At 45.2% G+C, this 72,089-nt stretch overlaps 2 protein-coding genes across 3 annotated transcripts; one reads left to right on the top strand and one right to left on the bottom strand.

Annotated features, from left to right (window-relative positions):
* Window positions 1-32,302: 32,302 nt before the first annotated feature.
* Window positions 32,303-36,126, top strand: LOC123449925 (beta-fructofuranosidase, insoluble isoenzyme 1-like). The gene is made up of 7 exons (XM_045127295.1): window positions 32,303-32,574; window positions 33,287-33,295; window positions 33,432-34,300; window positions 34,427-34,585; window positions 35,096-35,340; window positions 35,512-35,602; window positions 35,704-36,126. Exons 1-7 carry the CDS (start codon window positions 32,385-32,387, stop codon window positions 35,887-35,889), a joined length of 1,749 nt encoding a protein of 582 aa, XP_044983230.1. The 5' UTR covers window positions 32,303-32,384; the 3' UTR covers window positions 35,890-36,126.
* Window positions 36,127-60,529: 24,403 nt separating this feature from the next.
* Window positions 60,530-64,499, bottom strand: LOC123449924. 2 transcript variants are annotated; one of them, XM_045127293.1, is made up of 4 exons: window positions 63,907-64,499; window positions 61,539-61,750; window positions 61,141-61,408; window positions 60,530-61,054 (listed from the first exon to the last, which is right to left on the bottom strand). In XM_045127293.1, the coding sequence occupies exons 1-4, from the start codon at window positions 64,219-64,221 to the stop codon at window positions 60,761-60,763; spliced, it is 1,089 nt and encodes a 362-aa protein (XP_044983228.1). In that variant the 5' UTR covers window positions 64,222-64,499; the 3' UTR covers window positions 60,530-60,760. The 2 variants fall into 2 exon arrangements, with proteins under 2 accessions (XP_044983228.1, XP_044983229.1); XM_045127294.1 differs by lacking the exon at window positions 63,907-64,499 and adding an exon at window positions 62,434-63,875.
* Between the last annotated feature and the right edge of the window lie 7,590 nt (window positions 64,500-72,089).

Here is a 72,089-nt window from a genome sequence, read left to right as displayed (position 1 = left end):
GATGGTTGGAGACCTGAAAATATAATTACTACCCGATGTATATGGAGTGGAAGTAATCGGGGAACGATGCAGAAAGCAAATCGTCGTGACATGCGCGGGACGTAGCAGCTGACCGATGCACATACGCGTGCTTCGATGGATGCAACCTCGTTCAGTCTCATACGTGGTGTAAGTGAGGGTGGGGATGGTTGGAGACCTGAAAATATAATTACTACCCGATGTATATGGAGTGGAAGTAATCGGGGAACGATGCAGAAAGCAAATCGTCGTGACATGCGCGGGACGTAGCAGCTGACCGATGCACATACGCGTGCTTCGATGGATGCAACCTCGTTCAGTCTCATACGTGGTGTAAGTGAGGGTGGGGATGGTTGGAGACCTGAAAATATAATTACTACCCGATGTATATGGAGTGGAAGTAATCGGGGAACGATGCAGAAAGCAAATCGTCGTGACATGCGCGGGACGTAGCAGCTGACCGATGCACATACGCGTGCTTCGATGGATGCAACCTCGTTCAGTCTCATACGTGGTGTAAGTGAGGGTGGGGATGGTTGGAGACCTGAAAATATAATTACTACCCGATGTATATGGAGTGGAAGTAATCGGGGAACGATGCAGAAAGCAAATCGTCGTGACATGCGCGGGACGTAGCAGCTGACCGATGCACATACGCGTGCTTCGATGGATGCAACCTCGTTCAGTCTCATACGTGGTGTAAGTGCGGGTGGGGATGGTTGGAGACCTGAAAATATAATTACTACCCGATGTATATGGAGTGGAAGTAATCGGGGAACGATGCAGAAAGCAAATCGTCGTGACATGCGCGGGACGTAGCAGCTGACCGATGCACATACGCGTGCTTCGATGGATGCAACCTCGTTCAGTCTCATACGTGGTGTAAGTGAGGGTGGGGATGGTTGGAGACCTGAAAATATAATTACTACCCGATGTATATGGAGTGGAAGTAATCGGGGAACGATGCAGAAAGCAAATCGTCGTGACATGCGCGGGACGTAGCAGCTGACCGATGCACATACGCGTGCTTCGATGGATGCAACCTCGTTCAGTCTCATACGTGGTGTAAGTGAGGGTGGGGATGGTTGGAGACCTGAAAATATAATTACTACCCGATGTATATGGAGTGGAAGTAATCGGGGAACGATGCAGAAAGCAAATCGTCGTGACATGCGCGGGACGTAGCAGCTGACCGATGCACATACGCGTGCTTCGATGGATGCAACCTCGTTCAGTCTCATACGTGGTGTAAGTGCGGGTGGGGATGGTTGGAGACCTGAAAATATAATTACTACCCGATGTATATGGAGTGGAAGTAATCGGGGAACGATGCAGAAAGCAAATCGTCGTGACATGCGCGGGACGTAGCAGCTGACCGATGCACATACGCGTGCTTCGATGGATGCAACCTCGTTCAGTCTCATACGTGGTGTAAGTGAGGGTGGGGATGGTTGGAGACCTGAAAATATAATTACTACCCGATGTATATGGAGTGGAAGTAATCGGGGAACGATGCAGAAAGCAAATCGTCGTGACATGCGCGGGACGTAGCAGCTGACCGATGCACATACGCGTGCTTCGATGGATGCAACCTCGTTCAGTCTCATACGTGGTGTAAGTGCGGGTGGGGATGGTTGGAGACCTGAAAATATAATTACTACCCGATGTATATGGAGTGGAAGTAATCGGGGAACGATGCAGAAAGCAAATCGTCGTGACATGCGCGGGACGTAGCAGCTGACCGATGCACATACGCGTGCTTCGATGGATGCAACCTCGTTCAGTCTCATACGTGGTGTAAGTGAGGGTGGGGATGGTTGGAGACCTGAAAATATAATTACTACCCGATGTATATGGAGTGGAAGTAATCGGGGAACGATGCAGAAAGCAAATCGTCGTGACATGCGCGGGACGTAGCAGCTGACCGATGCACATACGCGTGCTTCGATGGATGCAACCTCGTTCAGTCTCATACGTGGTGTAAGTGAGGGTGGGGATGGTTGGAGACCTGAAAATATAATTACTACCCGATGTATATGGAGTGGAAGTAATCGGGGAACGATGCAGAAAGCAAATCGTCGTGACATGCGCGGGACGTAGCAGCTGACCGATGCACATACGCGTGCTTCGATGGTTGCAACCTCGTTCAGTCTCATACGTGGTGTAAGTGAGGGTGGGGATGGTTGGAGACCTGAAAATATAATTACTACCCGATGTATATGGAGTGGAAGTAATCGGGGAACGATGCAGAAAGCAAATCGTCGTGACATGCGCGGGACGTAGCAGCTGACCGATGCACATACGCGTGCTTCGATGGATGCAACCTCGTTCAGTCTCATACGTGGTGTAAGTGAGGGTGGGGATGGTTGGAGACCTGAAAATATAATTACTACCCGATGTATATGGAGTGGAAGTAATCGGGGAACGATGCAGAAAGCAAATCGTCGTGACATGCGCGGGACGTAGCAGCTGACCGATGCACATACGCGTGCTTCGATGGATGCAACCTCGTTCAGTCTCATACGTGGTGTAAGTGAGGGTGGGGATGGTTGGAGACCTGAAAATATAATTACTACCCGATGTATATGGAGTGGAAGTAATCGGGGAACGATGCAGAAAGCAAATCGTCGTGACATGCGCGGGACGTAGCAGCTGACCGATGCACATACGCGTGCTTCGATGGTTGCTTCCGATGCATGCTGACTTATCGTTACTGTTCTGGCTCGGCTCGTGACTCGCGGAAGCAACAGAAGCAAAATGGTAAACATGCAATGATCATAAGATGTATACACACTTGCCGACATGGACAGCACACCCACCATTGATTTTCGTGCATTTGAAAACGAGCTCTAACGACTAAGGTAGGCGTGACAATAAAGCTCATGTACTAATGAATAACGCAAGTTGTCGATCGCGGCATCTGGATCTCTCGGGCCGGTCGAGAACTCAGCCGCCGGGTCAACGCACGACATGCATGGAGGGACGTGGAGCAACTAGATGCACAGCACGCTACTGCATCCAGCTGCAAACCCGGAACGGATAATACGGAACAAAGATTATAAGCGGGATTTGCACGGCGCGCAGATGCAGGCCGCCTTTATTTTTCATTTTCAGGGCTTGTTGTGTTGTGTGTTCAGCAAAATCCTTTCGTATTTAGTGTCGTGTTAATTATTTTGTGTGTGTGTGTGTGCGTGTGTTTGAATTTAGATTTGTGTTAAACCTTGTGAGAGTGATGGTTTGCGATCTGCTTTATCTATAAAATAAAGCAGTACGAAATCCTTTTTCAATAAGAGAGCTAGCTAGCCCCACCTAGCAGCTGCTGTGTTTTCCACGCTTTGCCGTTTATTCTGAATGGACCTACACCACACCATCGACGTTGACTCGTGCGTCGTACGTACGTACATGGTGGCAGCGAGAAAATTCGACCTACAGGCAACACCATCCGTTCTAGTCCAAAACTTGAGGTGGTGGATTCGTCGGTTTCATGTATAGTAGAAACTGTACTTGGAAAGCTCGGTCATGGCCACTCCATCGTGCACAACGTGGTCTTATTGCGAGCAACGGGCCGGGCAAACCAGTACCTGACCCTACTACTGCACGGATTGCTTTTTATTATTTTTCGCGAGATAACTGCAGGGATTGCTGCACCTAAAATATCATTGCCTTGATGTCCTAAAAAAACCTAAATACCCGTTTCTTTCCACATTGTAGCAACCAAGTCAACAGAATCAAGTGCTTCGATTTAAATTGACCCGTGAAAGGGCCAAAGGACATCTGAATGTTTGGATTGACATGTTTTTGTTTCTTCTCCTCGGCCTCTCTGCACTGAACTGGAGATTCTCCTGAGCATCACATTTTCTCGGTTAATTAAGACGGAAATCGTGTCGTCGCCTCGTCGGAGACTTTTCTCTTGGCATTGCACAGAAGAACTAGAGAGAGATAAATCTAATGTGCTCCAATGGATGGCAAAATTGACAAAAATAACCCCTGAAACGAAAGAACTCACGGATTGACCCCTCAGGGAAATAATTCACCGACCTGACCCTTTTGTGTGGCGCCCGACACCTAGGCGCCACACTGCACTGTGTGACGTCTAAAGGTTCGGCGCCACACCCCCGACCACGTGGCAGGGAGGGGCCCACCCCCCAGGCAGTGTGACGCCTAAGCCTCAGGCGTCACACACATGGACTTATACAGCCACGGCCCAACCCCCCTCCCCACCCCCTCTCCACCCCCTCCCCCAGTCTATTTCACATGTGTGGCGCCTAAGCCTTAGGCGCCACACATGTAAAAACCTGCTGGAATCTGAATTTAGGCAGCAATACAACATTTTTGACAGCATCAAGTGCAACAACATCATCATATATGTACACAACATTTCTGACAGCATCAAGTGCAACAAGTGAAATCATCATATATGTAAAATCCAAGGAATCATCAAGTGCAACAATTATTGACATCATCATCATAGCCAACAACTAAATGGTTCACAACAAGTGCAACAACAACTAAATGGTTCACAACTCGAAATAGTTGACAACAAAAGTAAATAGTTCACAACACAAGTGCAACACCAACTCCAAATCACTCTGGTTCACATCTTGGGGCCTCGTCCCCTCTTGGATACTAGCTTCTTCCTTCTCGCAACCACAAATTGCTCCGAGTCATCCGACTCATCGTCATCGTCATCCTCAACCTCATCGTCCATGTTTCTCATCCTTGACAAACGAGAGCCCCCGGCCACCGGATCTTTCCTTTCGCATAATCATCCGGTGAGTACCGCTTAAATTCCTTCCTGGGCTTCAACATGTAAGCGGAGCGTTGGAAAGCCTTCAGCGTCATGTCGTCCGCAACCTAATACATATGAAGGTTGAAAGTTCAAATTTGAAGGTTCAAAGTTGAAGGTTGAAAGTGCAAATTGTATGGCTATGTCATACCTCAGGAGTGTCAACATCATCCTCTACAGTATTTCTTTGGGTATTAGCCGCCGAGGTAATGTCACCATCATCCATACGAGCGCCCGAAGAAGCTGAATCGTCAAGAGTATTTCTTTCGGGTGAACCGGATCTCGAAGGTGAAACATATTCAGGGTCACGGCAACCTAAAATGTTGGATAGGCGCCGTAACTTCTGGCCCTGTTCCTGTTAGATTCAAATATGAATGACATATATTAGGTAACCTATAATGTTGCATTCGTGGGCAAAATAATAATAATGACACATCACCTTTATGAATAGACGAAGTGCAGATTCTCCCTTTTTTCCTCCAGTAGTGTTATCTAGAATATCTTCGGACTCATCAGCTTGTTTCTTGACCTCTTTGCGCTATGATCACAAGACAATGACAACAAATAAGTGCAAGTGAATAGGTCCACTAGAATTCATAATTTTCATAGGGGAGCACACTTACCACAAAGTTGAGGACAGGGGCGAAGGAAGTTTGGTACCCTTCGCGAATCAACTTGTTGTAACGGCCTTGGGCAAGTGCATCGTACTCAGTGGGTTCTTCCAATATGTCCTCCTCGTAAGCCGGCGGACAAATCTCGACACGAGTACTCGCCTGAAACCATCTTAAGTAGTTGCTGAACGCAAGAGGACAATGCTGGCGGTACTGGGTTCGCTGTATGCTCGAAGTTGCCTGCACACTTTGCTCGAACATAACGACATAGCTCTTATGATGCTTCTGCCAATCCTTGATTTTTCGCTGCCTCCTCCTATCCAACCTGCTTTGAACAAAACACATCAGTAGCTCGCTCAACACTAAGAACAAAACTAATCACTACTTATTTTTTGTTACCTGTGAAGCTGTGTGTCCGTGTCCACCCACTCCGGCGGGTGTGGCTGAAAGTACCCAAATTGACGCATCACACGATGCGGGAGATGAAACTCAACCGCCCAATTGCATATTAGGGGACAACGCATTAGCCAAAGATGTCTTTCCTGCACGCATAGTGGATTCAGCTCGAACGTGTGTGCATCACCAAAGTTTGGCCCGACACCATATGGCTCCCATTCAACCTACAACACAAGATGAATACCACAATTCATTTCACTGACAACATAGAAGCTGGAAGTCAACTCTGAAACCATCTTACCTGCTCGGGGGTAAGCGAATCCATCTCGTTGGTGTATTGCTTGTACAATAGGTTCACTTCGCTTGCCACCTCCGATACCAAGTCCCACTTGTAAGCCCATGTAGGTTGCCGTACAGGGTTGCCGTGGTCATCCCAGGTATTCCACTGTGAGCTTTTAGGGCGTCCAACAGGTAGGCGTTCCCAACTCCATACTGAAAGTAGGAGCATACAACCACCAACTCCACCGTCCTTTGTCGTCCTGCGACAAGCATCGTCCAACTACAAGTAACAACAAACATGCATCAGTTTAGCAGAAAAAGATAACAGAGATTACTTAATACTAACAATTTATTACCTGCCAATACAAGTAAGCCAGTGCGGCCGAGCCCCAGCTGAACTTGTTGTTGAAAACAGTCAACGCCTTCAGCCACATCCATGGAGCATTCTTGCCTGTGCCGTCAGCAAAGATAGTCCTAGAGATGACGTACCACATGTATACGCGAGCATACCTCTGGACCACCTCGTCATCTGCGTCCTCAGGACAATGAGCAAAGTTGGCGGCAATCCAAGTGAAAGTGGCACCGGCAGGGACTCTATCTTTCTTCCCTCCATCTTCTACCTCCGGCTCCTGCGACGACATACCAATAAGAGCCTCCATTTGTTGCCGCCATCCCTCAGAATCAGTGCTCATACATAGTGGCTTCCCCTCGATCGGAAGAGCGGTGATCATGGAAACATCTTGAAGAGTAACCGTCATCTCTGGTCCGGAGGTGAAAACTATGTGTCTCCGGCCTCCAATGATCAATGAGTGCTGTGACTGCCGCAGCGTTCAGATTGGGAGTTGACCGACTCACAAGCTGCACGAATGGAAGGAGTCCCGTCATCTCGATGTACGGGGTGTACCGCTCATCGTAGTGCATTACAGAGGATGCCCCATGAGACCGGATCTTCAAGGGCGTAAGCTCCTGCAAACATATAGGAGAAGAAGATATCAAGTGCTTATTACATTTTCAAAAAATTACTCATCTACTAATCATTTTCTACTTACCATCTTCTTCTCCGACATGAAATAGGCCCGGTGTTCAACGTCATAAACATTATTCAGAAGCCACACCATCCTACAAATCACAAAAAATTACTCATATACTAACTAATATTCAAATAAGACTCATATTCAAAAAATTACACCATCCTACAATCCTAAGAACTACTACTAATACTAACTATACTCATATGAACTACTACTAATACTAACTACTATGAACTACTACTAATACTCATATTCAAATACGACTCATATACTCATATGAACTACTACTAATACTAACTACTACAACTAACTACTACTACTACTAACTACTACTACTACTAACTACTACTACTACTAACTACTCATGTACTCAACCAAAACCAAAACCTAATACAATTCCTATACCTACTACTACTACTAAGTACTACTACTACTACTAACTACTACTACTAACTGTTGGGGAACGTCGCATGGGAAACAAAAATTTTCCTACGCGCACGAAGACCTATCATGGTGATGTCCATCTACGAGAGGGGATGAGTGATCTACGTACCCTTGTAGATCGTACAGCAGAAGCGATTAGAGATCGCGGTTGATGTAGTGGAACGTCCTCACGTCCCTCGATCCGCCCCGCGAACAATCCCGCGATCAGTCCCACGATCTAGTACCGAACGGACGGCACCTCCGCGTTCAGCACACGTACAGCTCGACGATGATCTCGGCCTTCTTGATCCAGCAAGAGTGACGGAGAGGTAGAAGAGTTCTCCGGCAGCGTGACGGCGCTCCGGAGGTTGGTGATGATCTTGTCTCAGCAGGGCTCCGCCCGAGCTCCGCAGAAACACGATCTAGAGGAAAAACTATGGAGGTATGTGGTCGGGCAGCCGTGAGAAAGTCGTCTCAAATCTGCCCTAAAAGCCCCATATATATAGGAGGAGGGAGGGGGACCTTGCCTTGGGGTCCAAGGGACCCCCAAGGGGTCGGCCGAGCCAGGGGGGAGGACTCTCCCCCCCCAAACCGAGTCCTACTTGGTTTGGTGGGAGGGAGTCCTTCCCCCTTCCCACTTCTTCCTTTTCTTTTCCTTTTCCTTTGATTTTTCCTTTCTTGGCGCATAGGGGATTGGTGGGCTGTCCCACCAGCCCACTAAGGGCTGGTGTGACCCCCCCAAATGCCTATGGGCTTCCCCGGAGTGGGTTGCCCCCCTCCGGTGAACTCCCGGAACCCATTCGTCATTCCCGGTACATTCCCGGTAACTCCGAAAACCTTCCGGTAATCAAATGAGGTCATCCTATATATCAATCTTCGTTTCCGGACCATTCCGGAAACCCTCGTGACGTCCGTGATCTCATCCGGGACTCCGAACAACATTCGGTAACCAACCATATAACTCAAATACGCATAAAACAACGTCGAACCTTAAGTGTGCAGACCCTGCGGGTTCGAGAACTATGTAGACATGACCCGAGAGACTCCTCGGTCAATATCCAACAGCGGGACCTGGATGCCCATATTGGATCCTACATATTCTACGAAGATCTTATCGTTTGAACCTCAGTGCCAAGGATTCGTATAATCCCGTATGTCATTCCCTTTGTCCTTCGGTATGTTACTTGCCCGAGATTCGATCGTCAGTATCCGTATACCTATTTCAATCTCGTTTACCGGCAAGTCTCTTTACTCGTTCCGTAATACAAGATCCCGCAACTTACACTAAGTTACATTGCTTGCAAGGCTTGTGTGTGATGTTGTATTACCGAGTGGGCCCCGAGATACCTCTCCGTCACACGGAGTGACAAATCCCAGTCTTGATCCATACTAACTCAACTAACACCTTCGGAGATACCTGTAGAGCATCTTTATAGTCACCCAGTTACGTTGCGACGTTTGATACACACAAAGTATTCTTCCGGTGTCAGTGAGTTATATGATCTCATGGTCATAGGAATAAATACTTGACACGCAGAAAACAGTAGCAACAAAATGACACGATCAACATGCTACGTCTATTAGTTTGGGTCTAGTCCATCACGTGATTCTCCCAATGACGTGATCCAGTTATCAAGCAACAACACCTTGTTCATAATCAGAAGACACTGACTATCATCGATCAACTGGCTAGCCAACTAGTTGCATGCTAGGGACGGTGTTTTGTCTATGTATCCACACATGTAAATGAGTCTTCATTCAATACAATTATAGCATGGATAATAAACTATTATCTTGATACAGGAATTATAATAATAACTATACATTTATTATTGCCTCTAGGGCATAATTCCAACAGTCTCCCACTTGCACTAGAGTCAATAATCTAGCCCTCACATCACCATGTGAATTACATTGTAATAAATCTAACACCCATACAGTTCTGGTGTCGATCATGTTTTGGCCGTGGAAGAGGTTTAGTCAGCGGGTCTGCTACATTCAGATCCGTGTGCACTTTGCATATATTTACGTCCTCCTCCTCGACGTAGTCGCGGATGAGGTTGAAGCGTCGTTTGATGTGTCTGGTCTTCTTGTGAAACCTTGGTTCCTTTGCTAAGGCAATGGCACCAGTGTTGTCACAGAACAAGGTTATTGGATCCAGTGCACTTGGCACCACTCCAAGATCCGTCATGAACTGCTTCATCCAGACACCCTCCTTAGCCGCCTCCGAGGCAGCCATGTACTCTGCTTCACATGTAGAATCTGCTACGACGCTTTGCTTGGAACTGCACCAGCTTACTGCACCCCCATTAAGAATAAATACGTATCCGGTTTGTGACTTAGAGTCGTCCGGATCTGTGTCAAAGCTTGCATCGACGTAACCTTTTATGGCGAGCTCTTCGTCACCTCCATACACGAGAAACATCTCCTTAGTCCTTTTCAGGTACTTCAGGATATTCCTGACCGCCGTCCAGTGATCCACTCCTGGATTACTCTGGAACCTACCTGCCATACTTATGGCCAGGCTAACATCCGGTCTAGTGCACAGCATTGCATACATGATAGAGCCTATGGCTGAAGCATAGGGGACGGAGCGCATATGCTCTCTATCTTCATCAGTTGCTGGGCACTGAGTCTTACTCAATCTCGTACCTTGTAACACTGGCAAGAACCCTTTCTTGGACTGTTCCATTTTGAACCTCTTCAAAACTTTATCAAGGTATGTGCTTTGTGAAAGTCCTATCAGGCGTTTTGATCTATCCCTATAGATCTTAATGCCTAGAATGTAAGCAGCTTCTCCTAGGTCCTTCATAGAGAAACTTTTATTCAAGTAACCTTTTATGCTCTCCAAAAGCTCTACGTTGTTTCCAATCAATAATATGTCATCCACATATAATATTAGAAACGCCACAGAACTCCCACTCACTTTCTTGTAAATACAAGATTCTCCAACCACTTGTATAAACCCAAATGCTTTGATCACTTCATCAAAGCGTTTGTTCCAACTCCGAGATGCTTGCACTAGTCCATAAATGGATCGCTGGAGCTTGCACACCTTGTCAGCATTTTTAGGATCGACAAAACCCTCGGGTTGCATCATATACAACTCTTCCTTAAGGAAACCGTTAAGGAACGCCGTTTTGACATCCATCTGCCAGATTTCATAATCGAAAAATGCAGCTATTGCTAACATGATTCTGACGGACTTAAGCATCGCTACGGGAGAGAAAGTCTCATCGTAGTCAATTCCTGGAACTTGTGAGAAACCCTTTGCCACAAGTCGAGCTTTATAAACGGTCACATTACCGTCAGCGTCCGTCTTCTTCTTAAAGATCCATTTGTTCTGAATAGCCTTGCGGCCCTCAGGCAGCATCTCCAAAGTCCACACTTTGTTCTCATACATGGATCCTATCTCGGATTTCATGGCTTCTAGCCATTTGTTGGAATCTGGGCCCACCATTGCTTCTTCATAATTTGCAGGTTCATTGTTGTCTAACAACATGATTGATAAGACGGGATTACCGTACCACTCTGGAGCAGCGCGTGATCTCGTCGACCTGCGTGGTTCAACAGAAACTTGAACTGGAGTTTCATGATCATCATCATTAACTTCCTCCTCAACCGGCGTCGCAATGACAGAGGTTTCCCCTTGCCCTGCGCCACCATCCAGAGGGATGAGAGGTTCGACAACCTCGTCAAGTTCTATCTTCCTCCCACTCAATTCTCTCGAGAGAAACTCCTTCTCGAGAAAAGTTCCGTTCTTAGCAACAAACACTTTGCCCTCGGATTTGAGATAGAAGGTGTACCCAACTGTCTCCTTTGGGTAACCTATGAAGACGCACTTTTCCGCTTTGGGTTCCAGCTTTTCAGGCTGAAGCTTTTTGACATAAGCATCACATCCCCAAATTTTAAGAAACGACAACTTTGGCCTTTTGCCATACCACAGTTCGTATGGTGTCGTCTCAACGGATTTCGATGGTGCCCTATTTAAAGTGAATGCAGCTGTTTCTAATGCATAACCCCAAAATGATAACGGCAAATCAGTAAGAGACATCATAGATCGCACCATTTCTAACAAAGTACGATTACGACGTTCGGACACACCATTACGCTGTGGTGTTCCAGGCGGTGTTAACTGCGAAACAATTCCACATTGTCTTAAGTGAGTACCAAACTCGAAACTCAGATATTCACCCCCACGATCAGACCGTAGGAACTTGATTTTCTTGTTACGATGATTTTCCACTTCACTCTGAAATTGCTTGAACTTTTCAAATGTTTCAGACTTGTGCTTCATCAAGTAGACATAACCATATCTACTTAAATCGTCAGTGAAGGTGAGAAAATAACGATATCCGCCGCGTGCCTCCACGCTCATCGGACCACACACATCGGTATGTATGATTTCCAACAAGTCACTTGCACGCTCCATTGTTCCGGAGAACGGAGTTTTAGTCATCTTGCCCATGAGGCATGGTTCGCACGTGTCAAGTGAATCAAAGTCAAGTGACTCCAAAAGTCCATCAGCATGGAGTTTCTTCATGCGCTTTACACCAATATGACCCAAGCGGCAGTGCCACAAAAATATGGCGCTATCATTGTTTACTCTAACTCTTTTGGTCTCAATGTTATGTATATGCGTATCGCTATCGAGATTCAATATGAACAATCCTCTCACATTCGGTGCATGACCATAAAAGATGTTACTCATAGAAATAGAACAACCATTATTCTCAGACTTAAAAGAGTAACCGTCTCGCAATAAACAAGATCCAGATATAATGTTCATGCTCAACGCAGGCACTAAATAACAATGACTCAAGTTCATCACTAATCCCGATGGTAGTTGAAGTGACATGGTGCCGATGGCGATTGCATCAACCTTGGAACCGTTTCCTACGCGCATCGTCACTTCGTCTTTCGCCAGCCTCCGTCTATTCCGCAGTTCCTGTTTCGAGTTGCAAATGTGAGCAACAGAACCGGTATCGAATACCCAGGCACTACTACGAGAGCCGGTTAAGTACACATCAATAACATGTATATCAAATATACCTGATTTTTCTTTGCCCGCCTTCTTATCTGCCAGATACTTGGGGCAATTGCGCTTCCAGTGACCCATACCCTTGCAATAGAAGCACTCTGTTTCAGGCTTAGGTCCAGCTTTGGGTTTCTTCGGCGGATTGGCAACAGGCTTGCCGCTCTTCTTTGAATTGCCCTTCTTGCCTTTGCCGTTTCTCTTGAAACTAGTGGTCTTGCTCACCATCAACACTTGATGCTCTTTAGGGAGTTCAGACTCTGCGACTTTCAGCATCGCAAACAACTCGCCGGGAGACTTGTTCATCCCTTGCATGTTGTAGTTCAACACAAAGCCTTTATAGCTTGGCGGCAGTGATTGAAGGATTCTGTCAGTGATAGCTTCTTGCGGGAGTTCAATCCCCAGTTCAGCTAGACGGTTTGAGTACCCAGACATTTTGAGCACATGTTCACTGACAGACGAGTTTTCCTCCATTTTGCAAGCATAGAATTTATCGGAGGTCTCATACCTCTCGATCCGGGCGTTCTTCTGAAAGATGAACTTTAACTCCTGGAACATCTCAAATGCTCCATGACGCTCAAAGCGACGTTGAAGTCCCGGTTCTGAGCCATACAAAACCGCACATTGAACTATTGAGTAGTCCTCCTTACGTGTTAACCAAGCGTTCTTAACATCCTGATCAGCCGTAGCGGGTGGTTCATCTCCTAGCGCAGCATTAAGGACATAATCCTTCTTTCCATCTTGTAAGATTAGCTTAAGATTACGAGCCCAGTCTACAAAGTTGCTTCCATCATCTTTCAACTTAGCTTTCTCTAGGAACGTATTAAAATTCAGGATGACACTTGCGTGAGCCATGATCTACAACACAAATATATTCAAAGTGGACTTTAGACTATGTTCAAGATAATTAGAGTTTAACTTAATCAAATTATATGCTAAACTCCCACTCAAAAAGTACATCTCTCTAGTCATTTGAGTGGTTCATGATCCACTTACACTATCCCAAGTCCGATCATCACGTGAGTCGAGAGTAGTTTCAGTGGTAAGCATCCCTATGCTAATCATATCAACTATATGATTCATGATCGACCTTTCGGTCTCATGTGTTCCGAGGCCATGTCTGCACATGCTAGGCTCGTCAAGCTTAACCCGAGTGTTCCGCGTGCGCAACTGTTTTGCACCCGTTGTATGTGAACGTTGAGTCTATCACACCCGATCATCACGTGGTGTCTCGAAACGACGAACTGTAGCAACGGTGCACAGTCGGGGAGAACACAATTTCGTCTTGAAATTTTAGTGAGAGATCACCTCATAATGCTACCGTCGTTCTAAGCAAAATAAGGTGCATAAAAGGATTAACATCACATGCAATTCATAAGTGACATGATATGGCCATCATCACGTGCTTCTTGATCTCCATCACCAAAGCACCGGCACGATCTTCTTGTCACCGGCGCCACACCATGATCTCCATCATCATGATCTCCATCAACGTGTCGCCATCGGGGCTGTCGTGCTACTTATGCTATCACTACTAAAGCTACATCCTAGCAAAATAGTAAACGCATCTGCAAGCACATATGTTAGTATAAAGACAACCCTATGGCTCCTGCCGGTTGCCGTACCATCGACATGCAAGTCGATATTTCTATTACAACATGATCATCTCATACATCCAATATATCACATCACATCGTTGGCCATATCACATCACAATCATACACTGCAAAAACAAGTTAGACGTCCTCTAATTTTGTTGTTGCATGTTTTACGTGGTGACCAAGGGTATCTAGTAGGATCGCATCTTACTTACGCAAACACCACAACGGAGATATATGAGTTGCTATTTAACCTCATCCAAAGACCTCCTCGGTCAAATCCGATTCAACTAAAGTTGGAGAAACCGTCACTTGCCAGTCATCTTTGAGCAAAGGGGGTTACTCGTAACGATGAAACCAGTCTCTCGTAAGCGTACGAGTAATGTCAGTCCAAGCCGCTTCAATCCAACAATACCGCGGAATCAAGAAAAGACTAAGGAGGGCAGCAAAACGCACATCACCGCCCACAAAACCTTTTGTGTTCTACTCGAGAAGACATCTACGCATGAACCTAGCTCATGATGCCATTGTTGGGGAACGTCGCATGGGAAACAAAAATTTTCCTACGCGCACGAAGACCTATCATGGTGATGTCCATCTACGAGAGGGGATGAGTGATCTACGTACCCTTGTAGATCGTACAACAGAAGCGATTAGAGATCGCGGTTGATGTAGTGGAACGTCCTCACGTCCCTCGATCCGCCCCGCGAACAATCCCGCGATCAGTCCCACGATCTAGTACCGAACAGACGGCACCTCCGCGTTCAGCACACGTACAGCTCGACGATGATCTCGGCCTTCTTGATCCAGCAAGAGAGACGGAGAGGTAGAAGAGTTCTCCGGCAGCGTGACGGCGCTCCGGAGGTTGGTGATGATCTTGTCTCAGCAGGGCTCCGCCCGAGCTCCGTAGAAACACGATCTAGAGGAAAAACTATGGAGGTATGTGGTCGGGCAGCCGTGAGAAAGTCGTCTCAAATCTGCCCTAAAAGCCCCATATATATAGGAGGAGGGAGGGGGACCTTGCCTTGGGGTCCAAGGGACCCCCAAGGGGTCGGCCGAGCCAGGGGGGAGGACTCTCCCCCCCCAAACCGAGTCCTACTTGGTTTGGTGGGAGGGAGTCCTTCCCCCTTCCCACTTCTTCCTTTTTTTTCCTTTTCCTTTGATTTTTCCTTTCTTGCCGCATAGGGGATTGGTGGGCTGTCCCACCAGCCCACTAAGGGCTGGTGTGACCCCCCCAAATGCCTATGGGCTTCCCCGGAGTGGGTTGCCCCCCTCCGGTGAACTCCCGGAACCCATTCGTCATTCCCGGTACATTCCCGGTAACTCCGAAAACCTTCCGGTAATCAAATGAGGTCATCCTATATATCAATCTTCGTTTCCGGACCATTCCGGAAACCCTCGTGACGTCCGTGATCTCATCCGGGACTCCGAACAACATTCGGTAACCAACCATATAACTCAAATACGCATAAAACAACGTCGAACCTTAAGTGTGCAGACCCTGCGGGTTCGAGAACTATGTAGACATGACCCGAGAGACTCCTCGGTCAATATCCAACAGCGGGACCTGGATGCCCATATTGGATCCTACATATTCTACGAAGATCTTATCGTTTGAACCTCAGTGCCAAGGATTCGTATAATCCCGTATGTCATTCCCTTTGTCCTTCGGTATGTTACTTGCCCGAGATTCGATCGTCAGTATCCGTATACCTATTTCAATCTCGTTTACCGGCAAGTCTCTTTACTCGTTCCGTAATACAAGATCCCGCAACTTACACTAAGTTACATTGCTTGCAAGGCTTGTGTGTGATGTTGTATTACCGAGTGGGCCCCGAGATACCTCTTCGTCACACGGAGTGACAAATCCCAGTCTTGATCCATACTAACTCAACTAACACCTTCCGAGATACCTGTAGAGCATCTTTATAGTCACCCAGTTACGTTGCGACGTTTGATACACACAAAGTATTCCTCCGGTGTCAGTGAGTTATATGATCTCATGGTCATAGGAATAAATACTTGACACGCAGAAAACAGTAGCAACAAAATGACACGATCAACATGCTACGTCTATTAGTTTGGGTCTAGTCCATCACGTGATTCTCCCAATGACGTGATCCAGTTATCAAGCAACAACACCTTGTTCATAATCAGAAGACACTGACTATCATCGATCAACTGGCTAGCCAACTAGAGGCATGCTAGGGACGGTGTTTTGTCTATGTATCCACACATGTAAATGAGTCTTCATTCAATACAATTATAGCATGGATAATAAACTATTATCTTGATACAGGAATTATAATAATAACTATACATTTATTATTGCCTCTAGGGCATAATTCCAACACTAACTACTAACTACTCATATACTCAACCAAATCCTAACTCATATCCTAACTAGTCAAATCCTAACTCATATCCTAACTAGTCAAAACCTAATACAATTCCTATACCTACTACTACTACTAAGTACTACTACTACTAACTACTACTACTACTAACTACTAACTACTCATATACTCAACCAAATCCTAACTCATATCCTAACTAGTCAAATCCTAACTCATATCCTAACTAGTCAAAACCTAATACAATTCCTATACCTACTACTACTACTAACTACTACTACTACTAACTACTAACTACTCATATACTCAACCAAATCCTAACTCATATCCTAACTAGTCAAATCCTAAGAACCTACTCAAATCAATCTACTAAAATCAATCTACTCAACCAAAACCTAATACAATTGGATAGAAGGATGGGAAAGGGAAGGGATGAGGGAGGACATTACCTTGGGGGATCAATCCAAGGAAGAAATCCCCAGATCTGAAGGAGATGGGGGAGGGGATTAGGGAGGGGATGAAAGCCAGCCGCCGCCGCAATGGCAGTTTCTGTTTGAATGAGGGAGGGGGTGGGGAGGGGGGCTGGGCCGTGGCTGTATAAGTCCATGTGTGGCGCCTAAGCGTTAGGCGCCACACATTACAATGTGTGACGCTTGAGGCTTAGGCGTCACACTGCCTGGGGGGTGGGCCCCTCCCTGCCACGTGGTCGGGGGTGTGGCGCCGAACCTCTAGGCGTCACACAGTGCAGTGTGGCACCTAGGTGTCGGGCGCCACACAAAAGGGCCAGGCCGGTGAATTATTTCCCCCGAGGGGTCAATCCGTGAGTTCTTTCGCCCCAGGGGTCATTTTTGTCAATTTTGCCCCAATGGATAGTGACGCTGCCGGGCGCTGCACTGCAAAGTAATGAAGAGAAATGATTATGGATCACCTTCTCCTTGTCTTTCTCTCATGTAACTATCCCTTCTGTTCCATGCAAACAGTGGATGAAAGCCTTGCGCATTCTAGGGTTTATTTTGGCTTGGAAGAACGCGGTTGCCGCGTCCCGAGCTCGCAGCCAGGTGATCCGGGAGGCCTGACGCTTCCGAGCACCGTCTACTGTCGCAAGGCCAAAATGTGCAGCTTCAGCAATTTCCGAAGGTGAAATTCTGCATCCAAAAGGACTCGACTTTTTTGGACAATGTCTAGGCATAGAACTACTACCGCCGCCAAGTGCAGTTGGAGTTTTGTACCGCCGAAGATGGATTTACTCCAAATCCTAAGGTCTCCAGCGAACCGACCCATCTTGGTGTTCATCCTTGAAAAAGCACACCTGGCCGGCGTTGGACGGTTCCAGGCGTTGCTAACTGTTTCCTGGAAGTGTGGGAAACGAGTTCAAAACAATTCAAATTTAAATTTTGCTGGACGACATGATGCAACCGCCGCAGCGAGGAGGAGGGGGCAGTGGTCTGAGCAAGAAGTGGAGGCAGCATGGAGAAGGTATTCGGGAATAAACCTTTCCATGCCATGGTAAAGAAGAACTTGTCTATACTCACAAGTATCGAAATTCGTTGCTCGTTACTCCAGGTGAAACGGAGGTTTTTGCACTTTATTTCTCTAAGACCCCTGAATCTAAAGCTGCTCTAAATTTCCCATGATTCTACGGTTGATGTTGCAGTTGCTCTTATCTTTCGTCTCGTAGATGACGTTAAAATCTTCATTGATGAGTTAAGCGTCACCAACAGGTGCACCTCTGGCAATCTCTGTGAGGAAGTCGTCTTTCCTCGCCTCATCGACAGGCCCATACACCGTGGTGAGCTAGTAGTTGTAGGTCGATCCAACAATGGAGACTTTTGCCGTGCTAGAAAATTGTCCTATAGCGTGCGACTGCACCGAGACTAAGCATGAGTCCTAGAAAGATGGCTGCCCTCTCGTGTTCCAATTGCTGGAAGCACAACACAATCGTCTAATTTCGTACCACCCACCTCCGTAGCAATACTAGCGGACCAGCTTTCAATCTTGGTCTCTTGTAGGCACAAGATGGCTAGGTTATGGCAGCTAGCTACGTCTCTGACAACCGATCGTTTGTCGGCGTGTTTAAACCTCTGACATTCGAGCTCATAACAGTGCAGTTTGTGCCATTTCTGGGAAACCATCATAGACTCTCGGTGCTAACTAGGATGTAGCACGACCAGGTGGTCTGTCGTCGACTTTATGTATTTGAAAGCAAACACTGATACACCCTTCCCTCTACGGGCAGTTGTCGGCAGCCACCAATAAGCCCAAAACCCCGCCGACAAGCAACACAGCCTCTACCCTGACTACTAATACAACATATTGAGGACAAAACTAATCCTAACTCAATCCATCACATTGTTGGTCGTCGACGACGAATGAGGATACTACAGCCAACAAAGATGGAGAAGTGGATGTCTCTCTCACCTGGCTATTGGTGCCAACGATTACCTTGAGCGCGCGGGCATCAAGGCTTCTGAGCTTGGCGGTGACGGCTATGTCTTCGTCGGAGAGAGGCTGATCAAAGCACCAGATGAGAGCTTCTACCGCCTTTGTTGTCATCTTCTCCTTCGGAACCAGAATCCCTAGCTCGTTGTAACATCTCGGAACCGATGCTCCAGAAGATTTCACTTTTTCCATTGTCGCCCTGTGATTTGTTTGGTTATCGCATTCATCATCGCATCATGTGCATCATCTGCATAGCATCGGCACTTCGTTGTCATTATTTTTTTTCAAAAATTTCATCCGCCCGTAGTTGCCGGTTCTTCCCGTTCTTGTTGTCGACCGTTTGAAGACCAACCACACACGCACGCGTCAGCAACATCGTTAAAATGTTGTTTTAAAAAGTGTGTATAAAACTTCCTCGCATTGGGTTGAAAGTTGGTGTACGATCTTATTATCGTGTAGGTAGACCGCCTATCAAATTTCATCGTAATTGAAGGTCGTTTGATACCCCAACGAATAAACCTATAACGGCACTATAGCCGGTCAAACGTGGAATGTTTGCCGGTTTACTGGATTTGTTTTACCTTTCTTGAACGTCTTCCACACTAGGATATCGAGGATACCTCGGGCTATCTTGAGGTTGAGGTTTTCTCTCCAGGGCAGCTTGTGGTAGTTTGTGATGGGCTAGTTAGAGCATCCGTGCAGGGTTAAAAAATTTGGAGGTCGTGTCCGCGGTTATGTGGCAACTTAGAAACTTTGTTTAACACCCGATCATAGCAAACTTGAAGTAAACTCAATTAAAATATTCCAACTATGTGGGTAACCGCGACTGTCTTTTCTCGTGAGTTTCTGATCTGAGAGAGAGGACACGGTGGAGTTATGTTTGATGTAAGTAGGTGTTAAGGATCATTTCTTGATCACTATTAGTTCACGTTCGTTTATGCGTAGATCACCCCCTCTTATTTTTGTATTCGTAAGTGAGCCACTCAAATAAATGCTTAGTGCTTGTTGCAGCCTCACCACTTAATCATACCTCGCCCATTAAGTTTTTTTAGTCTTGATACCTTTAGAAATGAGATTGTTGAGTCCCTGTGGCTCACATATTACTAGAAAACAGTTGTAGGTATAGTTAAAGTGATACTTTGACGTGAGCGCGACGATTGTTTTATTTGAAGTTTCTTCTTCATATTCATCATTGATTTAGGATGGGTTCTAGGCCGGCAGCCTGGGATAGCAATAATGGATGCCGTTCTTTTATCATTTGATTTCGTCCGTAGTCGGACCCTGCTCTTCTACATGATCATTGGATGGATTGTTGTATTGATATGTTCATGTTGTAGCTTGTGGCGAGCGTAAGCCAATTTCATATACTCATCTCTTTTGTACATGTACTTGTAACGATATTCATTCTTGCAAAACAACGAGATGCGCTTCTATCCCTGTTGAGGATCTCGAGCCAAAATAAGAATATGATCGCATCTTGGGCATTACACTCGTGCACTAGGGGCAGTGTCGTGCGTTGCGGGACCGACATCATAAAAGGGTTCCCGGCCTGCCTTGCGCTCTACCTGGCTGGTTTTGCGGGGGTGCACATCTTGAGAGGTGTCTTGTCCCGCGCCGGTGGCCACCGACGATTGTTGGTACTGTCTTCATGAAGAGGGTATGTGTTTCCATGAGGTCCTCCTCTTCGTGCAGCTGCAACTCCGTCACCCTTTGGGTCAACGCGCACAGTTGCAGAGCGTGGGTGTTGGAAGCCTGAGTGGTGTGCTTAGCCAACGAGACGGCTGACCCCATGTCCAGGGACTCGGCACTGTCCTCGTAGTCCACCTCGTTGCTGCTCAAGTTGAACGGCTTGTCAAGCTTCGCGGCGATCACTCTGTCGATCTTTGCGACCATGGCAATGGTGCGGGGTGGAGTAGACAGAGTCTTCTTTGCCCTGGAAGAAGTTAGCCACCGCGATGTTCTAGCGCCACCACAGGCGCCCGATCCTGGTTGAGTTGGCGAGGCGGGCCGAGCAGGGGAGCACCACTCGAGGAACCCTCCCCGACCTGGCGTGGTCTGTTTCAAGCGGCCTCTCTGCTCCCCGACCTAGCGCGCTCTGTTTTGAGCCGGCTCCACCGCAACCTTGCCTTTGCTGTTACTGGGAGGGAGCGACAGTTGCTTGTCGTTGCACATCACCGTGCTGCACGGTGTACCATGTCGGTGGCGCGACACAGGCGTGTGACTGCGCTGCCTGTCCTTTCGGGGGTCGTAGCCGGGGTGCGATCTCCGACACGGCCTTTTCCCAGCAAGGTATCCTTCCAGGACCGTTGTTGGTACCCCGGGTCCCCTTCATCGCTGTCATCGCGTCGCTTTTGCGTGGCAGGCAAGTCCCGGCAGCCCATAGACACCACGCGGGGCTGCTGGTCCATACCAACTGGAAGATCTTGGTGTTAGGGTTCCCGAGAACTAATGTCAGATTTGTTTATCCTTGGAGGTGAGCGAGTAAGGGGGGGAGTGAAACTACACCTCTATTTTTCGCCATCATGTGCCTACAAATTTGGTCTCCCACCATCTCCATGAATGCGCGGGTGCATACCCCACCCCCCCCCCTCCCCTCCTTGCGCTCGCCTCATGCTCGCTCGTTGGAAGCGGTTGATTCAAGTATTCCTACTGAATCGGGCTTTTGAGTTGCTTTAAGTTTGGTACGCATGTGGGGTAACACCTCATGTACGCAATCGAAGGGGCTTTTCTTGAATCCAGTGGCCCTGTTTGAGGGTGCTGCACACAACCAAAAAAGCCCTTATAGATTGATCAGAGCTAACTATACCTACATAACGGTTGTCGTGTCTTCCACATTTTGTCGTTTATTCTAATCCCACTCCATCGACTTTGACTCGTGCTTCACACGTATGACTTCGATGAACTATACTTCTGTACATTGTGGTATAATGAGTACAACAAGATAATTCAACCTACTTCGCCTATTGCAGCCACAAACATCCCTATCTATTTAGAACCATGTCGACTTCCTTTAAAAAAAACTCCCATCCTCCTTTATTCATTCATATCAATTGCCACATCCTTTGCAAACATGATAAAAATATCCTCCGAACCACACTCTAACCAAAGATTACGAGGGCAAAATCTAGGCAATATATGTGAAACATGATTTGTTACCCCAAAACAGCGTTTATAAATGTATGAGTAAAGTCTCAAAACATAAGATAGCAGTCACCAAGAAAAGCACTTGCAACAAACGAGAAGCTCTCCTATTTCTGTGATCACTTCAATAGTATCGGAATTGATCTCAATAAGTACCTCGGGGATAGGCCCCTTTCCGTAAAAAGAAGAAAAAAAAGTCATTGTCCACACCGCATGGGACGTGTGGTTAATAAAACACAAAGTTCATATAGGACTCATCGTCCACAAAGACCCGAGGTCCATTCGTCGATTTCATCGTACGCACTAATGAGGTACTTTTGCACGTTTCTCTCAAATGAAAAAAATAGTAAAAAATAAAAAAGAATCTTGCTTTTGAAGGCGCGCGTGCAGCAAGCTTGCTCATGTCAAAACGTGGCCTTATTACAACCAACGGGCCAGCAGATTATATTAGTGGCCCTACGAATCCATTTTAATTTTCACCTAAACTATTCCTGCCACTTTTCCCTCCACTGTCCAATACTCAAGTGCATGGATATAATTTTTTTGACCGGTGAAAAAGGCCAAACGAGGTCTGAACGTGCGCTTGGATTGATTTACACGTTTTTGTATCTTCTCCCGAGCTTTTTCAGAATGAAATCAACGGCGGACTTTCTTGCAGGGATTCTCCTGACCTTTACGTATTTCCCGCAGTTAAATTAAATAGGACTGAAACCATCTACTGGTCAGTGACTTTTCTCTTGGCCTTGTAGTGGAATTCCCCTCCACATGGGACATTTCTCCGTGCTGACACGACAATGACATGACGGGGCCAGGCTTGGCGCCTAATGACCAAGTTGAATGTTCTAGCTTTTCGACCAGTCGCAAGACATGTTGGTGCAATGCCCTTTTTTTCTTCTCTTTTTTTCTTTTTGTGAGACTGCAATGCTGAGTTAACTTAACTGCATGAATGAAGAAAACATCGATGTTGTTTCAATCTTTGTAAGACACCCTCGGACCTTGGTTCCTTTTTTTCCTATTTTAATCTAACATGAAAAGGCAGAACTACTGCCATTGCCCTTCGAAAAAAGACAGTGCATATGTCGAATTTTCTGTCTTTTTCGATGAGTATCGCTAATGCTTGAGTTTTCATATTCATGGCCACAAACTCAAATTACAGGTATAAAGGTTGAATTTAATGACTATTTTAACAGACATGTTTTTCTTTAACAGGATCATTAATACGCCAGACGCATGCAAGAAAGAAATATGAGGAAAGTAGCTGATCGAATGTCATTATGACTACATACATGCAGAGTCAGAGGACAATAAAGAATTAAGGTGTGGCGAACTCTCAAGTAAAAGAAACGATGCCAAACCATAATAGTTAATCCACAATAACAATGCACATCGATTTTCTTGAGATCCTCAACAGAATAACCAAGTACAATAAAAATGTGAATGTGTTTAAATAGAAGGACACAAAGCAGGTTGGCCCTGCGTCGTCGCTTGCTATCGCTGCCACCTAGGCTGCACACTCGTCAATAGACCAATAAAACTCGCCAACTTTATTTGTTCGAAATATGTTCATTTTATTTAGAAATATAAATATGTTCATACATCCAAAGTTTGGCTCATGGGGATTTCTCAACCAAATATCTCTACTAAATTACAAGCTTACCCGCAAAAAATAATTAAACTACAGGCCATCGTGGGCGTCAGTGGGTTTTATGACGATTGGGCGCTCGCTCATGATGTGTGGCCAACTTGTGTGTTAACGACCTATCCAGCCACCATGCCTCTTCTCTCTGTTATTTATTAGCAATTTCTATCAACGAGCAAGAGTAGCCATCCACTCAAAAAAAAAGAACAATCAGTCAAGAGTACATGTATATGCATATGTATATGTTAGAATGAATCCTCTTGTCTTTCATTAGATGAATATGGATATATATACAAGGAGAAGAGATGCAATGAAGAGGCATCTATTCGGGAGAGATGGCAGTTACAAGGGGAGATTACCCCATAATTAACACATGTTAATTAAACTCTAACACTCCCCCTAATCTATCATTGTCCATCCAGAATCATCATCTTGATTAGAGGCTCCTCCAAAAACCCTGTGGGAAAAATATGAGGAGTATAGTGTTTGATATGTTGCCAAAACTCCTTCAAAACCCAGTAGGAAAAATAAGGAGAAAATGTCGCAACATATATGGTTATTGTCTCCTTTAACTCAATACAAGAAAACTCATAGAATCAAGAGAACAATAAATATATCGTATATACTTTCCTAAAAACTTCGGTGGGGAAAACTGAAAGTATGATATATGATCTTGTGTTTGATATTACCTCGTTAAAAACCTTCATGAGAACCTATATAGTAAACTCATGGAGGGAAAAAGAGTATAACATGATGCATTGAACAGAAACAATTCAGGAAGATACTCCCCCTGATTCTTGCAAATTTCGAAGTCGGTCGTCACATACCAATTCCATGAACATGTTTCTGGAATGTAAAAGTTGGTAGAGATTCTGTGACCAAATCAGTCACATGATTTGATTTGCAAGAAATGCAATATAGCGATATTGTTTATTATGTAACCTGTTTGCATCCGGGCAACACAAGCAACATTATCTTTGAGATAATGGTTGGTGGATGTAGCCATGAGGTCTGTTTTTAAGACTCTTCATGAGAGGGCTACCGCACCTAGTATGAACACTAAGCTTGTCTACGATCTGACATAGTGGGGATCTGATCGATGTATCCAATAATATCGGTGATCGCATTTCTGTGAAACTGAAAAACCCAGGACAGGATGTTTGATGCCTTGGAGATATCGAAAGATATTCTTGAGTACCAACCAATTGTGTTTGGTGGATCCAATGGCATTATGGAACGTTGAGTCCCAATATCTCATTTCCATCATCTCTTGGTCTATGTCTAGAGAATGAACTACCATGAGAGCTATGGATGAATAATATTTGTCCATAATGAATTTCCCTAATATATTATGGATATAGACAACATAGTATACCATAGTGTATAAATGAAGGTTCTCAAGTTGTAGCAACGAGCGGTATTTTGGTTTTCCCAAATCCTTCATTTTAAACTCCGTCATTTAGATGATTACATGTGTCGTCATTGCACACATACAAACATGGATAATCATCATTGTAGGCATAATCCTTATGCATAAGGAACTCACTACATCGGTTGTACCATATGTACCGACAACAATAAGTCGTATGGTGACTTACTAATTTTTACACAATGTATGTTGCATTTATCTAGTGAACCACATGGATATGTGATCACTACATCTATCAACTGCAAAGATAGATGATTATGTACTGCCAATGATATAAATTATCGGAAAGAGATTCCACCTCTGGAGAATAGTTGGGTATCTGCGTGAACCCTTGTGCTACAATACTTGCTCTATGTTTCACCACCTCGTTGTTCTCAATTCTTTTTCCAGAAGAAAACTGGTGTAGGTATTTCTTATGAATACCTTCTCACTACTGAGCAAGATCATTTCTACCTAGATTATACCCTTTGCTTGAGTTCAGTCCGAGTGTTGTTCACACTTTGCCATGGCCATGGTCTTTGGATCTGAATCATTTGCAAGGTTTTGCAATCTAGTTGAGAAATGTATGTCGACAATTGTAGACTTTCGATTATATGTTTCTTTAGAATTTATATATCAATATATAGTTGATGGAAATATCGTTACCCATGGTGACTGCTCGCGATTTCCCAATGCGATTGAGTCGGGTATTCCGATGTCCAAGTCATTATGTGCACTATGACCTGGGTTGGTGGAGGTTTCCCATCCATTGGGTATACCACCCATAAGGTGTTTGTCAATGTGAAGTTGACTTGCATTTACTGATTCATAGGCCTTGATATCCTTGCTTGCAAGAAGCTTAATCCTAATGTACTTTTGCCATACATCTCCCCCTGTTGCATCGAATGGGGAGTGCAGTGGTTTTTGTTGGTACCTCCACTCTTTCAGGCGTACTTTTGAAAGGATCGTAGGATTGTGTGACACCTTTATATCGAGTAAATGAATCTGGCAGGTTATTTGCAATAAGCTACAAATCTTCTGAACGCATGGTTCAGATCTTTGAATACGTGAATTTGAGGCAGAAATGTGTTGAACATTCCACTAATTTCCTGGCATTCTTTATGGTACTTGAATTCTCCCCCTAATGCTTGGAAATATTCCTCATTGAATCAGCATACTGGCCTTGAATAACTCCCCATGTGAGGGGTTTGAGGTATTGACGGTAATACAGTTATTCCTCACATAGATCCCAACTATATGTTGAGTGGCCAATGATGTATGCCGGGTGGTGATATCGGTATGCAACCGAATTATCGCAGATGGGAAATACTTGGTAGATTTCCACGTATCAAAGATAGAGGGGAATAATATTATGCAGTTCTCTCATGAGCGTGTAAAACTGCATGACTCCAACGTAAAGTTGGTAAGTTGCAATTCCAAAGTAAAGATCATGCAATGAGCTTAATTCTTTGGATAAGATTCTACCAAACCATTTTGAGTCTAGACAAATAGGACAAATTGCTAACCTGCAATCCATGGATCATAGAGAAGGCACTCAAGGAGAATTCTGCAATGGTATCCATTTGATTTGCTTGAAATCGATGTCAGGATAATGAGCCAATGGTTTCATGTGGATAAACCACACTTGAGACAATCGTATTAGATATGTCTTTTAAAAACATGGAATACCTGAATGGTCTAGTCAATGGATGGGAAGAGCCACTCACCTCGACTTGATGCGTTCAAGGAGTCTGGGTGGTTCAGCGTAGATTTTAAGGTGCGTGAGCCTTAAAATTAGCTTCCCTATGTCACTTGTAGTACACATAAAATCCAATATTGTTAGAATTTAGCATCATAATAATCATAAACTATTGAAATTGCCGATAGTTCCGGTTTCAACCCAATATCTCCATGACCAAGGTGAGTATGCCAAGTTTGTCATGTACAAGACATTTTGGGGAACCGTCTTGGGCGCAACATGTGCTACGGGCTGTGTAGTATGTGTAGTACAATCCGGATGATACATAGAGAATGTGCTTGCCATATCCGTTGCATATGGTAAAGAGAAGTCATTTCTCTTTATTGTCATCATAAGTTTCTCTATGGAAACTGTTTTGACGGATATCTCTATAGTTTAGTAGGGTACGAGTTAAACCAAGAAGCAATAAAGCATCCTGACATTACTCGAGTACCCACAGGGATAGTAAATATGATTTGAGTTGAGCCAACAAATACCTTATCGCGTCTAGCGATTTTAAAGTATTTTCTTTCTCTCAACGAGAGTGAAAAACATTGGACTTCCCTGAGTATAGAGTTTGTGGTGCATATGTCCACAAGGCACATATCATTTTTCATTGGATTAACGCCCGTAGAAATCTATATATAGACATGAAGATTCTCAATATGAAAATCATAGTCACATATATATAATACATATAAATGTATTCGTACCAAAGTGCTGATACGATATATTGTGATATACAATATATGATGACAACAATACTTATGTTGTTGATACAACATCATAAATGGACATAAATAAATATTGAGCACTCAAGAGATTGAGAGACTACTCATAGTCTCCAAACATGTCAGTTGAGGCATAATCAACCACACGTTCTCCATGCCCATAGGGTCCCGTCATCATTAGTGATGTCAGGTTGAAGGTTGAAGTGAGCTTCAAGCCTTTTCCCTTGAGTTCATTGTATCCCAGGAACTGCTAATACATAATACCCAGATGCTAAGATCTGAATCTAATGCCTTATGATATATAAGACACCATTTTTCTGTTAGCGGTGTGATCCTTACCAGAGGCCTGGATTGCACACTTTATCCTACGAGAGACAAGAGCGATCATGATGTTTATGGCCCAGATAGGGCAATGGTGGCCATTGAGGGCGAGTGCCTCAAATTCTATAGCCATATTTAACCGCTATGGGTAAACCAGGGATAATCAATTTACGTGTTAGTAAATTAAAGACCATCATGGTTGATGTTGTAATGAACTTAACAAAATCAATGGGTATTCCAAGAAATTATCTTGAAACCATTAGTGTGAATCTCAAATTGCTAAATATGACACCTTGAAGATAATCTCCAAAATGGAGTAGATCTCGCAGCAGTGAGAGTATAATCTGATGAAATCAGTAGATACTTACTCGTAATGCCTTATGTCATGAATTAGTAAAATGTGTAGGAGAGCATTTTGTAAAGCAAACATAATATCGAAACGACAAAATGTAGGCTTTATCAGTAGTGGTGATAATCTGCAAAGCAGTAGATCTACACACTACCTTATGGTCCCAAAAACATCAATTTGAAAAACAACACTTGGGATTTTGCACATCAATTCTTGCTTGTATCAAGCCAAAGGCTCAATGAAGATGAATTGATTCTATTTGCAAGAAATTGAAAATCTCAATTGCAAAAAGACGTATTAATTTCAACATGTGTTTAACATGAAATTAGATACATCATAGAAATATTCCGGAATATCTCGTATTCAACGAAATAATAGTACTGCATAGGTACTCATATTATCTTTGCAAGAGATTAAAATTTCAATTACAAATGGACGTAATTAATCTCGACACGTGATAAACGTGGACATATATTACGTCAACTTGAGATCTGGAATACATTAATACTCAACAGAAAACAGTACTAAAATAAATGTACCGAATTTAAGAAGTCTAAAACAGGAATAAATCACTGCTAGAAGTGCTGCTAGAACACTAATTTGCTAAAAGATGGAATATTCCAAGCAATTAAGCAAATAAAGGAGTGTTGGTGGCATAGTACCCTTGCTTGCACATGGGCCAATTAAGGCACCATCGATAGCACTAGCCTGGTCAACAAGTCAGGTAAGAGAGAGCGAGAGAGCGATCACAGAAATCACCAGTAGCATCCATCCTCGGGAATGCGATGCGGCCGAGACCAACACACGCGGAGGCCGTCATGGCAGATGCTTTACCAACCACAGCCGCCCATGGCTTCGATCTGAACCTCCCCCGTCTGCTTCTGTCGGACGACATGGGAGTGCTCGAAGCGTCGCTGCTCCGTCCTGACCCTATCAAGGCAGGTGCTTCACCGGCGACGGGGGGAGGGACCCTCGTCTTCCTCTAAGGAGGAACCACCGAGAAGGCCAGGCGGCCACGGCGTGGTCCTGCGCGACCACGACCAAGGGCGGGCAGCGAGGCCATGGCGGGGCGGGCGGGGCTGACCACGGCTTGGCGCGAGCGGGCGCGGTCAAGCGCGAGCGAATGCAGCCACGTCCTGGCGCGGGCGGCGGCCGGGCGTGGGGCGCGGCACAGGGAGGCGGTCGGGCGAGGAGCGCGGCGCAGGGAGGCGGCCGGACGGACAGGCGCTCGGCGCGGCGCAGGTGGCCGCATCCTGCGGCGCGAAGGGCACATCCAGCGCCATCGGTAGCCACACCGCAGGAGTGGCTTCGTCCGGGAAGGAGATGTTGGAATTATGCCCTAGAGGCAATAATAAATGTATAGTTATTATTATAATTCCTGTATCAAGATAATAGTTTATTGTCCATGCTATAATTGTATTGAATGAAGACTCATTTACATGTGTGGATACATAGACAAAAACACCGTCCCTAGCATGCCTCTAGTTGGCTAGCCAGTTGATCGATGATAGTCAGTGTCTTCTGATTATGAACAAGGTGTTGTTGCTTGATAACTGGATCACGTCATTGGGAGAATCACGTGATGGACTAGACCCAAACTAATAGACGTAGCATGTTGATCGTGTCATTTTGTTGCTACTGTTTTCTGCGTGTCAAGTATTTATTCCTATGACCATGAGATCATATAACTCACTGACACCGGAGGAATGCTTTGTGTGTATCAAACGTCGCAACGTAACTGGGTGACTATAAAGATGCTCTACAGGTATCTCCGAAGGTATTAGTTGAGTTAGTATGGATCAAGACTGGGATTTGTCACTCCGTGTGACGGAGAGGTATCTCGGGGCCCACTCGGTAATACAACATCACACACAAGCCTTGCAAGCAATGTAACTTAGTGTAAGTTGCGGGATCTTGTATTACGGAACGAGTAAAGAGACTTGCCGGTAAACGAGGTTGAAATAGGTATGCGGATACTGACGATCGAATCTCGGGCAAGTAACATACCGAAGGACAAAGGGAATGACATACGGGATTATACGAATCCTTGGCACTGAGGTTCAAACGATAAGATCTTCGTAGAATATGTAGGATCCAATATGGGCATCCAGGTCCCGCTGTTGGATATTGACCGAGGAGTCTCTCGGGTCATGTCTACATAGTTCTCGAACCCGCAGGGTCTGCACACTTAAGGTTCGACGTTGTTTTATGCGTATTTGAGTTATATGGTTGGTTACCGAATGTTGTTCGGAGTCCCGGATGAGATCACGGACATCACGAGGGTTTCCGGAATAGTCCGGAAACGAAGATTGATATATAGGATGACCTCATTTGATTACCGGAAGGTTTTCGGAGTTACCGGGAATGTACCGGGAACGACGAATGGGTTCCGGGAGTTCACCGGAGGGGGGCAACCCACTCCGGGGAAGCCCATAGGCATTTGGGGGGGTCACACCAGCCCTTAGTGGGCTGGTGGGACAGCCCACCAAACCCCTATGCGCCAAGAGAGAAAAAATCAAAGGAAAGAAAAAAAAAAGGGAGAAGTGGGAAGGGGGAAGGACTCCCTCCCACCAAACCAAGTAGGACTCGGTTTGGGGGGGGAGAGTCCTCCCCCTTGCTCGGCCGACCCCTTGGGGATCCCTTGGACCCCAAGGCAAGGTCCCCCACCCTCCTCCTATATATATGGGGCTTTTAGGGCAGATTTGAGACGACTCTCTCGCGGCTGCCCGACCACATACCTCCATAGTTTTTCCTCTAGATCGTGTTTCTGCGGAGCTCGGGCGGAGCCCTGCTGAGACAAGATCATCACCAACCTCCGGAGCGCCGTCACGCTGCCGGAGAACTCTTCTACCTCTCCGTCTCTCTTGCTGGATCAATAAGGCCGATATCATCGTCGAGCTGTACGTGTGCTGAACGCGGAGGTGCCGTCCGTTCGGTACTAGATCGTGGGACTGATCGCGGGATTGTTCGCGGGGCGGATCGAGGGACGTGAGGACGTTCCACTACATCAACCGCGATCTCTAATCGCTTCTGCTGTACGATCTACAAGGGTACGTAGATCACTCATCCCCTCTCGTAGATGGACATCACCATGATAGGTCTTCGTGCGCGTAGGAAAATTTTTGTTTCCCGTGCGACGTTCCCCATCAGGAGAGGCTTCTGCGGGACGCCAGGGGCTTCTGCGGGCCAGACACGCGGAGGCGACGCCCGTGGCCGCGATGTGGGAGGCCGCGATCCAGACGCAGCGATCCCTTGTAGCCATGGGCTTGCTCGGGCGTCGGCGACTGGTTTTCTTCTTACTTTTAACTGTTTCTTCCCTCGTGTTCTTCTCGATCTCGAAATCGCTCAGATGGAGAGCGTGCTAATAACGTGTTAGAATGAATCCTCTTGTCTTTCATTAGATGAATATGGATATATATACAAGGAGAAGAGATGCAATGAAGAGGCATCTATTCGGGAGAGATGGCAGTTACAAGGGGAGATTACCCATAATTTAACACATGTTAATTAAACTCTAACAGTATAAACACAATTTTGTACTGTATTAAGGTGTGGCAGCCGTCACACCTTGGCCATTGGAGTCCTCCGGCGATGCATGCATGCAAGTATTAAATAAATTATTTATATATAAGAAAACATCATTATTTTTTGTCTCGTTTAATGTTGGTGGTCTTGTATAAGTGCAGTGATGGAGTATGACAAATCTAGTGATATTATTTAGTACCGTTGATAATGATGTTTTTATCGACAAGCTCGATCAAACATCAAAATGTTAACATAGAGTAACAAGCAAACCATGCCTTGTGGACTTGACCGGATGGAGTGGTAGTGGTAGTAGTACCACTTTTCTCATACGTATTTGAAAACGAAACTGCGGATTGATCGGTTGCAAAATTCCAAGCAGCGTCCACCAATCACATGCCGCATAGAAAATTCATCCAGTTGGTCGTACGCGCTAACCCCGAGTATTATATAAACTCCCCCATTGCTGTGCTCTTCTCGCCATCCATCCATCCATCCATCCATCCCTGTCTCCCCCAACCCTCCCTTGTCTTCCCTCCCCCTCTTAACTCCAAGCGGGCAAGCAATGGGGACTCCGAAATGGTGGGTGGTCGCGCCATTGGCGTTGCTGCTCCTCCTGCAGCTCGCCGGCGCGTCCCACGACGTCCGCCGGAGCCTCGAGGCCGAGGCGGCGACGCCGTCCGTGCCGGCCTCCATTCTCAGCCCCCTGCTCCGGACGGGCTACCACTTCCAACCCCCCATGAACTGGATCAACGGTAAGATACTGCTCTTGCCGAACTTGCCTGAATCTTCTCCGCTCTGTCTTCAAGCAAGATATACCTATCGTTCATAAATACACACATAATATGTAGCAAGAACATGTCGGGCCATAGATAGAGAGATACATGTCCGTAATGCCGATGCTTATTTTAGATGTGTGTCTTGTTCGTCATGGGGGCGGATACAACATCACAGACAGCAGATAGGTCTGAGAATTCAAGAAAGATAAGACATACTAGTAGTATAAATTAGAGTAGTTGCTTAGTTTCTGGCGAGTTTGTAGCCAAGTGTTAGTTTGACCAGCAAAAGATTGCAGCCCGGCCGGCCGGCCGGCGAGGGCGTGTCAAAATTGATGGCTTTCTTTCTCTCTCTCTCTCTCGCCGTGGTCGTTAGGGAGTCATGCAGCTGTTTCATTGAGAAAAGTCGAGCTGCAGGTTCAAAGATTTCGTAGTAGCCGACAACGATGGAGTCGTCCAGATCACCATGACACGAATCGTTGCTCCGGATATAATATTACGTCCGATCTGTATTTACGCAGTACTACTATATATATGTATATATGTTAATATTATAGACTTGTTGTTTTGTTTACTACGTAGAGCTTATTGTGATGCTTGGTTCTAACTAGCTTGTTTTTTTTTTCCTTGCCTCTTGTTGGTGTGTCTGATTGCGATTGCTGGGACGGCGAATTAAACTCATGGATTCCAGATCCAAATGGTACGACTTTGCAACCCGTTTCTTGTACTTGTCTCTGTCTTGTACTGTTGCCCACCCAGATCTGTCACTATTTGCATGAATGTTTTGGGAGGTTTGAGCTGAGATGTGTGATGATGAATCTTGGAACAATGAACAGGGCCGCTCTACTACAAGGGATGGTACCACTTGTTCTACCAGTACAACCCCAAGGGCGCGGTGTGGGGCAACATCATCTGGGCGCACTCGGTGTCCCGCGACCTCATCAACTGGATGGCGCTGGAGCCGGCCATCAAGCCCTCCATCCCCACCGACCAGTACGGCGTCTGGTCCGGCTCCGCCACCATCCTCCCGGACGGCACGCCGGCGATGCTCTACACCGGGATCGACCGCCCGGGCACCAACTACCAGATCCAGAACATCGCCTTCCCCAAGGACCCCTCGGACCCGCTGCTCCGGGAGTGGGTCAAGCCCGGGTACAACCCCATCGCCGTGCCGGAGGCCGGCATGAACGCCACCCAGTTCCGCGACCCGACCACCGCCTGGCACGCCGGCGACGGGCTGTGGCGGATGCTGGTGGGCGGGCTCAAGCCCGGCACGCTCCGCGGCATGGCCATCCTGTACCGGAGCCGGGACTTCAAGCACTGGGTCCGCGCCAAGCACCCGCTCCACTCGGCGCTGACCGGCATGTGGGAGTGCCCGGACTTCTTCCCGGTGCGCGAGCCGGGGCACCCCGGCGGCCTCGACGCCTCCGAGTTCGGCCCGCACTACAAGTACGTGCTCAAGAACAGTCTCGACCTCACCCGCTACGACTACTACACCGTGGGCACCTACAACAACAGGACGGAGCGGTACGTCCCCGACAACCCCACCGGCGACGTCTACCAGCGGCTCCAGTACGACTACGGCAACTTCTACGCGTCCAAGACCTTCTACGACCCGGCCAAGAACCGCCGCGTGCTGCTCGGCTGGGCCAACGAGTCCGACAGCGTCGCCCACGACAACGCCAAGGGATGGGCCGGCATCCACGTACGTCCCAACCAATCCCTTCTACCATGTGCTCCGCTCGCTGCATCGTCGTCCTTCCTTAGCAATGTCCAGTTAAATAGTACGTATATGTTTGAACTGACTGGGTGTGCATGGATGGATGTACAGGCAATCCCGAGGAAGATATGGCTGGATCCGAGCGGCAAGCAGCTGCTGCAGTGGCCGGTGGAGGAGCTGGAGCAGCTGAGGGGCAAGGCTGTGAGCGTGGGTGACAAGGTGGTCAAGCCCGGCCAGCACTTTGAGGTCACTGGCCTACAGTCCTACCAGGTCAGTAACACACAAGAATGCATTTGGATTAATATATATTACTATAGCTAGACAAGCAAACGTAGCATTGTTGCCATCAGTGTTGGTCGCTGTCTAGGTAGCTTCTGGTCCATGCGTCGATTCTTCTTGCGTGCCCAATTCCGGCTTGTCCTGGTCAGCATCGGCATCAGCTTCTGGTCCACGGCCGGATTTCGCTAGCTAGATCTTGCTTGCTTGCTTGGTTGGTTGGTTTCAAGCTACCCTCCTATATATGTTTTACATTCACACGTATATCTGCATCCATCATCCTCACCCGCCCACACGATATGAACGGTCTTTTGTCACCTATGTATGTATGTTGTAAATCACGCAACAAGTCAGCCCGTCAATGCCGTGGATGCATCTTGTTGATCCAGATACATAGAGTACATCACTTCCTGCATGCGTGCACTCCAAGTTTCATTTCCAAACAAGCTTCTAATTTTGATATATAGTACTATAGTAATCGATGGACTTGTTTTTTACGTACAGTCTGACGTGGAGGTGAGCTTCGAGGTGGCGAGCCTGGACAAGGCAGAGCCGTTCGATCCGGCCTACGCCAACGACGCGCAGAAGCTGTGCGGGATGAAGAACGCCGACGCCAAGGGCGGGGTTGGGCCCTTTGGCCTCTGGGTCCTGGCCTCTGCCGACCTTGCCGAGAAGACCGCCGTCTTCTTCAGAGTCTTCAAGGATGGATATGGCAAGCCCCTCGTCCTCATGTGCAGTGACCCCACCAAGTATGCATGATTCCACCCACCCAATATCCCCTTTCATCTCCCCTCAACTTCTCACTCGATGAAAAACAATCTCTCTCCATAGATTTCAAGTGTAAATCCATAGGAGGGGGATGTTGCTATTACATTTTAACTCACTTAGCCAATTTCCTTTGTGTGTGTGTGTGGCCACAGATCATCTCTCACCCCGGGCCTATACAAGCCGACGTTCGCCGGGTTCGTCGACACCGACATTTCATCCGGGAAGATCTCCTTGAGAAGCTTGGTACGTAGTACCAAGCAACATCGTTTTTGACCGGTGTATTTCCATGGGATGGGGGTGCTAGAATCGCATGTGTTGACCGACATTCATTTCTGTGTTTTCAGATCGACCGTTCCGTGGTTGAGAGCTTCGGCGCCGGAGGGAAGACCTGCATCCTCTCGAGAGTGTACCCGTCCATGGCGATCGGGAAAGACGCGCATCTCTACGTGTTCAACAATGGGGAGACGGATATCAAGGTATCCCAACTCAAGGCGTGGGAGATGAAGAAGCCCATGATGAATGGCGCCTAAGTTGTACTACATGTTTTCTTGGGGGTTTCGTTTTTGGCTTAGGCATCGTTGTCCCGTTCGATGTCGATTTACAACACATGAGTGATTAATTGCTCGTCTGAAGGCCTCTTTGAGCACGTAGAAGTGGTTAGAGGAATTTGTTGTGCGGTTGATGGCTTCCAACACGTGATGTACGAATAAACAGGAAGATTCCACACTGTTATTAAAGATAATTATAAGATCTTAATGCATTTCTTATTTCCGCCGGTGTCTCTTTGTACTGTGTCAACGGATGAGATCGATGATGCTAACCTGACTCAACTATGACGACATGAGCACAATTAATTGTTTACAAATCTCTTTTCTCAGTGAAGCCAGAAGCACCTGGAAGAGCAGTTGATGTCTTCACCAACCTTCTTTGGCCATTTGGTAAAAGTCAAACAAAAATATGATGCGCACTTTTTTTTTAATGTATGCATGCCTATTAGAGCATCTACATCCAAACACCTTAAATCCGCCTCAAACATTCGGACAGCCCGCTCGATCATTGACAGATCACAAAAAATTGACCCACCTGAATCCTTCATACTCATCTCAAACTCACGAATTAACCGACACCCCTCGTATATATCTCAAATATAAGGACGATATGAGTGTTTGCGGACGGCCCGTGCACGCCCGATCAGTCCGTCACGTAGGATGCAACCCTACACCGGATCATTTTTTTTCTTTCTTTATTCATTCTTTTTTTCTCTCTCTCTTCTTCTTCACCTATCACGTGCAAGAGACCGGATATATGAGAAAAAATATGAGAGGTGTGGCTGCGCGGACGAAAAAATAGGGGTTCAAAACGGACATACCCGGTCACGGTCGTGTCCGTGGACGTTTGTGGGACCGGATTTGCATGTTTTAGCTGTAGATACTCTTACTTCCTATGTTCCTAAATATAACTCTCTTTAGAGATTCATGTACGCCCTACATACGGATGCATGTAGATATATTTTAAAGTGTATATTTATTCTTGTTGTTCTATATGTAGTCTGTAGTAAAATCTTTAAAAACACCTATATTTAGGAACGGATGGAGTATAGATTGTGAAAGAAAGATGCACAAGGTACAGGTGCACGACAAGCTTCTATGCTAGCCCAACCAGTGCTGCGGATTATTATTTGTGAATAAGTGGTGCAGACTAACCCTTATTAACATGGCACAAAAGTATCATCAGTTGGAATCTTTGAAAAAAGTAAGTGGTAGGTTTATGTAGTACTGGTAGTGGGATAACCACATGATCGTGATTAAGTTCGAAAAGCCAAAGCACAAAGGTACGGAGGACGGCGCCCGTGTCAATATGAAAAGAAGTACTATATGTAGCTATCTCCAGGTGACGGATCAGGCCTGTGACTAACAACAAATGTAATGTAAAGGCACATACAATATCACACCCAAAAAGGTGCATATATTAAGTAAAATAAATGGGTGATGACCGAATCGCACCAATGTCCGAACTGCACTGCACAAAAATGTGTTTATTTATTTATTGTTTCGGTAGCGCATACATCATGTGTAATTTAGTAGTTGAAACTACAGGTGGCAACAAATTGTAAGACAAGTTGCGATCAAAAAAGTCGTACATTATCATGTACAAATTTAGAGGTGGAATATACATGTGCAACTTTAGGTCTAAACATGTGCAAAATAGTCAAATTATAGAGTGAAAAAATTCACTTTTTACCCCATATTTCTACATTGTGATTCTGTCTAGCCCATTTCCACTTTGCCCTTTCTTCCCCTTACTTTGTATTCGCACCCTTCACCTTCATTGTCCTCGTTGTAGCTCTCCGACCGCCACGGAGGCATTGTCAGCCGTCAACAACTCGAACCGATGCGCTCGCTGGCCTTTACGACGACGATGTCTACCCTGAAACCGTTTGTACCCAGGTACACTCCCCCCCCCCCCCCTCCCGCGCCCCTCCGATCGACGACCTCCATGTCGGACACCACACTCGGCAGTTGTTTGATCTAATGCCATTGAGCTTATTTTCGAATGTCAAGTCGTTGTTTAGAGTGCAAAGGATGGCGGGATACTCGATCATGGAGGATTAATTCTTGTGCGATGCGTGGTTGGCCGTATCCATGAATTTTAGGTAGAAGCAGAGGGGGTTGGCCTTCTGACAGCAAGTGCATGAATTGTTTCACACACAAAATCACATTGTGTCATACGACATATACATCATTCAAGAACGCAATGTGAGATCGTATCGTTGGTATGCTATCTAGACCAGCGTCATCAAGTTGTGTAACGTGATTCGTCAACTGAAGGCAAGGTGGAATGACATGATCCGCTGATGAGATATTTGTTAGACATCCGGTTAATCTTGTCGAACTTAAGACATTGTTGAACTAGACTTAACTTACATGCTATGTATGGATGCTTTATGCTTTTTGATGAATAACAGTTAGTTTGTATGAACTTCGTTCGGTTAGCTCAGATGTGAGAGCAAAATTTTACGGATCAGCTTTGGAGAGGCTATAATGTGCAGTAAAATTCAACGCTCTAAATGAGACGACCAGCTATCATGAACAGTGCTAGCTGTTGAGTGCGTCAGATCCCAAACTGGCAACTACCTGTATGCAGCTAGAATGCGATCGATGGCTCCACTACGCAAGTCAAGTGGACGCAGCTCCAGATTTCATCATGCACATAAACGTGCCAATAATTATACGAGCGGCCAGCGGATGCATCATCCTGTGCTGGCTTCATGACTTCATGTCCCTCAAATGTTATCTCGAGTCGGTCAATGTCTAGCTCCAAGTTGGCAACTTGCATGCCACAAATACTCACTCCATACCGAGTAGGGCGCTTTGGAGCTCGGGCTCTATGGCACCTTCTATTTTTGAAAAAAAAAATCGGTTTTAAAAAATCTAAAAAAAATGCAAGTACATAAGGATGAAATGTATATGGATGCAAAAAATAAGGATGAAATACTTTAAGATGCGATCTGTGCAAAAAAAAACAAATTCATTGACTTTTGGGATGAATAGTATCATGTGTTAAAAAGTCATAAAATTCTCTTTTTTGCACAGACTTTATTTCGACGTATTTTGTTTTTAAAATTTGCACACATATATGTTATGCCTCCATGTATATCTGTATTTAAAAAAAATTGAAATCTAAAAATATGCATTTTGATGAATTTTAGGGTTTTCAATAACAGAGTGCCATGTAGCCCTAGCTCCAATAGACATTGTTTAACATCATGCTCATTCTTTCGTTTCATAATATAATTTCATTTTGATACTAGTGATTGGGAACGATGGACTTTCATTAGGATCCATTTTATTGACATGATTTATCACTACATTAGCTACTTTAGCAGCTTGGTCAATTACACGGAATTAGCTATTATTCTATTCCCTCATGCTCGCAATGTATAATGGTTAAATAGAATTATTTTCTTTATGAGACCTATTACCTTTTTTATCATGAGGGAGTTAGAATTAATTTCAAAACTCTTTTTACAGAACAAAGAAGGAAGTAACAAATAAATGAAATCAGCGTGCAACAGGACTCACGTCATGTTGATAGTCATCTGCTCCTCACATGCTAAAAGCATCTATAACCGAATTCCTCATGCTCGTATGAAATGTCTGGACAAGCCATCACTGATCGATCATAAATAGTCGGCCTAGACGGCCCCTCAAACGGGTCTTAAACACCCGTGTTGACCGACGTCTCTCATATCCGGTCCAAATATGAGATGAATATGGAGGAGTCGGGGCGCATCCGGACACGCCCGTCATGTCCGCATGACGATGGAGCCCCACGCGCAGTCGCCCAGAAATCCGACGGTCCGGCGGACGCGTTGATTGTCGGCGCGGTGTGAATGCCGCATGACGCCGCTCCTGCTCGCCGCCCGATGCCAAATTCGGCTATTTAAGCCTTCCCGCGTCCCCCAACCCTAGTACATCCAACTCCTCCTTTCTCTGCCGTCACATGAGCCCGTACGTCGCCTCTTCCCCTCTCTCCCACGCTCTCCGACGTCAGTATGGTTTGTCGTAGGATCGCCATGTACACGATGCTCACGTCGGAGCGCCGGATGTAGATCGAGGCGGAGATCCAGGCGAGGCGCACCGCCCGCATCCCCACGGGTCTGCCTCCGAAATCGCCGGAGTCGAGGAAGGAGGAGGAGGAGCCGAATGAGGAGCTACCGGAGCCGATAGAGATGGCCGATGCAGAGGAGAACGAGACAGACCAACCTGCTTCAGGCTTCAACATGGTAGAGGTGGACGCGGTGTTCGTCGTCACCCAAGCCGAGGAGATGGCGGAGCAACGTGCCATCCTAGAGTGCATCCAGGATGAGGTCAAGGTGTCGGCCATGTTTGAGATGGCCAGGCGTGTATGTATCCGTTAGAGAGCACAGAGATCGTCAAAATCTCCGATGAGGAATAATAGTTAGGTTTCTACGTAGCATGTAGGTTTTTCCGTTTGCATGCTTTTGTTTGAATTTGAGAATCTAATATGAGATGTCTGGATAGAGTTCTTTTTATTTGATACATGTCCGATTACTATCCACGAAGGTGCTCGGACATATCTGCGGGCGTTTGAAGAGTCATATCTGCAATCTTGAGCTGTAGATGCTCTAATTGTTCAACTCCAAACATGTATGTGATTCAGCGAGATATCTAAATCTTGGTTGGCCTTAGTGGTAGTATTTTATTTCTTCCATGGATTTTATATATTATCATCATATTTATTGATAAAAACTTTTTTATTAATTTAAAATGTAACATCAATCAGATACAACACTTTAAGAATAACACTCGATATCTGCATAATTAGAGTATCTACAGTCGAAACTTGTAAATTCGGTCCCTCAAATATCCGTGGACACGTTAGGTCAATGACCAGGCGTGTTTTCTATTTATCCGTTTACGCAGCCATACTTTTTATTCTGTTCCTTATATGTCCGATCACTTGCATGTGATTGATGGAGAGGAAGAGAGATAAAGAAAAAAAAATTAAAGAAAAGAAAAAGGTGGTGTGGGGTGGGGTCGTGTCTTATGTGACGGACTGATCGGGGCGTCCGGACCCGTCGACGAGCATTCATATCCTTCCATATTTGAGATAAATATGAGAGTTCGTGGAAAGCCCATGCATATATAGGAACAATATGAGGGGTCCAGTTGAGTTTTTTTTCCTTTTTTCATATCCGGTCACTGATCGAACGCGTCCCCAGACATATGAAGGATTATTTCACGGGGTCTGACTGTAAATGCTCTTAGTAAGCACACAATCAAACACCAACAGTCTGATAAAAAAGTACACTATCAACAATTTGGCAACAGTAGAATGCTATAGGCCAACAATATGCTTATGTAAAAAGATGTTGGACCGATGTACGATAACCGTATGATTGCTCGATCTCTTGAGCCGACAGTCACTGGCCAGAAAGTTTTAGATAATCATTAGCGTGTCGATCCAATGCATACAAGCAGCACGGACAGGGATTTTTTCACGATTCTGACCCCTGGGATGAAACTATTTCACGAAATGAACTCTGACTGAAACTATTTCACGATCTGATCTTTTTTGAAACGTCAGAGCCCGTGGCGTTGCAGACGCACATAGAAACGTCAGTCTACCGTGGCGTTGCTGCCCTACAGTGATACGCCTGTCTACCGTGGCGTTTTCTATTTTCCGCAACGCCAGACTACCGTGGCGTTGCAGACCCAATGTGAAACGCCAACAGTGCTGGCGTTGCTGCCCTACAGTGACACGCCTGTCCACGTTTTTTCTTTCTTGCAACGCCAGTCTAATGTGGCGTTGCAGGCCGATTGTGAAACGCCAACAGTCCTGGCGTTGCAGACCCACTATGGAACGCAGCGACGACATCCAGCCGGCCCACGACATGCTGCTTTGGTCTGCAACGCCAGCCCCCTTGGCGTTTCTGCTTTGGTCTGCAACGCCAGCCCCCTTGGTGTTTCTGCTAAGGGCTGCAACGTCCAGTAGGCTGGCGTTGCACATGAGGCCTGCAACGTCCAGTAGACTAGCGTTTGGCCTAAGACCTGCAACGCCACGGACTATGGCGTTTTCAAAAGGGTCAAAACGTAAAATACTTTCGAACCGAGTTCGTTATGTGATGAACTTACGTCTTAAGGATCAAAACAGTGAAAAAATCCCACGGACAGCGGAGGGAAACTTTTGGTACCTGGGTGTATATGCACCTTATATATAAAAGGAATTTAGCAACTTAACAAAATGTTTAAATTTTTTAAAATAATTTTCGAAATAAACTTGACCTTTCATTATACTTATAAAAAATTCCACAAAAAGAAAATAACATTTTGACTTCTTTTTAAAAATAAAATCGGTTAAAATAGTATGAATAGTGACCTCCGATAACAAATAAATTTTGTCTTTTTTGTCCAGAATTCAATCTAAACTTCTTTTTCGTGAAAATTTATATACTAGTGTAGAACAAAATCAAGTTTAATCTAAAAAATATTTCAGAACTATTTTAATTTTTAATTAATTATTAAAAATCATCATACATAATGCATATAAACCCGGAAACCAAAGTGTATTCTCAACTAGTGTCGGAAGCTTGTTTTTCCTTAATAAGAGCAACTCTAGCAGACCCCGCATCCGCCCCCGACCTGCAAAATAACCGTCAAAATGCGGGTCGGGGCAGAAAAGTCTGTCCGATCAGACCACGCATCCCGCCCCGGCCCGCAAAATTTTTTTGGGGGGCGCGGCAAATTCCCGACCCCAATCTGGGAAAACGCGGGTTTCCCCCTTGCGGGTGCGGTGCCCTGCATCATAGAGAAGCAGTTGGCGGGAGGGACATTTCAGCCCGCGCTATTTCCCCCACCTTCCACCGCCGCCCCGCCCTTGCTTCCGCCCGCCCGTCGCCGGCGATTCCGGCCATATCTACAGGCGAGCCGCTGCACCGCCCCTCCGGATCCGGCGAGAAGAGCCGCCCCCGCCGTCGCCGCCGCCCGGGATCACCCGCCGCCGGTTGGTCCCTTTTTTGTGATTTTTGCGAACTGTGCGAGAAGATGGAGTTGACCCCGTGCGAGAAGTTCTTACTATCCGATTCGTCCGATTCGGACGGCTCGGATGTTGAGACCATGCTTGCGAACTTTCTCAGCAAACATTAGTCATGGCGCTTGCCGTGAAGGAGCATGAAGACGAGAACCGGAAGAGGAGGCGAGGATCGACTGTCGGGCGTTTGTGCATTCCTCGGAATCGCCATCTTGGGAACTAGATGTTGATGCAAAACTATTTCGCGGAGAACCCTACATATCCTCCACACCTCTTCCGGAGAAGGTACCGAATGCGCCGATCCCTATTTGTGAAAATTGTTCAAGCTTGCGAGGCAAATTGTTGGTATTTTATTCAAAGAAGGAATGCCGCGGGCTTAAAGGGATTTAGTGCATTTTAAAAAAATCTCCGCAGCTATGCGGGTGATTGCATATGGCGTTCCGGCTGACTATGCCGATGAGTATCTTCGCATTGGTGAAGATATCACAATTGAGTTTGTGCGTAGATTTGCGAAAGTGATCATCCGTGTCTTCGGTCCTGAGTATCTTCGGCACCCAATGAAGATGACACAAAGAAATTGATGGCATCTAACGAGAGGAGAGGTTGGCCTGGCATGCTAGGTAGCATTGATTGTATGCATTGGAATTGAAAAAATTACCCCAAGGCTTGGCAAGGAATGTATTCTCGCAAGTCTCGTGATACAACAATTGTGCTAGACGCCGTAGCATCCGAAGATTTATGGATTTGGCATTGCTTTTTTTGTATGCCGGGCACTCTCAATGATATCAGTGTGTTGCAATGGTCTCATTTATTTGCTAGGCTTGCTAGTGGTGATGCTCCTGCTTGCAAGTACACTATCAATGGGCATGAATACACAAAGGGGTACTATCTTGCAGATGGTATATACCCTCCTTGGTGCACATTTGTCAAGAGCATAAAAGAACCCAAAACAAAAAAACAATGTGAATTTGCAAAGGTGCAAGAGGCAGCCCGTAAAGACATTGAAAGAGCATTCGATGTTTTGCAATCTAGGTTTGCCATTGTCCGTGGTCCTGCTTGTTTTTGGGATAAGAAAAACCTTAAAGAACATCATGACATGCTGTGTTATCCTGTACAATATGATTCTTAAAGATGAGAGAAGATTGAACTTAAAATTCTTTTACGATAATGTGGGTAGCCGTGTCAAACCAGCTAGAGACCCAAACCGCATTAGAGATTTTCTTCACACATACAAGGAGATTGAAAATACAGACACCCACTTTCAACTTCAGAAGATCTCAATGAACACCATTGGCAAAGGGCTGGACAGTGACTTATATTTGTATTCGTTTGTATTTGTATTCATGACAAATTTTGAATAATTATTTGTAATGCGGATAATTATTGTATTATTTTTGATTCGAATAACTTAGTTTGTTTTTGATTGTTGAATTATGTTGTATTTGATATTTGCGGGCTGATGATAATGCGGGAAGCAGCGGCGCAAAGAACATACCCCGCAAAGCCGACCCGTAAACAAGTATATTTCGCGAATATATTTTTTTACGAATTTGTTTGGGGGTCTGCATCTGTGCCAGCCCGGGCCAGTCCGCAAAACCTGTTTTACACGAACTGCAAACGCGTTTTACGGACCGACGGGATGCGGGATCTGCTAGAGTTGCTCTAATACGTTATGGTGGCTTGACCTACCAGTCGGCTTGTGGGGCAACAGAATCGATCGTTGCAGGCACTGGCGGAGGCAGGGTGTGCTGGCAGGGGCCTTGCCCCCCTCTATATGTAGTCCTAATTTTTCATTTATCAAATAAAATTAACTAGGTTTAGATGATTTGGAGTCCTCTATCATTATAAAACATGTTTTGGCCCTTTATATTTAGTTTCTGGCTCCGCCGCTCGTTGCAGGCTGCGATCTTTCCACCGAGAAAGATTGTGATGCAGGCACAATTGATTCCACGCGAAACGTGTCGTTGGATTTGACACCTTTGAGCATACAAGATAGAGAGTACCGATCTGGGTACTTGCGAGGCCATACACGCTGATGCACTCGATCATGGTGGAAAGCGGCACGAGCTTGCATGCACTGCAGATTACAGTAAATAGGAGGCAGGCAATGTCGTCATGTATGCGAGTGTCCTGCACTTTTGCACAAGTGGTGGCACAGGCTGCAATGGACTAGGCGCATGCATGAAAGCATGTCAACATGAATCGAGAGAAGATCACCAGCTTTCAAGACTTCGAAGAGTACTTCCCCGGCAGCACAATGGACAGTCATTAAGGATGTGTTTGGTAGATTGCATTATTTTCGTGGTATTTTGCAGATGGTTAGGAAAAAATAAAAAATAAAAAGTGTACAGTATTTCCCAGACTTCGAAAAATAAAAATGCAACTAGTTTTCACGTACATCATCAAGCATTTGTTGTACAGTGTTAGTTATGATAAAATTGTAACGGGAAAAACAACCATCACAGTATAGCAACATAGTGGACGTCGGGAATTTAGTGTGGCTAAGAATTTAAGAAGGTAAATCGTTTGGGGCCGTTGCGCTGGTCGAACGCTTCGGTCGGCCAAGTACGCATCATCGGATTAAATCTAATATTATCGTATGGCTGGCCGCGTCAGCAATTTTTTCACTACAACCGGTGTCGATTTTTGCTACAAATGTCTACTAAAAAAGCTGCATCCACGTTCGTCAGAGTTAAAACCCTAGTTCGCCGGATTTCTTACTACAACCGGTGTCGATTTTTGCTACAACCGTCCACTAAAAAAAATTGCATCCACGGTCGTCGAGTTGCAATCCGAGTTCGCGGAATTTTTTCGCTACAACCGGTGTTGATTTTTGCTACAACGGGTATCAATTTTTACTACAACCGATATCAATTTTTACTACAATGGCTGCAATCGCCACCTGTAAAAGCTACAACCGATGTCGAGATGCGACAGTGTTGAGCTGCAACCGATGAGCTATTGGCGAGGGGAGGTGGTGGCGAGACGAGCTGCAACCAGTGAAAAAAGTTGCTGACCTCCGTTAGAGATGCTTCAATGACGACCGCCAGTCGCGGTGAACCTCGGCGATGTGTGACGGGGAGGCGAGGATGGTGGCCTAGAGGACGACGAGGGGACGAGCAGCTGGTGTTGCGAGGAGCGGCTACATCGGGACGAGGGATGGGGACATGGTTGTTACCATGCCTCGCCGAAACGCACACACACAGTGACAGAGACAGAGATATCGTGTGTCAAACGAATCCAAAACTGAAAAACGAGGGAAGAAGAAAATAATGTGAGCGGCAAAATCCAACGGTTGTTGCATGTTGGATGGGACGGCTGCACGGCTACCGGCCGGAACGATTGGGCCAATGCGTCGGCACTGAGTAGTGCCCATTCAAGAAATGAAGTTTTTACAGTACACCGCACTAGAGATTTTATGGCCGTCGAGTTTAACAATGTGTGGCTCCAAGTTCTACGATGTTCAACAATCCATAAAATCAGCGCGCGACAAGACTCGCGTGATGTAGATGGCCATGATCTATTTCCCAAAATGGCGGACGCTCGTGGTTCAACAGCAAACGTGCATGCGGTCCCGCGAGATATCCAGATCTTGCTTTCACCTATTTTATGGATTTTGTAGCTATATGCGTTAACTGCACAATCTTTTCCATTCAAATCTGGCTTATTAGAGAACAATCACTACAACTCTATGAGACGAAAATGTCCACAAGGATGAGGGCATGCATGCTGAACACGAATTTATTCCAAAATTCAGCCACTCCAAGCTCCGTAGTCCAAATCAAATAGCGAAAAATAGAGTGTATATTTTGGATGGACACCGGCCAGAGACTGTCGAAACACATCGGCGTGTCGATCCCATTCATACAAGTGGTTAGAGACAGCCAGCCCTGTGCCAGACGCTTGGTTTTCCTATAAATCAATCGTGCAGGCCGCAATCTTTCAATAAAAAATGATTGTGGTGCACATGATTCCGCTGGAAACGTGTAGCTGGATTTGACTCACTTGAGCATACAAGATGATGTGGTGGGTGCTCTGGAGGCCATACATGCCGATGCACTGGATCGTGGTGGAAAGCAACATGACTTGGATGCACGTAAGTTTACAAAGGACAGGAGGCATGGAAATATTGCTTGCATGCGTGAGCGTGCCATGCGCTTTTGCACAAGTGGTGCCGCATGCATGAAAACATGTCAACATGCATTATATATCTTCACAAGAATCCAGAGGTTCATATATGGGAGGACCTTCGAGAGTTTCCGGCGCCAAAATGGACAGACACACTAAGACTAGGAGCATGCGCAGCGTTTACTAGTACTCACTCTGCTCATTTTTATAAGATGTTTAGACAATTCAGACAGTACCCAAAACAGTTCAATATCAGTTGTCCAAAACACCTTATTGAAAAGAGCGGACGGAGTAGTCCAATCCAGCGGTGGCGACACTTTCCCGATTCGCCGCTCTTGGAGGCATTTTGTCGACCGATCACATACACATACACATACACATACACATACACATGCAGCCAAGGGTTTGATGCAATATGGGCAGGGCCTAGTGTAAGCGCCGGGGCTATTTTTCGCCTGTACTGAGACGTAACTGGCTCTCGCCTCTGGGCACGGTGAGGAGCTTGCGAACTACTGTTGTGTTTCCGGCTCGAGTTTTTTCTCTCTGAGTTTTTCCTAATATGTTTTATTTATTTATTTGGCAAATTTTTAGTGTTCTTTGTTTTTTATTGGTTTCTTATTTCTTTCTCTTTTTCCTTTTTTCTGACACATGTCTACATTTTTTTCTATACACTGTATATTTTTCTTATACATCAACAACACAGTTTTTACGCACTTAAAAATTTTAAATACACAATTTTGCACCTAGGTGCCTGGGCACCTTGTCTATCCATCGTTGGATCATATTTGGCGGCTGATATGGAAACTAATGTAAATGCCTCAATTAATAGGTAATTTGGCAGGTTTTAATTATTTGACCATCTCATGCATGCATGTCACGTGATAAAAGGCAGATCATTTTATCTATACTATTATTAAACAAGCAAACTAATTCTTTTTTAAATTCACACGATAGATGTACACAGTTTGATTGGCACCGTACGATTAGGCCCACTAAATTTAATCTAACAACTAGCCTTAACTTAATTTATTCTTTGATGTGCACTTTGTAATTTACGTTGGCTGAACTGTTTCACCGCAGAGGAATATTCGAAGCTCGCCTACGCAATCCCTACGATCACGCAAGGGCAGAAAAGAAAATGAAAACCAATCAGAATCTGCTCACCTCGCTCGCTAACTTCCACGTCAAGGCGGCGACCTACGCCACCTGCCTCTGGCCGCCGGACGAGGGTCGGACATCCACACCACATGCACCGCCGGCAGACCCTCATCCGCCACTTCAGAACCGACAAGTGCATCGGGCCTCTCCCACCGCGACCCCCGACGCCGGCAGCACGTCCCAGTCCCATCCCCTCCTATCATCTTCCCTATCCCTACCCAGCTGATGACAAAAGGAGGTGGAGCTGGCGTCTCCCTCTTTCACCTACAGCGACGATGAGCTGAGACGGCGCCCTCTCGCCGTGCACGCCCTTAATCTGGACGGCACCGCCGAGCCCGTGGTCCTACTGCCAGGGTCACCGGATCCAGCCAAGATCCGTCCTGTCCTCCCACATCGGCAACCATGGTCATCCTCCTCTACATCCAAGCTTTGTCCATAAGCTCCATGTGCATTAGCAGGTTTGTGCCTGTGATTTTGATCGTGCAAGTCACAGGAGCTTGCCGTCAACATGCAGTTTTTGATCTGGTTTGTTGTTCATCTCAGCCGATTCTTTCTCTGGAAAATAATTTGGAACACTAAAAACTGCATTTTCAAATGGTTCTTGCAAACTGAATTTATGAATAGGACAATCGTATTTGCTTTTAGATGTTCTGGTGTATCAAATCCCTGTTCACTGCATAAATTGGGATTGAAACGATGCCATGATAGGTGGCATTCACGCTTCGGGTATGAGATCAGCTCAATCATCTTCAATTAGTTTTCTTTCTTGTTATCTAGGTCTTCGAACAGCAAGCAGTCTTTGAACAAGGGGTGTATGGGAGTACATAGTTTGGACCCCTCCGCATATTGAAACATTTTTTTTGATATATAAGTTTGCAATTTTCACAAGTTGTCACTTGTATTTGATTGAATAATACTCCCTCTGTCCCAAAATAAGTGTCTCAAGTTTAGTACAATTTTATACTAAAGTTAGTACAAAGTTGAGACACTTATTTTAGGACGGAGGAAGTATATAGCATGAGCATACAATTCATAAGTGTGTGATTTTATTTTGCATAATTATTTGATAAGTCTAAATGTATCTCGTAACCTAGCTTTTAACTTTCAGAAAATTTTGTTATTTTAGCTGTAGAGTTTATGGTTTGAAGCAACAATTTCAGATAAAAGATTCTTCAGGTTGGCTTTTATAATATTACAAAATACTTGAATGATTCTTAAACTAGGTGTTGTGCACTCTGTGTAATTTCAATTTTTTAAGAAATATATCCAATACAAAGGTGTGTTATTTTTGTTTCAGGAAGAATTTTGTTTCATGAAGAATGATATTATAAAATACTTATATGATTCATGAATTAGGTGTGTACACTATGTGAAATTTCAATTTTTTTTAAGAAATCTATTCAATAGAAAGGTGTGTTATTTTTTTTTAGGAAGAATGTTGATTCATGAAGAATGATATAATAAAAATAATTGTATGATTCATGAATTAGGTGTTGTGCACTCTGTGAAATTTCATTTTTTAAGAAATCTATTCAATATTTGGTTATGTTTCATATCATACGTGTGTTGCACGTGCATGCTTACTAGTATATTATAGGGAATAAAAATTAACATTCATTGTATCCTTATATAGTATGTATTGATTCGTAGAATAAATTACTAGGTATGTATATATCGGTGTATGTACGTAACCTCATTAGTAGGCATATGCATACCTGCGTATATATAATTTCATTAGTAGGTATATGCATATCCTCGTATGTATATAATTTTTTCACTAGCTACAAATTAGAACAAATCATTGGGTATATATACCAGCATATGTACATTATTTTGTTAGTAGGTATATCATATCCACATATGTACATAATTTCATTAGTATATATATATATATATATATATATATATATATATATATATATATATATATATATATATATATATATATATGCATATGTATATACAATTTTTTACTAGCTACAACCGAGAATAGATAATTAAAATATATAACCGTGTATGTACATAATTTATTACTAGGTATTATGTGCCATGTGTATGTTTCTACGATTTTGAGTCGATGCATAATTTATTAGTTTTAAATAATAAAACTATTTTATCTTGAATACCTAATGAAATAATCAATGTCTGTATATATATATGTGGTCATCGATGCGTAGAATCTTCATTCACCGACGAGAAACATTATGCGTACATGCATGTACACCTTGATTTGAAAATAATGCATGTAAATATGTATACCTCTTTTCTTTTATTTTTTTATTCTCTCTTCATCAATTAATGTGTGTTTTAATTCTTTCCAAATCAGTAAATGCCAATAAATTGGCATGCAAACTATTAAATGCTAGGTGCCCAAGCACCTAGATGCCCCAAACAATTTACCTATATATATATCTATAAGCAGTGGTAGTTACCTCCTAAGTATCCATCATTGATCAGCCTCGCGGTGCAATAGGATAGATCGGGTTTGCGGGTGCGAGCATGAATCCGTTATTAGCATGTGACCAAGTAGTTTTTTCAATTAAATAATACAGCAGATTTACCAGCTACTTTAAACTACCCATTTGATTGTCGCTGCATGCATGCTTGAAGTTGTTGCATGCGTTAGTCAGTTCGATCCGATATAGTAGTATCATTCTTTTGTAGAATGGATAGAGTATATGTTGACACGTTAACTGGATTAACACGTCTTGGAATTATGTGTATGTCTACAACTATTTTGTTGGCCGGTCATGGAAATGAAATACGCATGTTTTACAAAGAATTGTCAAGTTATTAGTTAAAGGGATTCATGAAGAGGTGAGTGTATAGATCTAATCTCAGGAGTATATATTAATCTAAGAAGGATTATATCACAATAAAGGAAGTTGAGGGAGTATGGAGTATAGGAAAAGCAATACAAATCCCCCGGCCCTAGTTCATACAGTATGTAGTATATCACTTCACGCAAGAAAAGAATATGTAGTATATCACTGAACAATGTTTCTAGAAAGGTAGTATGGAGTATATATGAACTAAGGTAGTATGGACTTCATCTAGTATGTAGTACATCAGAGAATATATTTTTCTAGAAAGGTAGCATATGACTGAAATGGAGTATGAAGTATCTTTTTTTAATAGTGTGAAGTATATTTCTAGAAAGGTAGTATGCAGTATATAAACAAGAGTGGTATGGAGTATGTGGACAAAAAAATAGAGTATTTTTTTGGTTGCAAAAATATAAAACTATAGAATTAACATAGTATTTTATCATTCATGTATACACATCATGTATATGTATATACCTCACTAGAAGTATGTTTTTTTTTGCAGGGTCGCCTTGAAGTATGTTGTATGTAAACCGTCCTAAAAAAAATACTCCGAGCACCAAGCTAGTGACCAAGCAGGCAACAATGAATGATAACGGAGTCCAATAATTATTTTTTTGAGCCACATTGTATCTATATATACAGTCCTGGCCGCCGGCCTGTTCATATACACATATCAAAAATCAACTAGTTTTACTAAGGAAAAACCATGGATATCTAGCTTCATACTCGTGAAAAGTATGCATCAATGAATGTCTTGTAGTAATTGCTGCCAGAATTATGGGGTACTAGATGTATGTATCTGATGTTGATTAAGGCGACGTGATATTTTCTTACACACTCCACCGCAGCGGCGGATTTCGCAGGTTGGTTCCTCAGCAGCGAGTCGATGCAGCGTGTTGTGCTACAGGTGCGGAGCCAACACCAAAATCGGGAGGTCCGGCCAACAACTAATCGGGTTTAAAATTAATTAGTTCCATCCGTTTAGGAATGCACGAATCTAAAAGAATCTAACGGCAATAGAGGCGAAGGTAATTACCACCTAGTGGTAGAACCTATTTTCCCTATATACGGCCTGTTCATATACATATATACCTATCTTTACCTAATAATAAAGAGGCTATCGCTTCCGTCGGAAAACCCGTCGAGGTAATTTTACAAAAAAGTCCTTACTGTTTATGACATTAAACTCGCAATATATATTAAATATTTTTTTAAATACTCATATCTTTTAAACCGTAACTCCAAATTTAACATATTATACATGGAATTTGATTAGAAAAATATGTAGAATTTAAATATGATATTATTTTATCTGTTAAACGTTTAATAAAAATACTATCTAGGATGCAATCTTAATAAATAAGTCATTATTCGTCTTTCTTTCATACCGGTACCCGGATGAACACGTTAACAAAATCAGGATTATAGATGAAACTGAAGGTCACTTGACTGATTCTTTGTACGTATTAAATCTACAGGCAAGCCGTGTTAAAATAGAAGACATGTAAAATTTTAAACTGCATTTTTGTAGGATAAGACCATCTTTATTTGTATCGTAACTATAAATTCTAAAATTATAGACATTTTCTATAAATTAAGAGCGTGTGCCGTGTGGTATTACTTTCTCCCGTTGCAACGCATGAGCCCTTTTGCTAGTATATATATATATATATATATATATGTATATATATATATATATATATATATATATATATATTAATGTTTACTTTTTTCTTACACATTATAAAAAAATTGTATACATTAAAAATATGCATGGTTAATAATTTGAAAATGCATGATTAAAGCTTTTTCAGACACATGTTTATCAACATTTATTGGAGTGTGTATTAAAAACAGATACCTCTTGAAATATATATTTCCAATGATACAAATGTTTTTTTGCAACTAAACAAACTTTTTATTAAATAGTGTACACAAATTTATTTAGTATGATACAAACAATATTTGGAAATGCGTGAATATTTCTTGAAACATAATTTACATTTTTATGTTTGGTATGAAACATTCTGTTGAGTTGCACAAACTTTTTTACATTATATAATCATTTTTTGAAATTTTTGGATATTCTTTAAATGTCACCAACATTTTAAAAATCTAAACTAACAAATGTTATCCACTGCGTTAATTTTTTGGAATTCGTGGTTTTTAAAAACAATATGCAATTTTATTTTTTCGTAATAGTTCTTCCAAAAATATGAACAAACGAAAAAAGAGAAAGTAACCTGCACGGAGCTACTTGGATCGGCTCATTGACAAGAGGTACATAGCCACTCCCAGTCTAAGCGCGACACGGACGAATGATGTACGTCAGTATCCCTTTTTGTTTAGACTGTTTTTAAACAACGATGAATTTATTTTGTTTTTAAACAAAGCTTTTTCTTGTTGGGCGGGGCCGTAAATTTGCTCTTTCTTTCTGCTTTATTTTCTCAATTATACAAGCATTTTTCAATATTTGAAAATACATTTTATAAACCTGAAAATTTTAAAATACGCACACTATTTGAAGTTTTGTGAACACTTATTTTGAATTAGAGAATTTTTTGAAATACACGAGCATCTTTTCACCTTCAAGTAAAATTTCTAAAATCTGTTTCGCCGACTGTTTGGCAGAGTCCGACTTGGTTCTCATGTGCCGTTCGTTCGGAGTGGTCTTGTTGGGTTGCTCATTAAGAAGTCGGAGTCGCTTACTCGAGGAGTAGTGATCACGATGACATTGTAGGCAACTTCGACGGTGTCCTCTCCTCGGCAGTGTTTGTGGGTCATCTGGGTAGCCAGGTCGGTGGGTGCCCTTTCTTGTGTGCGTGTTGTAACTTTTTTGTCCGAATTTTTATTAATTAACTAGACAATTCTCTTCTATCTTTCTTAATGAATCGGACCCTAAGGGACCTCGTTTCAAAAAATAAATTGTCATCAGTCATAAAATTTTGAAACAATTTCCATATTCTATATTTTTTTTAAATGGTCACACTTTTGAAATAACTATTGTAAATACATATATTACAAAGAAAAAAGCAGTATTCGTTAGTGCCAACAATCTTGGCTTTGTCTTTGAGTGATTCCATCTTCGATGCGCGAGATTCTCACTTCGGAATCACCAACTCTTATCTTCTTCCACAGTTGCTCAAAAGACTTGGGGTATAGAGTAGCACTTACAGAACATGGGCCCGCTCGCCCTACAATTGGCCGGAATACGAAATTAAATCAGTGGATAAAATACTCCCTTGGTTCATAAATATAAGTCTTTAAGAAATTTTATTAGAAAAACTACATACGAATGTATATGGATATATTTTAAGTTATAGATTCATTCATTTTGTTTGGAATGTGGTCCTTTAGTGAAATTTTTAAAAAATTTATATTTAGGAACGGAGGGAGTATGTTGCATGGTTTGGGGCGTTATTTTTCTTCGGTTCAGCCTCTTGATGCACACAAATCTTGTTTTGGAAAACTGCTTTTTGAGCGAGTGGTGTGGCCGTACGTGTGGGTCGATCGACACAGAATCATCAACTTGATTGCATCGCGCACGTAATTAAGTAGATGCATGTTACCCGTCATCCTGGCCTCCACCACCGGCAGCGCCCAACCCCATATATCTCCATGCAATCCTTGTGCACTAAATCTAATCTCATGATCACTGCTAACGAGTGCGTGAGGTCCCAAACTGGCAACTACGCAGTAGCTATAGAATGCGATCGATCGATGGCACGAGAAAAATACACAATCCTGCAGCACTCTCGTCCGACTTGTGGTGGGAGCCGGCCGGCCGATCGAGGAGTACACGTACGTAGCGCACAAATACACGTCCAAGTAGCTATAGTGCTCGCCCATTTGAGAATCGGCGAACGCCTCCACTACGGGAAGTGGGCGCAGCATGCATGCAGGTTTGATCATGCACGCACGAAACGTACGTACCAACTGTTGCTGGATCTCACCAATAACTACACCGGCTACGTTCATACCCCTAGTTTGGAAAACCGCGCGCGTGACCTGAAGACATACATAGCCCAACAAAATCCATCGTGCACGCCATGAACTTTCAATCGAACAGGATTGTGATGCACGCGCATGCATGCACGCATACGATTCGGCGCGAAACGTGTCCTTGGATTTGACTCATTGGAGCATACGTACGTACAAGATAGACTAGTGCATTACGATATATATCCATCCGATTATGATGGGGGTACTCCGGAGGCCATACATACATGACGATGCACGCGATCGTGGTGGAAAGGGACATGACATGACATGCATGCGCTACCGATTGCTCTACATGGGAGGCAATGGCGATGCGTGCATGTGCATGTGCTTGTCTGAGAGTGTCCCATACATTTGACTTTTGCATGTGCAAGTGGTTCTGCGCTGCGGTGGCAAGAAACCCACACGTCGCAATGGAGCCAAACATTTGCAGTATACCGTAACCGAGAAGATCGCGACAAGGCACTGCTTCCATCGAGGAAGACTTTCAAGTGTTGCCGGTGGCAAAATGGACAGCCACCAAGAGCGTGCACAGCATCTTAATTAGTTCAACTCAAGAATAAGTCTTGATAACATTTTTTGAATGGTTGCAACATACCGACACAAGAGATCACACCCACCAATGAATGGTTGCAACATAACTGCTGGCAATTTGTCATGTAGGCTTTTTTTTTATCATATGTCAAGTAGTAATAAATCAATAGAGAGCGTGAGGTTTCATATTTTCCAATGTGAAAATGAGAGCAAGCTTTCATATTCTCTCACCTCCTATTGGTTAACCCTCATGACAATCAACCATTTGAGTACTTGTATGATATATTGTATATCGGTGACATGGATATCTTACCAAGAGGCTAACCAAGAAATTGCTTAAGATGCTACCTCAAAAAAAAAAAAAACTTGGAGATGCTTTTAGCAAAATCTCGGTCATCCTATTTGCCGCTCTTTATGGCATTTTGTCGACCAATCACATGTGCAGTTAAAGGTGCGATGCGTATGGGCACGCCCAACCTAATTACCACATGGACGATTTTCTTCAGTATCCGCCTTTTCAGCGGCACGAGTAAGAATTAGATATGAGGACAACTCGGACGGGAGCGACTATGTATCGCTTACAACGACTCCTACGTGAGAGTTGCCTGTGGCACCAGATAAATTGGTAGGGCCTAGCTAGCTAGAAGCTTACTTATCTAGCAATCGTGTGTAACCACAGCCATACGATTTTTTCCACATTTTTTAAAACATTGTAAAATACTACTTCTCCATTTCTAAATAAATTATTTTTAATTTTTTATTATTATAAATTACATATGGATGTATATAAATATACTTTAGACTGTAGATTCATTCATCTTGCTCCATATGTAGTGCGTAGTAAAATCTTTACAAAGACTAATATTTATAACTGAGGGAGTATGTTTCAGCACTTAAAATTACTGGAAGAAAAATAAAAAAAACTGTGTAGTTTACAAATGTTAACACGGTGTAAAAACTTGTTAACGTAATCTAAATCAGTATTGATAACATTAAAGAAACTATTGTGAACATTTTAGAAAGTTCAAGCGTTCCAAGAAACATGTACTCCCAATATATGCCGCTGGAGTAGCCAAAGTGCCGCTACTCCAGTGACATATATTCCGATACAGATGGAGTACATACCATTTAAAATAATGTTTATATAATGTGAAAACTTTCTTGTATTTTTTTTAATTTGTTCACAAAATATATACTATATTTTTAAAATTTGACGAGTTAAAAATATGTTTCGGACATTTACAAAATTATATTTATACAATATAAGCAAACTTTTGCATAGTATAGTTTTCTGTTATTTCATAAAAATATTTCAACGGTATTTCAATAATGTTTAACACATATTAATTATTTTTTTGCAAAAAATGAAGTATGTATTTACAAATATTAAATGTGCATACAAAAATGTTTTAGATGTATAAAAACATGTACAGTTTGTATGAAAAAATTGCTTTCACTTGTATTATTATAATGTTTGACATGTATTAAAATAAAATCAAATATATTACTGGGAAATTAATCGTGGCTTAAAAAATGATAAACATGTATTAAAAATCAAAATATATTACTCAGAAAATTAATCTTGTATTTAAAAATGTTAACCATGTATTAATTTGTCCCTGATTTACTCCCTCCATTAACTAATATAAGAATGTTTAGATCAATAAATTAGTGATCTAAACGCTCTTATGTTAGTTTATGGAGGGAGTATATAAAAAAATACAATAAGTATGAAATCTGTAAACACGTGTATAAAAAAAGAAAAACAAAGAAAAAGAAGAAAACCCAAGAAAATATGGAAAACCATATAAACCTGATACAAAACTTTAAAAACAAATGAAATCTTAACAAAAACTGCCAAAACCGGAAAGAAAAACATAGGAAAGGGAAAAACGAAGAGAAAAATACAATCAAAACCAGACAAATCCATCATGTACACAGGAAAGAAGAAGAAAAAAAAAATCCATTAACTGCTGCGAGTACACAGCATCTTCTGGTTTGCTAACCACAAAGAGAAGAAACAGCCCGGGCCAGTTAGGACACAGCAGAGGGGAAACCTTTTGGGCGGACTATTGAAAATCACCATAGGCGATATATATCCATGGCGAACTGCGCGTCCGAACGTTACCGAACATTTTTATAAATTCAAGAATAATTTTGGAAACAGGCGAACCTTTTTTAATTTCGTCAACATTTAAAATACAAGATTTTAAAAAAATGTACAACCATTTTTAAAAATTGATGAACATTTTTTACTTCAAGCACAATGATGATTTTTGTACCTTTTTTAAACAGAAACATTTTGTGAAGGAGGCTGGGAGGTGCAATATGGGCGTGATGCATGATCGGTTAGTTGGTGCAAGTTCCGACAGTGTGAATCAAGGGAGTACCGCAGCCCGATCGACGTGGGAGTGGGGCAACAAAAAAGAGGAAGCGAGGTACGAGGATACAGTGGGAGGGAATCAGGGATGACTCGAACTCAGTTGGTTGAATTAAGCCCTAAAACCTTGGACAAAAGTGGCCATGAAAATTAAATAACCACGCCATTGATCACGTCGTCATGTTTGAGTTTGCGCTTAATATGGTGGTGCACCAATGGAGTATTTACAGCCGGCCCAAGAACCATATTGCAACTGAACCCCTCAAGATCAGGGTTTTTCTTTGGTTGAAGATCAAAAAATGCATTATTACCAACTATAATCTTATCGAAAGAGGTAAAATTGGAGATTTTGTAAAATGTACGACCATTTCTAAAAATTGATGAACATTTTTTTACTTCAAGGACAATGTTCATTTTTGTACCTTTTTTAAACACAAACATTTTTTGAAGGGGGCTTGGAGGTGAAATGTGTGCGCCATGCATGATTGGTTCATTGGTGCAAGTTCAGAAAGTGTGGATCATGGGAGTACTGATACGTCTATTTTGTATCATGATTTTCTAATGATATTTATGTTATTCTTGTCATTATTCCAACATTATGATATAATTCTTATGGCTTTCCTCTCGGAATTTACAAGGTACATCACACATAGAAAAATTGCTGAAAATTAGTATTCTAGACCTGAAAACCAAGGAAGAGGCTAAAATTCACTGGACTTTAAATGACCTGAAACTTCATGAAGAATTTTTGTGGAATATATGAAAATTATGGAGCAAAAAATATACCGGAGGGGGGGCCATGCCAACAGGGCGCCCCCACCCCCCTGGATGCGCCCTGATGGCTTGGGACCACCTCCCTGGTGCCCTGACCTCCCTCTTCTATTATAATTTGAGTTTTGACCTAAATAAATGAGAAGATACTTTCGGGAAGAAGGGTCACCGTGTTGAGGCGGAAACCTAGGCAGAGGCCCTTTTGCTCTCCGAGAGAGCGATTCTGCTTGGGAAATTTCCCTCCGCGAGGGGGAAATCAGAACATCGTCATCACCAACGCTTCCTCCTTCGTGGGAGGACCAATCCTCGTCGGCATCTTCGCCAGCACCATCTCTTCTTAAACCCTAGTTCATCTTTTGTATTCAATCTTTGTCTCAAAACCTCAAATTGGTACATGTGAGTTACTAGTATTGTTGATTACATCTTGTATTTGATGCTAATTGGTTTATTTGGTGGAAGATAATATGTTCAGATCCTTATTCATAATTATTACACCTCTGATCTTGAACATGATGATGATTTGTGAGTAGTTACTTTTGTTTCTGAGAACACAGGAGGAGTCTTGTTATATGTAATCATATGAAGTTGTTATTCGTTTGGTATCTTGATGATATGTATGTTGTTGCTTCTCTTAGTGGTGTCGTGTGAACGTCGACTATACGACACTTCACCATGTTATGGGCCTAAGGGAAGACATTGTGGAGCAATAAGCAGATGATGAGTTGCTAGAGTGAGAGAAGCCGAAATCCTGGTTTATGCGTTATTTCATAAGGGGCTGATTGGGATCCACATGCTTGTTGTTATGGTTAGATTTATCTTAATTTTTTTTCGTATTTGTGGATGCTTGTGAGAGAAGGTAACCCTAAGTGGGTTACCGGTCCACCCACTTATGAAATTATCAAAGTAACGAACGTGAATCAACTCAACATGATGAACTTGACGAGACCGAAATTCTCACGTGTCCTCAGGAGCGCTTTGCTTCGTATAAGGGTACTTTCAGACCTGTCCTTTGGTACAAAAAGGATTGGGCTATCTTGCTGCACACTTGCTACTATTGTTATTTATCACTTGTTATGAATTATCTTGCTATAAAATTATCTATCATTGTTACTCACAACATTTACAGAGAATACCTTGAAGAAAACTGCTTATCATTTCCTTCTACTTCTCGTTGGGTTTAACACTCTTATTTATCGAACGGATTACGATTGATCTCCTATACTTGTGGGTCATCAAGTACCGCTGCATACTAAACAGAGGGAGCGAGGTACGGGATGCAATGGGAGGGAATCAGGGATGACTCGAACTCAGTTGGTTGAATTAACCCCTAAAACCTTGGACAAAATAGCCACGAAAATGAAATAACTACAACACTGATCACCGTCATATTTGAGTTTGCACTGAATACGGTGATGCACCAACAGAAGATTTACACCCGGTCCAAGAGCCAGATTGCAACTGAAGCTACCCCTAAAGATCAGGGTTTTTCTTTGGTTGAAGATCAAAAAATGCATTATGACCAAATACAATCTCATCAAAAGAGGTTGGACTGGTAATGAGGAGTGCCATTTATGTGGGGTTATAGGAAGATTTGCAGTTAATGCGTGGCGCTCATCCTTAGCTGAAGTGCTGTCTCCATTCTGTGGAGGCTTGTTTTGGCTCTCTTGTTCTGTAATTACTGAAGTTTAAAACTTAGTCGGTTTGGTTGCTCTGATATATCTGTATGTTAGCTCGTTGTGTCTCTTTCTTTTTTCTTTAATGAAAATAGACGAGGAGGCTCGTCGTTCAAACAAACAGAAAAAAGTAAGATCATCATCATGGTATAATAGTTGCACTACTTTCTTGCTTCCAAGGATCAACAGTAACACATTTTGCACCACAAAAAACACTTTGATGTTACACCACCATTTCACCTATAGTAACATCATCGCTAATTAGCGGCGATCACCTGACCTGACCACCTCCTTAGAATGAAACAATCTGCACCGGAAGAACGCTATACTTTCAGCACCGCACTATGTTCAGTGTCGTCGCTGCTGCTGCTCCTGATCACTGCTTGGCGTTGCCGAAGAGGGTCCGAAGAACGGTGTCTCCTAGCCCGGGGACCGGCGACAGGAAGTGCCCGGTCTCGGGGAGCTCGTGGTAGTTCACCCAGCTGAGCCGGCTGGCGATGTGCCTCTGCAGCACCACCGGCACCAGGCCGTCCTCGTCGCCCTGCCAGATGTGGACAGGGCATGGCGGCTTCGGCAGGCTCATCGGGTCGAACTCCCACTTGCCGAACATCACCATCATGTCGCGGTAGTACGACTCATGGATGCCCTGCTGTGTCGCCAGTTCCATCTTCTGCAAAGATCAGAGATATCTCGTTAGGTAAGATCGGAAGCAATGCCGTTCGATGTGGTGACAACAATGGTGGAGTCGAGGTCGACCTGCTGGAACGTGCCGTCGGCCTTGAGCTTGGCGCGGATCTCGGCGTCGCGCTTGTTTGGGAGCGGGGTGGTGCCGGCCACAACGGTGGAGGTGGGCAGCCAGCTCTGGTCCATCCACCAATGGAGGATGCCAGGGGCATAGTGCGACACACGCAGCGCCCACTGGTCGCCCACCTCCTGCTTGTTGTAAACTTCCGCGGCGAGATCGGCAGGGAAGCCCGGCCACCAATGGTTCACCACCGGCGCCATCATTGCAGCTCCAGCAATCCTGCATCGCGGAGTGATCACCATTTATCAAACCCTATTGTTGTTGTTGTTGTTGTTGCCACAAACAAGTTAGTATTAGCTGCTTGGTCTGCAGCAGAGTTCTTTGGCATGACTGGCACTGCGCTGTTTACCTTTCAGGGATGTATTTGAGGGCGCCCCAGACAGCATGGCAGCCGAGGGATATGCCGATCAAGTAGAATTTAGGGCCCAATCCTAGCGCGTCAGCGAGCTCCTCGACGTCGAGCGCAGCGCTTTTCACGGACCGGTTAGGGTTCGGGTCGCTCTCGCCGTAACCAGCACGGTCGAAACCCACCATGTACACACCTAGCTCTTCAGCCACTTCCTGCAAGCCCACATCAGGTTCACACGTTAGTATCCGAGACAAAATGCAAAGTAAGCATCACGGCGTAAACATGCTCATTGTCTAATTGGAACATTCCATACAAAGAATTAGTCAGCACTTGCATAACAAGAGAAAATCTTCAGTCTTCTCGGCGATAAATAACAACGCGTGTGAAACGTTCAGCATATATGCATATGACATGGTCAATGTCATCAAGTAGTTCAAGATGGCGTTGGTATTTTGTCAAGCTAAAACAACTATATTAGTCATCGTCATGTCACCAGCTAATCCGAGTTTAAAATGATGCTGTTGAAATAGTACTACTAGTTGCATTGAGTTCTCCAGCAGAGTAGTAATCTGAAATTCCAGCATGGTGGTAATGCAGTCCACGAAGCATGAATGTTTGCTCTGAATCCTCTGCTTCCATGGCCAACCAAACTGCACATTCGTGCTTCCTTGAGTAGTAACAGGACAAAAATTCCTTGAAACATCCAAAGAAAAGGTAAGGCGATCTTCTCCATTGGATGATCCCCAATTCGGCAATCCAATCCACTAAGAACAAAATCTCCTGCTTTGCAAGCCTTACGCCTGCCGCGGCGGCTGAAGCTGAAATCGCTTTCCTACTAGCTACTACTAGGATGCAGGCGCAACGGAGCGCCGGAGAAGCGGTGGACTGGACTGACCGGCGAGGGGCGGATGGTGTCGTGGCGGGAGCCGGTGAAGCCGTGGGAGAAGACGACCATGTAGCGCGCGTCCTCCTTGCGCGCCCCGGACTCGGCGTAGGCGAGGTGGCGGCCGTCGCTGAGCCTCACCCTGGGCGCCGTCACCGGCGGCCCGCCGGGCGTCCCGCAGATCCGCGGCGGCGGCGGCGGCTTGACGGCCCCGTAGATCCACCGCCCCAGCGGGCCCGTAGATCCACCGCCCCGGACCCTCCTGGCGCCGCAGCTCAGCACCGGCGCTTTGCAGAGCAGCTCCATTGCCGGGCGTGGCGCGATGGATGTGCTGGAGCGGCCGGCCGTCTCCCCTCTCCTAACCGGGCGCTAGTAGGAGGAGGAGCAGGAGGAGGGATCCGCTGGCCTTAAAATGGTCACGTGTGAGACGAGACGAGACGAGATGAGATCCACCCTCGGTCGCGGTGAAGTGAAGCTGCCGCCATTAATTCTTGCACCTCCACGCGTTCCACGGGGTTCCATTCCATTTCCACAGGTCATCGTCGTCTAGAAGATCAAGCTGAGGCTGGCATCTCGTCGAGGTGCGGTGGGGAGCAAAGCAAAACTGGCATCTTTATTCTTCTCCGGTTGCTCCTGGGCCAACCACACGCCGACAAATTTGTGCTCGCCAGCCCGGCCGGTTGGAATCCATGAGATTCCGTCAAAAAATGGAACTTGATACTTGTCCATCTTTGAACAGTCCGGCCAAGAAAGACACCGGAGAAGGTTACTTGGAAAGCTTGGGCTCAACAGCTTGCTTGCTTGCTTGCTGGCCTGACCGTTTATGCAGACGTCGACGTGCATGTACTGTGTGTATGTATGTATGTACCGTTGCTTACACACTAACCTAATCAACTGTGCTGTTGAGCCAACTAATCTAATTATTAATCTATCATCACCGTGCTGTAGATGACGATACGATTAAGGTGGCGAGCGATACCCTTTCTTTCTTTCTTTCTTTTGGCCTCGCTTTCGAAATTAAAATCAGATGGAAATTATGACTCTGACCTGCCAAAGAACACAAAGAAAACACTGGGCTACCAAACGTTAACGACTTTTTCCCGGGAGTTGGGCGCCGTTGCGATCGGAGACAGCGCTAGCTCACCGGCAGTCCCGACGAAGAAGAGAATCCATCCATCTCCCACACCCAACCCCAACCCCAACGTGCGTGCACAACAGCTCATGTACACACACACACACACGGACACACCCGGCCACGGCCAGCCTTGTTGATTCCATCAGCTTTTCGCACCGACGGCGACCGTCGCCATCACCAACGGACACGGTTTCCGCTCAGCTAGCGAGCGTACGTACGCGCTAAATCACATCATTATAGTAATCGGCCGGCGCCGGAGAGATCATAATCATTAATCAACAAACATGCGATCGACGCTGGCCGGACGGCTAGCCGGAGCTGGAGGTCAAGCCGGAGAAGGTTTGCAGTACCTGGGTGGCGCGGACGCTGTCCTCGCGGGAGCCGGTGAAGCCGTGGGAGAAGACGACCTTGAAGCGGGCCTGCTCCTTGGCCACGCCGCTCTCGCAGTAGGCCAGGTGCCGCCCGTCGCGCAGGGTCACCCGGGGCGCGGTCACCGGGGGTCCGCCCGGCGAGCCGCACACCTTGGGCGCCGGCGGGTCGGCGGCGCGGGACAGCCAGCCCGCCAGCGACCCCAGCATGGCGGCCGCCGGCGCCGGCGACATCATGTCGTCCTTGCGGCTCCTCGCCTCCTCGTCCCACACCTGCGGCATCGACGTCACCCACATGCTGGCTGGCTGGCCGGCGTTGGAGGTCGCAAGCTCTCGGCTTGGTTTGTCCTTGTTGCGTGCGCGCGCGGGCGGGCGGCGAAGGTGGGTGGTGGGATTGCTTGTGGGCGAGGCGAGGTGGTGGTGGTGGTGCTCGGTAGCTGGCTAACTCGGCTACTTATAGTCACGGTGGGAATGGCGGATAGGTGGCGGTGGCCTGACTGACTGACTGACCGGAGAGTTGGTGGGTGAGTGACCGGGCGGGAAGCGCTTTCTTCACCTACCGACTCCCGTGGCATCACACGAACGCGGATTGGACTCCGACCTCGACTTGGCCAATTAGTAGTCCTGGTTCGCATGTTAGCGGTGCACCTATGTCACGGCATCTTCAACGCGAACAAGCAAAATTCCCTGCATCTCTTCGCGGACAGGACGCAGCCTCAGTGACGTAAGGCCAACTCCACCACGCGACCTCATCCTGTCCGCCCCCGTCCGTTTGAGGTAAAAACCCAAACCGGTCGGTCCAGCACGAGACGGCCCGGATCCATCTTGCCTGCTTTGTGTCCGGGGCGACCGATTTTAAGCGCAAACTTGCGTGGGGTTTGGATCGCGGCGAACAACAAACGGACGTGCGTTCGTCCGCGTCGGGGTTGCGTGGCAAGCGGCCACCTACCTTCCACCCGCCCACATCAATGCGCACGAGCGGCCGGGCCCGCCTATCACCCGCTCAGGTAACGGTCGCGGTCCTTCTTAAATGGGGAAGCCGTGGACCGGTCGTCGCCCACACTTCCCACTACACCCCGTGGCCTCCTCGAAACCCGACACCCCAAACCCTAGCCTCGAACTCGCCGGCCGGCCGCCTCGCAACCATGGGGTTGTGGAACTACGGCCGCAAGGGGAAGCACGACCGCGAGGCTGGCTCCTCGTCGAGACGCCGCCGCGGCTCCGTGAAGGAGGAGGCCGCATCGCCACTGCGTCGGGCCTCCGCGCCTGCTCCCTTCACCATCAGCCCTAGGCCCGCCGACAAGCGCGACCGGCAGTACCTCAGCGCTGAGGTATGCCGGCGCTACTGGGAGACGAGGACAACGGTCCCATGGAGCGACGTCCACCTCCCGAACAACTGGCATCTCTCGCCGGCCGGGTCCTGATTCCGTGCTCTGGGACACGTGGCTCAGGGAAGAGCACGACGTGCGGCGCGCCTTGTACTTCGCCGGCACGGTGTCGGGGCCGCGGCGGCCACGTCGGAAGGTGCGCGGCCTCACGCCCATGTCGTCGCCTTCCCCGTCTTCGTCACCACCTCCACCTCCTCGCATGACAGCGCAGGAGGAGGCCCGGCTCATGCAGCGTGTCATGGAGGACTCCATGATCACGCATGATGAACGCCAATGGCCGGAACTAGAGGACGCGATGGCCCTCTCTACGACCGACGACGTCGTCATCCCCGAGCTGATGGAGGCGGAGGAGGTGATGGAGGACGCCCGGTGGCCGCGCTCCACCCGGATCTGGTGGGCCAGCAATGGAGCTGGTCATGCACGACTTCGGAGATGGCGCGCGCAGTGGGGGCGTGAACTGGTGCCCCACGCCGCCGCGGTCACCGGAGCGGGACTCCTCGCCACGGGAGGAGGTGGTGCAGGCACCTGCCAGCTTCCAGCCCGCCCTCGCGCACCACGGACCGCCGGCCTACGTCGACCTCGTCAGCGACAGACGTTTTTGTTATGTTAATTATGTCAACGACGGTGAAACTGGGCCATTTTGTGGCCGTGACCCTTAATTTTATGTTTTAAGTTTTTTTAACTGCGTTTATTTACTTTTTATTTAAGTTTTTCTATTTTTTTAAATCACGTCCAACACAGACATGATTTGGGGTACGGCCGAGCGGTGGGTGCATGCACGACCCAACGGACAGAAGCGGACATGGGCGAACCCATTGCCGCCCCAAACGGACAAAATCCGGTCAAACCGGACGTCCGTTTGGGATCGTGCGGTGGAGTTGGCCTAACTGCATCTGTTTTTGGATGTATGACATGCGGGCCAGCTACCTCTTTGATTCACCTGTCATAGGTCCAAAAGCAAGTGCACTAAAGTCATTGAAGCCCGGTCCTTGCGGACAGAGAACCAATCAATGCTCACGAATATGGAAAGATGACATCCAACGCTAGTCGTATACATCTAATATTTTTTATTTTATTTTTTATGTGTGCACAATCAAATAGCAGCATGCAAAGGATACATAGTAGACATTCAAATAGCCGCATGAAACACAAGTTTAAATTGAAAAGAGTTAAAATACTACATCCCAACATCTTTTGTCCCTTTTTACCGTCCACTGATGCTCAATCAGATCTTCCTTCGGCTGCTCATGAGTTGATCGATGCTGAATTTGTTGATGCATTTGAATAAACTCTTCAAATGTGGTCGGATTATGTTTCAAAAGTTTGATAGGATCACCCATGTTCTCAAATTCCAGAGCTGGGGCAGCATCGTCAACCTCATCCTTGACGATCATGTTATGCATGATCAAACAAAAGGCACCACCTACCACAAGGTCTTCAGATTTCATTATTTCACAGGTCCATGAACAAATGCAAAACGGGCCTACAGAACTCCAAATGCCCCCTCGAGATCCTTTCTAGCTGCTTCTTTTCTCTCGGCAAAGTGAGACTTTTTCTAGCCACGTGAGTTTGAGATGGTGCTGACAAAGGTAGGCCATGATGGATAAATACCGTCAACCAGATAGTAGCCCATGTTGCACTCATGTCCATTGACAGTATAGTGGCAAGGAAGAGCTTTTCCTTCAGTCAACCTCGCAAACAACAACGATAATTGCAGCACATTGATGTCATTGTGTGACCCGGGCATGCCAAACAACACATGCCAACTCCAAAGATCATGTGATGCAACTGCTTCAAGAATGATGGTGGGCTTCTTAACTTGACCTTGGTGTTGCCCTCGTAAAGTCTTTGGGCAGTTCTTCCATTTCCAATGCTTGCAGTCAATAGATCAAAGTAAACCTAACCACCCTCTTGCTCAAGGGATTGCCAAGAGCCTCTTAGTGTCTACCATAGTTGGTTCTCTCAGGTACTAAGGCCTGAACACCTCAACCACGACAGTTGCAAACCTAACCATGGAATCTCCGCGTGTGCTCTCAGACATCCGTAGGTACTCGTCCCACGAATCAGCGGTTGTGCCATATGCAAGCATCCGGAGTGCGGCAGTGCGTGTTCCCATGACATGCTTCTTCAGGATTATGTAGTAATCGTAGGACCGTAAGCCATGGTATAAACGATCGAAGACAGTCTTGCGCATCCAAAATCATCGGCGAAAATGGTCAATGAATAGTGCATCAGGGGCAGTAGTCGGCCATTAGTGTCAAATGCCCCCGCACCCTATTATGGCTGAGCAGATGACCCTTGAATGAGCCCTTGAAATAGAGAACATGCTCCTCCTCACTCTCCGAGTCTTCAAGGACCGCTTGCATCATTGTTGTCTCATCAGAGTACTCCTCCTTGTCCGATGAGACGTCGCACGACTCGACATACTACTTGTATATGTACTCCAAATAGGAATCCATTTCTAGAGAGAAGAAGGGACAAGTATTTTCAGCTCTGGTGATTCATTAAACAATTGTCGGGCATAGTGAGAATAGCAGTAGAGGACAGTATCTGGCGGGACGGTTGGAGTACAACAGTTGAACGGAGATGAAGGAGAAGTGACGGGGGCCCAACTGGAACGCTGGAGGGTGAAGGAAACGCCAAATTCCGACAGGGGTGTGGCATGGTGGCAGGGATGGTGGAGCGGCGGCGAAGGCAAGAGAGAAAGAAGGAAGGACAAAAAATGAGGAGGATGGAGTCATGGGGTCTCGGAAGTGTTTTGGGTGGGTCAAGGGTGTCAGATAGCGATGTTTCTTGTGTCCGGAGTCCAGCAAACCACCCCCAATTTTGTCTCCAATTTTCGGAATAAATCGCGTCCGGACCGCCCCGCGGATCGATATAGGCACATGTTGGATGGTTGCCGCCATCCGGACAACACGGTTCGAACGGACGTGGGCGGTTTGCGGGTTCGCCTTGGAGGTGCCCTCCGCACCCCTTCCTTCGGCCTTGTACCAGATTCCTTTTTTCATGAATACGCGAAGCTTGCGTATTTTTCATTGATAGAAAGAATTAGAGAGCATAAAGAAGAATACACAATTGGTAGAGCATATTTCTCCGTATGTGGTTTTGGTAATTGATGACAATCCCTATGGACTAATGGTTGTCTTGAGTTATATTCGAAGGATTTGTCCATAGACACTTCTTGAAGTCCATTTGTTGGTTTCAAAGAGTTTATATGATGACCAAGGTGGTACTTAAGGTTTTATGCAAATATTGGTCATAAAGACACAAGGTTGATCAAGACTAAGTTAAAGTGTGAATCAAGTTGATCAACACACAAAGTGTGCAAGATGTACCGAGAGGGATCAAGTGATCCCATGGTATGGTAAGCATTGTCCATTATGCTCTGTGTACTAACCCATGGTCTTCGTGATAGTTCTTTGTGGGGTTAGGTGTGTTTCCATGGGCTTGCGCCAAGAGGAATATCTCATACAACCCATGGAGGATGACATCAAGTGGTGATCGTCATCAAGATTGCGGTGTGAAAGTACAAGTGGAGCATCACGAAGATATCATGCTTGAAGCTTGTCGTCCATTGTGGTGGCAATGGACTCATGAAGATGCGTCGAAGAATGTCTCAATCATAGTGAGTATGGAGGAGCAATCAACTAGTCTTCATCGAGCCAACACAATCAAGAAAGGTGGTCCATCTTGAGGAAGTCAAGATCGTCATCATCTAGCTCAACTGGACTATGTGCAAAGTATAGGTTTTCCCTTGATAGGTTTTCTATTTTACCCGTCTCACGGTGGTAGTTGGGAGACTGGGTTACAGGGTAGATTTCCGTACTGTCAAGGGGGGCTCTCAAGTGAATATCTTGATCGGATCGTTTGTTGAGAGCTCAAACCAGCTACATCCTTGTATCATGTTTCTTGGTTCTTGTTTGGTGTTTCTCCTTGTGAGACAAGCTCGAGTTCATCGAAAATGGAGTCCATATGCATCTTCTATGATGTTTTCATGTTGGAGTTTTTGCTGGTTCTTCACTCATAGAGGTTTCACACCACTATACCATTGGCATTTTTATAGTGCCTCTTCTTAAGATAACCAACTAGCTTGAGTTTGCTCAATTCGGAGCTCGTATGCGAAAGATATGGCAGTTCTAGTATTCATGCTTTTCATCTGTTGCCCGAGCCGTGCCTCAGAATATCCAAGCGGTAGTACTGCTCTGGCAGCGGTAGTACCGCTCTGGGGCGGAAGTGCTCTCGCCAGTTTCGCTAGCTAGTGTTGCTGCCCGTGGGTCTCGACACTTTTCGTGTCGGACCGAGCGGTTTCTGGAGCGGTAGTGCAGGGCGGTAGTACCGCCGAGCAAGCAGTAGTACCGCTTGTTACTACCGCGCCAGAACCACTTGGTATTTGTGGGATAGGTGTGAAGCATGTCCTGAGCGGATATAGGAGGCGATACTATCTCTTATGATCAGTAGTACCGCTCCTGGCAGCAGTAGTACCGCTCCGGGTGTACTACCGGTATCTGCCTCCCTCCTTGACTGTTACCCTGTGCCCCAGCGGTTATAATGCTCCCCATTGGAGAGGTACCACCTCTAATTGGCGGTAGTAGTACTACCGCCCATGTGCGGGATGAGGGGGTAACGGTTGGATTTTCCCCTCCTATAAAAGGGGTTCTTCTTCCCCATTGAACCCCATCTTTTGAGCTCGTGTTTGCCCCCCATTGTTGACCTTCTTTGAGCTTGCTAAATCTCAATGCCTCCAATGATTCTTGCTAGTTCTTGAGGGAAGAGAGAGAGAGAGAGAGAGAGGAGATCTAGATCCACATTTCCACCAATCACTTTCTCCTATATATGAGGGGGATCTAGATCTTGAAGTTCTTCGTGTTATTCTTCGTTCTTTCTCTCATTTTCTTCCATAGCATTAGTTGTTGTGGAGGGATTTGGGAGAGAAGGACTTGGGCACCCCGTGTGCCCTTGCCATTTCATTTGGTGCATAGGTTTGAGTTTTCCACGGTGATACATGGAAGTGAAGTTTGAGAAGCTTATTACTCTTAGGTGCTTGGTACCCTAGAGCTTGTTCATCTTGGGTGCTTTGACGTCCTAGATGCTTGGTGGTGCCCCGGAGTTCAATAATTGTGGTGTAAAGCTCCGGGCAAGAGTTGGGGTCTCCAATTAGGTTGTGGAGATCGCCCCGAGAAATTGAGGTCATCTCGGAGCCACAATCCATTGTGGTGAAGTTTCGTGGTGGTGTTGGGAGGGTCCAATTAAGTTGTGCTGGTTGACCCAACCTTGTTTTTATGGGTTCGGTGACCGCCCTCAAGGGTCCCTTAGTGAATCACGACATCTTGCATTGTGCGGGTGCGTGAGGAGATTACGGTGGCCCTTGTTGCTTCTTGGGAAGCATTGTGCCTCCACACCGCTCCAAATGGAGATTAGCATCTGCAAGGGTGTGAACTTCGGGATACATCGTCGTCTCCACGTGCCTTGGTTATCTCTTACCCGAGCCCTTTACTTCTACACTCTGCTTTCTAATAGCCATATTTTTTTCTTGTTATATATCTTGCTATCACTTAGTTTTTTTATCTTGCTTAGCATAAGTTGTTGGTACACACAGGTGGGACTAGTTGTTTTAGATTTTGTGCTTGACTAATTAAACATTAGTTTTATTCCTCATTTGTTCAAGCCTAAACCGTGATTATTTTAAAGCGCCTATTCACCCCCCTCTAGGCAACATAAACATCCTTTCAACAACACATGACACGGACGCAAGTAGACGTGAACTTGTTGTCTGAAGCACAGAGGAGGAAATGGTCACCTCGAACAAAGGATATAACACAGGTACATCGACCCAGCCTGAACCAAGAGGTAGGCTAAAACCAACACGACGTTCAAAATCATCCAAGCCAACAACGGGGACCCGACAAGCGAGCAATACATCATCTTTATGAAGGATAATGGGGTCATGATGTTGTTGTCATCCGATCCAAAAGAACCAGACCTTGGTTTCTCCTAAGCTTAAAGAGGCACATATAAAGGTCAAGGCAGCGCTTCCAAGAAGAAAATAGCACCACACGAGTGTCGCTGCTACTAGCATCGGTAAACCCAGTAGGTTTTTTTTTCCTTGGCATGAGTTTGTGCAATCCCATAACCGGCGGGCTGGGAATCAGATAGGAGGAAGTCAGGTCGGTTGTCGGAACTACCACCTCATGAAGGGAGGCTACAGATGCCATCGGACGCAGGCTTTGGATCTGGTGCAATGAAAGGCGTGGAGGTGAGCAAGGTTGGAGAGTGGCGGGCATGGGAAGCAACAACGATCGACACTGTCGATGATCTCGGTACTATAGTGGACAAAGATCCCTACCCGATAGGACGCTAACGAGTCAAGGAAGCTAGAAAGGGAGCATCTACCAGATCATTGGGGCCAGGAACCACACCGACATAGAATACCAACAAAAACATGTACATTGGACAACGTAGGTCCGGAGTTGTTGACGCCGAAGCATCATCGACAAAGGGCCCACTAGGAGGCTTAACGCACCCACCACGACACGCACAAAGGTAACCACCACGGGGGAAAGGACCATCGTTGCCTCAACCGACCACCACACTGGAGCCATCGTCGCAGCTCGAAGGGAGGCGCCACCAGGGACGATGAGACCCACAAGCTTCACACAACGTGGCTCCAACATGTCCAAGTAGTTGCACCTGGCCAATGGTAGTACACACATCAAGAAGGCTGGGTCACGCCATCAATGAGGAAACCGTAGGGGAGCAGCAGCTGTAGAGAAGTCTAAG

The sequence above is a fragment of the Hordeum vulgare genome, chromosome 4H (genome assembly GCF_904849725.1).
Source record: "Hordeum vulgare subsp. vulgare chromosome 4H, MorexV3_pseudomolecules_assembly, whole genome shotgun sequence".
Classification (NCBI taxonomy): Eukaryota; Viridiplantae; Streptophyta; class Magnoliopsida; order Poales; family Poaceae; genus Hordeum; species Hordeum vulgare.
This window is presented reverse-complemented; position numbering and strand designations above follow the sequence as displayed.

Coding starts and splice junctions, on each gene's coding strand:
- LOC123449925 (XM_045127295.1), top strand. CDS start 32,385: ATGGGGACTCCGAAATGGTGGGTGGTCGCGCCATTGGCGTTGCTGCTC. Junction 34,586..35,095: donor CTGGCCTACAGTCCTACCAG/GTCAGTAACACA, acceptor TTTTACGTACAG/TCTGACGTGGAGGTGAGCTT. Junction 35,603..35,703: donor AGATCTCCTTGAGAAGCTTG/GTACGTAGTACC, acceptor CTGTGTTTTCAG/ATCGACCGTTCCGTGGTTGA.
- LOC123449924 (XM_045127293.1), bottom strand. CDS start 64,221: ATGTGGGTGACGTCGATGCCGCAGGTGTGGGACGAGGAGGCGAGGAGC. Junction 61,751..63,906: donor ACAGCGTCCGCGCCACCCAG/GTACTGCAAACC, acceptor GTGGGCTTGCAG/GAAGTGGCTGAAGAGCTAGG. Junction 61,055..61,140: donor CCGACGGCACGTTCCAGCAG/GTCGACCTCGAC, acceptor TGATCTTTGCAG/AAGATGGAACTGGCGACACA.